General features: G+C 36.0%; 2 protein-coding genes and 2 long non-coding RNA genes across 9 annotated transcripts in view; 3 read left to right on the forward strand and 1 right to left on the reverse strand.

Annotated features, from left to right (window-relative positions):
• LOC104611039 (uncharacterized) overlaps window positions 1-4,185 on the reverse strand; it is a 5,951-nt gene extending 1,766 nt beyond the window's left edge. Inside the window, exons 1-6 of one of the 6 annotated variants that reach the window (XR_016085202.1) lie at window positions 3,134-4,185; window positions 1,243-1,341; window positions 1,003-1,057; window positions 615-651; window positions 320-411; window positions 50-172 (exon numbers count right to left, since the gene is read on the reverse strand). This is a non-coding gene — a long non-coding RNA (uncharacterized LOC104611039). Of the gene's footprint in view, window positions 652-1,002; window positions 1,058-1,242; window positions 1,342-3,133 lie in introns of all 6 variants that reach the window. The other 5 variants (XR_016085201.1, XR_002023429.2, XR_002023428.2 and 2 more) reach the window with 5 other exon arrangements.
• Window positions 4,186-4,492: 307 nt separating this feature from the next.
• LOC148792230 (uncharacterized) lies at window positions 4,493-5,894 on the forward strand. Its single transcript, XR_016068694.1, has 3 exons — window positions 4,493-4,968; window positions 5,103-5,222; window positions 5,362-5,894. It is a non-coding gene; the product is annotated as an uncharacterized LOC148792230 (long non-coding RNA).
• An 11,881-nt stretch (window positions 5,895-17,775) lies between these two features.
• LOC104611038 (T-complex protein 1 subunit alpha) lies at window positions 17,776-51,283 on the forward strand. The gene is made up of 17 exons (XM_010277953.3): window positions 17,776-18,177; window positions 18,365-18,429; window positions 30,461-30,550; window positions 30,749-30,835; window positions 31,053-31,112; window positions 31,287-31,337; window positions 32,700-32,795; window positions 36,924-36,989; window positions 37,283-37,500; window positions 41,046-41,142; window positions 43,260-43,346; window positions 43,821-43,955; window positions 46,844-46,948; window positions 49,692-49,820; window positions 49,921-50,024; window positions 50,771-50,861; window positions 50,953-51,283. The coding sequence occupies exons 1-17, from the start codon at window positions 18,105-18,107 to the stop codon at window positions 51,037-51,039; spliced, it is 1,641 nt and encodes a 546-aa protein (XP_010276255.2). The 5' UTR covers window positions 17,776-18,104; the 3' UTR covers window positions 51,040-51,283.
• Window positions 51,284-55,332: 4,049 nt separating this feature from the next.
• LOC148792231 (agamous-like MADS-box protein AGL30) lies at window positions 55,333-57,554 on the forward strand. Its single transcript, XM_088886540.1, has one exon. The coding sequence runs from the start codon at window positions 56,443-56,445 to the stop codon at window positions 57,352-57,354; it is 912 nt and encodes a 303-aa protein (XP_088742666.1). The 5' UTR covers window positions 55,333-56,442; the 3' UTR covers window positions 57,355-57,554.
• Window positions 57,555-67,710: the final 10,156 nt, after the last annotated feature.

Genomic DNA, 67,710 nt, shown 5'->3' on the forward strand with positions numbered 1-67,710 from the left:
GAACATTCAAAATCAGCATTTCACATTGAAAAGGCACATTACCACTTACCAGATGTGCAGTTGCAAGCTGTGAAACAAGTAAAATCATAAATAGCAACTGTTGTTGTGGGAAATCCCTCAGCAGCACAAATGCAGGTCCATCTTTCTCCACTTGCTCCTCCAACAAAATTTTCTGCCATAATAAAGTAATGCAATATAATTTTTAAAATATTGCAGTACATGATATTTCCTCAGTTAGAAAAAGAATGAACATACTAAAGTTATATCAGTTTGCAAGATACTACATTTTTTTTTTTGAGACAGAGAGAGGGTCATATACCTGAATCATACAAATTTGTTTTGAATGAATACCTCAAACAAACTTCCAATTGTAGGGTACCGGGTTAGAAACAGAGTGCATCCACATGCGTTCTTTAGAATGAAGAGTTCAGTTACCATTTGAAGTTGAATAAGAAATTTAAGCTAATAATAATAATTTGCTCAATAACCCCAGATGTTGAGACCTAGAATGATTTATTAAGAATAATCCAAACAAGGTGTACTAATACATCATTTTTATTTATTAGCAGAACCGTAACATTATGTCACTTCCTCTTATCAAATCAGCTACTTACTTGCATGTAGAATGTATTGAAGTCATTGTATCCATCCCTATAGAAAATAGTAACCATCAATAACATGTTCAATAGAAGCTTTTCATAGGATTAGAATTTTAGGATGAAAAACCTAACGACCTATGACCTACAGAGAAATTTAGTTGTAGGAAAATATGGTCTGACTACAAATGGGTGGGATACAGCAAAACCATAGAGGACCTATGGCTGCAATGTATGGAAGGAAAATATGGTCCGAATGATCCAATCAGTTTCATCTTAAGCCATTTGGGGTTATAATAGCCCCATTAAAAATCTTTTTTTTCTTTTTTTTTTTTTTTTGTGTGGATGGTGGTATAAGAGAAGTATCTGAATAAAGAGATGCTTGTAAAAAAAGGTGACAGCTTACCTGACCTGATCTGTCCTCTCGTAGTCAGGAGACTGAATCAGTGAATCACTACAATCTAATCATCAAGTGGTTACTTCAATTAGTAAAGCACCAACAAGTTTTTTTTTTTTTTTTTTTAATATCTATTCGCTAGAAAAAGATAATTTAAGAATAAGAATCGAAGTAATAATATGCATACATACATATATGTGTGTATGAGAGAGAGAAAGAGCAAAGGTTCTCAAAACATAAGCAACTTACCTTGGAAATCACTATAACAAATGTTGAAGGCAACTCAAATCCAAGATGTGCAATTTGATGATCAATTCCAATGACATCTGTATTATCAATGAATTTTATCTACACCAAGCACAAAAAAGAAATAAATAGCAACTACGCCCATTACCCCCACCAATCAAAAGAGCAAAGCAGTATGAAAAGCTTGAGCTAAAGAACTCCAACAAACAAGGTTCTTAATCCAAAACAAATCAAGGGGAATTGTCCTTAATGCATGGAACTACCTCTTTAGTTCTCAAGGTAAATCTAGAAAGTCAATTGACAAAATTAGTAGTGCTTCCAAGGCCTCAGTTAAACAAATTGTTAAACCACTATTACCTAAAGAACTTAAATTCATGTTATAGAACATACTATTGTAAAATTTATTGTGCCCATAGACCATTTATGGATGATGTAGAGGAGGAGGAGGAGATTGGGTGGTTACTTGACCAGCAATATACAGTAGTTGATCAATTATGCATCAAGATTGATTATCAAAATATATAAAATGAATACAAGCAACCATTAAGCAAAGTAATGCACTTACTAGTATCATTAGGATGATTCGTCTTTTGATGCAAAAATCAATCATGACCAAAGAGAGAAGACAACTAATGTTTAATAATTTTCATTTAATCCTTCAGAAGCAAAAATCTTCCTTAAAAGTAGGATTCAAGAACACTAATTCTCTAATCATGTCTTCTGAATTCAGAGAAGGAGATTCATATAATATTCAATATATTTCCTGGAATCAACTAGGATTTAGTAACTAAAATTCTAGTCCTTTTGGTTAATACCTTCCTTTAGCACAAGACTTGATTGCTTTGCTTCTCCCAAAATTCTATTCATTTTTGGGCATTTGCATCGAGTTACCATGCTAGTTTTCTTCCTCAAATGAGGGATACCCATGGATGGCATGTTATAAGAAACCACTCCTCAGGTTTAATAAATTGACAATTTGAACAAGGGTTTGATATAGTGGATAGAAGTGGTTTTTTAGAATCTAGATATATCTGAACCACAAAGTCCATAAATCCTTATAATGCATTATCTGAACAATCCAAGCACATGAGCCCAATATATTTGCATCAACTAGTTCCAAAGCCTTGTTTGCATTGCATTCTAGCCATGCCTAAAAGAAACAATCTAAATTTATATATGGTCTAGTTTCACCACTATTGGCAACCGTAAACAATTTTCCACTACCATAGAACTTCTGCACCATATCTAGATTGACTACAGTTTGAAGATTCAATTTGTTGTAAGCCTATTGCAGTATATATGATCATAAATGAAGGTGCTAAAACTACTATAAAATGACTAGTATTACACCAGCCAGGAATATTGCAACCACCATATATAATTCTTGCCAATGTACCAAAAATAGAAAATGTGAGGACGAATTAGATCATCTTTATTAGCTCAAAACAAGATCATGCATAATAGCTTTGCAGTAATAAAACTAGTATATGATTCAGAAAATTACTTACCAGGAAGAAATGCCCTTCATGACATTTGAATCAATTTCCAACTAGACAATTCATAATTTTAATCATTTAATACTATTATTGGTTACACTCCCAGGAAGAATAAACTTAACAAATAGCCACAAATTGTATTAACAGGGAACCAATAAGCAACCCAACAACTTTCTACTATGCAAATCAAATTCCATGTATAAGTTGTATTAGTAAAACTCAGCACCAAAACCTAGAAAAAAAGATAAAATAAAGCATATCCATATCTCTTAGAAGATCAAAGGCCCTCGTTTTAGAAAAAAAAAATTAGAAACTAAAAAGATGACTTCTAAACATAAAAGAAGCATCATAGGAGCACTCCAAGTTCTAGAAATGAACTGAAATGAAGAACCACTGACCTTGAGCTATTGATTTAAAGCTAGTGTTCATGGCTCTATTCCAGTGTTAGAGACCTTTAGAAACACCTCTTTGGCTTTGTCATCTTCTCCTCTACTCTTCTCTACAAGAAACCAAACCAAAGAACAGTGTTATCCTTGTTGAACTACAAAACCGGAAACAGAGCACAAGGGAGACTCTTCTCTCTAGTCATGGTTTCTCTCAACCAATGGATGGCTAGTGCGTGTGTATGGGGTTCTATTTATAGAGCCCAAACCGCCTAGTTGGGGGCCTTCCTTCATGGTTAAGGAAACCAGAGGCTCCATCAACCTCTGTTTTACAAACCATTAAATCTGAAACCATGCACTCCCTCTCTCATGTGGGCTTCTAAAAACAACTTGCTATTTCAGCAGCTAGCTCTAGGCATTACTCCACTATGAACTCTTGGTTGAATGAGTTCTAACAAAAATATGCACCAACTACTAAGCAGAGAACAAGGGGCAGGAGACAAACATACGTACCATTGAGGTTAGGTGCAACATAGGCATCAACAACAGATTTCAACGGATTAAAAGGAGGGATCCATAGTACATAAGAAAAGAAAACACCAATAGTAAGAATTAAAAAGAAAATGCATTTGAAACTAATTGCTCTCCTAATTCTGGCTAGACTCATCGAACAACTTTTGCAGAAGAATGATGAAGAGCCATTGCATTCCCCTTCCTACATGTGCTACTACTACAGCTATTGAGCATCGATTTTTACCACTTGCCAAGCATCTATAATCCCCCTCTCTCTACTACAATATGTTCTCTATAACTATGAAATGTAAAAAAGAGATGAAGAAGAAACTGGGATTTTAATTTTTATAGGCAAACAAAGAAGAAAGCACTTTATATCCTTGGATACGAAGAGGACTGTCTTGACTTCTTTTGTGGGGAGAAGCAAAGAGAGAGAGAGAGAGAGAGAGAGAGAGAGAGAGAGGTAGAGAGGGCGCAGGAAGGGAGTGAGAGAATATAGAGAGGATGGGAGGAGGAAATAGAGGAGAAAAAGATAACCTCATTCATTTCCGCGTTTTCACTATAGTAGTTGTCACTAGTTTATAGTGGTAATTTTAATTGATTACCACTATAAATTAATATTTTGAGCAGCATTCATCTTTCATCCCTTATGAAACTGTTACTAGATGTTATTTTTTCTGGAAAATTTTACATTAGTAACCTAAAAAGTTAGTATTCGAACTTTAAAATGTGTCACTACAGTATTCAAACTTTTAAAAACTGTCAATTCAATGCTTATTGTTAGTATTCCGTTAAGTTTGTCAGTCACGTGATGACATGTGATGACTTAAAATTTTCAATATATCTAAAATACCCTTTCAGCATAATTTAGGACCATTTTACCCTTTTCATATTGGTTTAATATTTTCCCAAAATATATTGGTTGAAGCTGAACGGTGAAGACTGGGTGTCACCGCCATCGCTGTAGCAGAAGTTTGCGGACTTCCGATGGCCCCAACGGAGAGTATCACCTCGCCTCCATTACGTATCATGGCATGGTGGTGCTGCCCAATTTTATCTCGATAAATGATGCCAATCGCTGCTTGTTTCAGACCCTGTTGCACCTGTAAGAACCCGATAAATGACACCAATCACCGCTTGTTTCAGAACCTGGTGTGCCTGCGGGAAAATCAGAGAGAGTGCACTTGCAAGAAAACCAGAGAGAGTGTGTCGGCCTACGGGAAAACCAAAGAGAGATTGAGAGATTACTAGTAACAAAGCCACCATTAGCATGGAGAGCGACCCTAATGTTGGACAAAGTGGAGTAAGTGAGATAAGGGAGGTGGAAGTGTTCTTAGGTAAAGCTTATTGTTATTGTTAACTTAACGCCCACACTTCCTCTTGTTTTTTTAATTCTTTCCACTATGCTTTTTCACTTATTATTTATTTGTCTATGGATCTTCATCTTCAACTCTGCCTTTTCACTTCCCAGGTTATATGCTCAATGCTTTGAAAAAAAGCTCCTTTTCTTTCATGCAAGGCCCTTGCTCTATTTTTCTTGTTTTAGCTGTTCAACCGCAACTCTGAACAATTTGGATTAGTTTTCTGTCTGGTGGGTAGATTTGTGGATTTTGTTGGCTTTTGGCTCTGCTTAGAGAACACATATGGTTGTGAAAATTTGAGACTGGTTTGAGAGATTCTTCTTCTTTTTTTCCCCTTCTCTTATCTTTTTCTCTACTCTTGTGCCGCAGGGCCTGGATTTTCAAGCGTTTATTTGGGAACTCATATCGTTAAATCATATTTGGTAGTCACAAACTTCACCACTATGTTCTAACTATAAATGTCGTGATAGAGTTTTAAGGCTTCTATTTGTTCTCTGATTGGCATATCCTGTTTAGCAACAAATCTAACCAAGAACTGATGCTATGGAGGAATGTTGTTTTTGTAAGATGTTTATAATAGAATAATTTTTACAGATGTGAATATGTTTGTAGATCGTTAGAGATTTGAGGTGTTAGAAATAGAGTGAGAAATAAGATTTGGGCTATATCATTTGATTCAGCTCCACCTTGAATGGTTTACCCAGAACATAATGGATGGATTTCTTTTTGAGTTTCCTTGGTAGTTCCACTTTGAGGACTGCTTGTTAGATGATATGAACGAGTATGTTATGTTTACTCTAACAATTCAAACCAATTAGACCTCTGTCAAGCACTCTATTGAAAGAGAATGAGACCTATAAAAGGTAAGAGCAACAACTAAATACATCGGGATTTTATGTATGCTAGACAGTGTATGCTTTTAGCACCAATCAGATTGATGTATATATACATTTATTGTAAATGAATAAAAGAACATTATTGTTTCATGTTGATATTAATATGTTTTTTGTGAAATTATCCTTTAAACTGGACACTTATGAGATTCGTATTAGTTTAGAATGTTCTCAGCCATTTGATTGACTTGGGGAGTTTATCCTGCCAAGGCTGACAATGATGTGCTGCCAAAAAAGCTGGGGTATCTTGTTTCAGCTGCTAGGGTTAGACCCAATGTTTGGTTGAAACATTGAACCCAGACCATTTTATAGTTATGCCCTGGACCTTGGAGACTGATAGACAAAACTGGAAATTTACACATAACCCCTAGACTTGATTATGGTACTGCACTAGGTGTCAGATTGTGATGTCTTTGATATGCCAATAAAGTGAGATGTATTGAGGGTCAAAACCTGTGTATGTTAGGGCAGTATGAGAATCTGAGTGAATGATCATAATAAAAGGATCAACCCCTTTGTCGGACAAAGTGAATGATAGAGTTTACACTCTCTCTGGTGGAAAACCCAAACTGCCGACAGTGGATTTCAACTGTGTTTGAGATTTGGTTTTGCAAAATATATTTAGATGTATATATATATATATATATATATATATATATATATATTATGTTTTATGAAAAAAAGTTTGCAAAAGGTTTTAATTCTCATGATACATCCGAGCAAAGAGTGTGACAATGCACCTTGCAGCCAGGGGAGAGGTCTTTCCTAGTTGGGCAGTGTTTAATCATTATGGGCCGAGAGGTTAAGTGTAAGAGACCATTACAATGCTAATTACCTGATGACTTTATCTTACTTAAGTCTATTATCCTTAAGCCTTCATAGGATGGTTGGATTCAATGATCATTTAAATGTAAATGTTGGGCCTATTTTGAGCCCATAGTGATGTGCTCAAGGGTTCAGAGGCCATTGTGGGGTCCCATACCATACAAATTAGGCCTAAGTTGGCCATGCAACACTCTTGGGTCGTGAGCCTTATAGCTAATGGGCCTAAAGCCCATAATTAATATGATTAATTAAGTTGTCACATGAAAGCTTAAGTTGTCATGTGACATGGGGCGAAACTGGGTTTGGAAATGGGTATAGAGCACCTATCCTCTTAAGAGGATAAGGCTTATCTCTTAATAGAGTCCAAATTCAAATTAGATTTGGATAATCTCCAAATTTATTAGGAAAAGTGCTTCATAAAGAGATAAAAGAAGAAGAGGGTGAACTGATCAAGAAGCCTCTCAATACTTCTCTCTCTCTCTCTCCCTTCTTCTTTTGTCTTCCAAGAAACCCTAGTTCGACTACAATTTATTTGGGACTAATAGAGATTAGTTTTCCTTTGATGTTTGCAAGAAAAATCCAAAGGAATTTTGTGCTCACCTCCCAAGTTCGATCCAAGCAATTGGGTTGCAGTTTTGTTGAAAATTGTGTTGTTGAACCAGCTTCAGGAATACACTGCGCCATCTTCAATTAGGTATACATCTCCCTCTTTAGTTGGTTTCAAATATGGTCTGATTCAGTGCAAGATCAATCCTGAAAAATGCAATTTTTTGAAACATAGGGAATTTGATTCCTAGAAGGATTAGGAAATTTTTTAAATTTCGCCCAGCCATCTGGTATGGTTCGGCTATCCATATGATGGATCCTAACCTTCCTCCAAAGTGAAGGGTAAGAGCAACCCATCTCCGAAGAGGTTTCTCTCCAACAATAACTGAACACATCGGGATTTCTCTCTGGTAAAGACTTCCAATATGAAATCGTTGGCGATGAACGTTGCAACTTCGAACAAGACCTCTGGTCTTTGTTGCTAACAAAGGCTCTCGATCTAAATCAACAAGGGTTTAAAAATGGGTAATTTTGCCATTTAAGAAAAATCATTTTCTCTCTTCTATGGACCGATAAGGGTATTTTTGTCATTCCACTTGTCTATTAATGTGAGTTAACAATTTGGGACCAAATTGGCAGTTTTCGAAAGTTTAGGTACTGCAGTGACACATTTTAAAGTTCAAGTACTAACAAGACACTACCCCCAAAGTTCAGGGTACTGAAGTGAAAATTTCCCTAATTTTTTTAGTGAAATCATGATACAAATAATAGCTAAAGGTCCCAGAAGATTTCTAAGATTAAGATCAACAAAGCCTGAGAAAGCCACATTTGCTAACCAGTCAGCTGCTTGATTGGCTTCTCTAAACACTTGCTTGTAATGAGCCTATTCATTCAAATGAGCTTTCAATACTAAACAATCTCAAACAATATTCCTTAGTCTCTAAGGAGGCCCGGTGATGAACTTCAAGAACATGATCACAAGCTTTGAGTCGCCTTTGATGATGATGGGGTTGTTACTGAAATTTGCTGCTAAATTATGGGCCTTCCAAGAAGCCCAAGATTTGGCCAAATTGATAGATGTAGATTCCAAGTTATAAGCCTTGTATTCTACAACCTCTCTAAAGCGATTTCTAGTTATAGCTACAACAAAGCACATCCCATTATTTGAGTGGGATGCATAAAAAATTATCTTAATAGTGTTGAATTTAGAAGGATGACATTCTACTTATTTCCACATCTTTGTCAGGTTTACCAATTTATTTTTTAAACTAAAGTCAACATTTTCCATGTAAGATTTTAGAGCTCTCTCCATAATTATTTGAGGATGAGTAAATTCATTATTGAAGGTTTTCCAATTTCTACTCTTCCATATATTCCATAAGATAAATGCGTACTTTTCTTTTTTCTATTTGAGTTTAGCCTCCATATCTATTTATCTTCCTTTGGATCCAAAGGAATAAATATGGGATTTTTTTTTCAAAATATATGGGGAACAAGGTTACAAACTTTACTTTCCATCTGCACCTTCCTATCTTGGTCTATGACCTCGTTAACTTGAAGGTTAATGTTTTCAATTCTATCTTGAGGGATGATCTCTGTGAAAGCCACATCTGCATGTCATCTATCTTTCCAAAATCTAATTGAACTACCATTGTTGATTTCCCATCCTATTCCTTTACTAAGAAGCTCTCTTGATTTTAGGATTCCTGTCCATGCCCAAGATATAGCTTTTTTCTCCTTAGCATCCCAAAAGTTCTTTTTCTACAAATATTTTCCTATAATTACTTTCACCTAGAGATTGTCATTCTCATTTAAATTTTCTTAACCTAGTTTCTCTATGTTGGCTTCATTGATCCATTGAAGGTTTTTCAAGCCTAATCCACCCCAACATTTTGGAAAACAAGCTCCTCTCCAATCTATTAGATGCAAGGGGTTTTGTTACATGACTTTGGCTCATGTCTATCTCCTCAATGATGTTTTGAGAGAGATTAAATGATCTCATGAGAAATTGGGGATCATATTTGTAATGGCATTTAATAAAGTTAATCTTCCTACCAGAGATAAAGTATTTTTCTTCCACCCCACCAACTTATTCCATTTTTTTTTCCTTCAGCCCCATGAATGTTCTTGTAGTGACTCAGCCAATAATGATAGGAGCCCCCAAGTATTTGTGTTAGCTTGGATTGGAATTCTCATAATCTTAGCTAATACTTTTTAGAACATAATGGTTTTTTTTTTTTGAAATTTGGATCATGGACTTTGTCTTGATGAAACTACAAATTTGTTGAAGATGTCTTTAACTTTCAAACAAGCTAGAATTGTGGTTTCAGCAAAAATAAGATAATTAATAGAAAATTGAAGAATTGGGATTTTTGGGCCCCCCTTAGCTGCTTTACACCCAATGTGACTTGCTGCCTCTGAAGACTCTTTGTCTAGTTTCTTATCCAGGGCTTCCACACATAGGACAAAAATGTAAGGGGAGAGATGATCCCCTCGTCTGATTCCTCTGGATGGCTTAAATTCTTCTATGGGGCATCCATTTATCAGAATTTGATAAGAAGTTGTTCTAATGCATTCCACAACCCATCCACCCATTTTTCATGAAACCCAAACCTTTTTAGGACTTTTTGTATTAACTCTCATTCTAGTCCATTATAAGCTTTCTCCATGCCTATTTTGCAGGCCAACATGCCAGTTTTCCATCATTTCCTCCGCATAAAATGTATCATCTCATGGGCAATTAGGATGTTATCATTCTCTATCTATTAGGAACAAAAGCACTTTGATAGGGAGATATAATTTTCTCTAAAAATGGTTTCATTATGTTGACCAAAATTCTTGATATAATTTTCTAAATTACATTGCAAAGCTTATTGGTCTATTATTATTGGTTGTTTCTGTTTCTGAGTTCTCATTCTTTGGGATGAGGTCTAGGAATGTTTTATTTAAAATACTACACACTTTTCATATGTGCAAAAAAGCTTTTACTGTATAGCTGTCAGAATCTTTTACAATGTCCTAGAATTTTTAAAAAAATGCAAGGCATTTAAACTATCTGAACCTAGGGATTTTAAATCTTTAATTGATTGGAGGGCTTCATAAATTTCCTTTTTAGTCACATCTCTAATGATTGAATCATTTTGGTCCTTTGTTATGCAAGGACTAATTTCCTTTGTAAATGCCTTAATTTCACTCATTCCACCAGTTTGGAATCTCTTATTAAATTTATCTCTAAAGTAATTCTATTTCTTTCTCCATCCTCATTTTTGACTAAAACAATTCTATTTCTTGCTTTTCTCTATGTTTTTGAGAGCTCTATTGTAGCTATCCACCATCAGCCTATTTTGAGCATTTTCTAGAGATTGGATGATATTTTGTTGCTTTTGAAAATGTTACCAAAATGCCTTTCATTCCACTTTTTTAGATAATTCACAACATTACTTCTTTTTTTTTAACAAATTGCATTGCTCTAGAACCCAAGACATCAAAAGTTCCAAGCCTGATTGATGACCTCATGAATACTGGGGTCTAGGCACCATATTGATTCAAATTTGAGAGGTTTCAAACCATTTGTTTAAGGGGTGCCTTTGAAGAAAAAGGGGATTTTGAAATAGAGTCACAAATTCTCTTGGGAATTAAGAAATAAGGCATACAATAGATGGGTATAGATGAAAAAACTGAGTTAATCACCACCTCTTTCCCTACTTGAGATAACAAGGCTCTTTTCCACCCCTTAGCTTTGTTGGATACCTTATTAGCTATGTATTCAAACAGTTGGCATTTCTTCCTTCCTATATTTGGGTAGGTCTCTAGACACATGGATTTTCCACTCTTTTCAAATTAAGAGACCTAGGCATAACCTTTTGGAGTATGGGGCAAAAATTCAAAATGAAAAACACTTATGGTTTTAAAAAATTAACATGTTGACTTGAAGCCTTTTCATAAAGGTTCAATGCCTTCAGCAAAGCCTCTCCTTCCATTGGTCTTGCTTTGGTAAAAATGTAGCTATTGTTTGTGAAAAAATATGTGAAATCACTAGAGCCTACCTGCAAATTTTAATACTCGAGATTTCTTTTTCTCATCTAAATCATTCAACAAAATTGATAACACATTAGAGCAAAGCAAAAAAAAAGGTATGGAGATAAAGGGTCTCCTTGACGAAGACCTCTTTAAGGCTAGAGTTTTCTAGATGGTGAATCATTAACTAGAATTGGGTACGAAACTAAAGACACAATGGTCATGACCTAATTTGTCCATTTTTTGCCCGAAGTCAAATTTTTCCATGGTATTTTGAAGGAATATCTATTCAATTATATCATAGGCTTTGCTCATATCAATTTTAATTGCCATCATTCTAATCAATGCCTTAGAATGCTTAATATAATGCATTATTTCATGGGCTACAAAGATATTGTTAATTATTGATTTGCCCAGTATAAAGGCACTCTAATTCTTGGATATGAGCTCCTCCATGACAAACTTAATCCTATTTGATAGGATTTTAGCTATTATTTTATACCTTGTGTTAAAAAGGTAAATTAGTCTAAATTGGTCAACAATTTCTCAGCTTTAAGTTTTGGGTTAGGACTATAAATGGTGAATTCATGTCTTTGCTTAACTTGCCTTCATTGAAATTTTTTTCACCTCCCTAATCAAATCCTCTTTAACTACAATATATTTGAAAAAAAAATTTTGAAATCCATCTAAACCTAGAGCATTCTTTGGAACCGTTTGCAAGAGAGCTTCTTTGGTTTCCTCTTTAGTCACTGATTTTTGAATTTCCTCATTGTGTTCTTTCATTAATTCTTAAATGGGTATTGCTCAAAGCAGTCTCAATATCCAAAGGGTTAGAGGATCTAAATTTTTTTTGGAAATGCTCCACCAAAATATTGTTAATGTTATTTTGCCCTTCTATCCATTCACCATTCCCATTTTCTAACTTGAGCATTCTATTCCTAGCTCTCCTTCTAATTGTTGCATTATGAAAAAATTTTGTCTTCCTATCTTCATGAACCACCCAAATAATTCTTAATTTTTTAGCCCAATGCATCTCCTATCTTTTTAAAGATAAATCCATTTTTTCTTCAATTTGCTTCACTCTCCCAACATTATAATTAGATCCCCTTTTTGATTTGTCCATAAAAAGCTCTTGTTTTAACCCCTCAATTTAATCCTTCATCAAACCAAATTCCGATTTATTCCATTTCTTTAGCATGGCACCATCTCTGCATACTTTGCCAATTCTTTTTAATTATTTCATCCAATTGATCACAAGTTGTTCACATTTCTTCACAATGAAAAGGTTTTTTAACCTTTTTACCAATTGGATCAGTTTTTAGGCAAATTGCATAATGATCAAAACCGTAAGTAGCACTAATAAAAACCATAGCATATGGTTACATCTCCTTCTATCTAGAGTCACACATCCCTCTATCCAGGTTGGCTTAAATGTGCCCTCCCCTTTCTCAGTTGTTTAACCAAATGAATTTTGAACCATAGCTCTGAATTTACTTTAGCTTCCAGCTTTTTAATAAATTTTTGTTTCTTTTTATATCCCCAAGTTTCACTTGATTCCTACCCATCTTATCCTTTACGTCAAAAATCAAATTGAAATCACTCATACAACACCAAGCACATTTAATCGAAGTAGCAATTTGGTTCATCTTCTCAAGGAAAGTCTTTCTTAATTTTTCTTGGTTATCCATACACTAGAGTACACCACCAACATTTGTCATCTAATTCTTCAATTCTAATGTGAATAAAGTACCTATTTGTAGCTAAAATTTAACAATAGTCTAGTCATCTCAGAAGAGAGCCAACCACCAAATTTGCCCACTGAATCCACCCCCTAGTAGTTCCAACTTCTAAGATTCATGAGGATCTTTCTACAATTTACAATGATATATTTTGTTTCACTGAAGAAAAAACAATGTCTGGTTTTTCCACTTAAAATGACTCTTTTGTTGAACGAATTGTCATGGGGGACCCTAATCCTTGACAATTCCAACACCAAATTTTCATTTCCACTGATGGAGTTGTTGAGGGCCAGCTCATGCAAGCCCCATTAGATAGACAATGCGGTATAATTATATCATCCTTTTTCTTTTCTTTTCATTTTGTATTTCAATAGTACACACCAAAAAATTTCTGTCTTTCACTTCTTATTTTACCCATAAAAAGTATACACCAAAGAATTTCTTTGTGCTTCACTTCTTATTTTACCCATAAAAAGTACACACCAAAAAATTTCTTTGTCTTTTACTTCTTATTTTACCCATAGTGAATTTATTGTATCCATGGGTCAAGCTTTTGAATCCAAACTTATGAAACTGTCTTCCTAGCTCGTCACTAATTACTTACTAGAAGATCATCATATTTTTCAGCTTTTGTCTTCTACAAGAAGATAGTCTTCTTCAAATCACACTATTTTGATCACATTTAGATACCGTTCCTTAGTCTAAGGTTTTTGCTCTATTTTTTCCTTTTCTAGGTTTCAATTTGATTAGTTATAACCTGCATGAATTCATAGAATTACCAGGATGGACCCCTGCTATAGGATCTTCTATGTAGGCCTTTCTCATGTTTTGCTTAATTGATGATAGTGGGAAGATCGATTTCCATATAGAGAGAATATTTAAGAAAACACTCTCACCTTCCTCATTCAGACCAACTATGGATGTTTGGAAAGATATAAAATTTAGAAAACATTTGTGTACCTTTCTCTTGTTGTTGATCTGCAACTGAAACTTCTACAACCGATCTCTTTGAAGTTGATGTCGCTTTTCGAGTGTTGCATAACCTCTAGAGTTGGATTGCCTTCTTCATTCCTTTATTTTTCCTTATGCCCTTCGGAGATTACCCTATAGAAAAGCCCTACTAACTTCTTGGTTCTCCCCACCAATATGTTGGTTTATGCATGTAGTTGATAGGTTTAGTCCCATATTCATTCCCTTTCATTCTTTACCTGAATCTTCAAAATTGCTCTAAACCCAAAATTTGTTCCTCATCCAATATGCCAACTTTATTTGAGTCTGCACATATTTCAACTTTCTTTTCTTCAAATAGCTTTCGTCCATTGTAAACCATTCATCTTCTCAGTTAAGTTCTCCATTTCTTTTGTGGGATCCACAATCTCAACTTTACACCCATTTTCCTCATGTCAAAGATGGTCGCATCTGTAGCAAAATATGGGTATGTTCTCATATTGAAAGGGGAACAACTTTTCCCTTCCTTCCTCTATCTCCCAAAGAGCTTCTTTCATAAATGGTTTCCTAACATCAATTCTCACGTGAACTCTTGGCCCATTGTTCCATTATGATTTTCCCCTTTTCCTTCTTCCATCTGTTAGACTGACTTGAATCACTTCCCCTACTACTTTGGCAAATATTTCTCTAGTTTCTTGAGTGTTATATTCCATTGGCACTTCAAGAACTCTCACCCAAGAATCAATGAAATGAAAGTTCGTCTCCCTTAGATTGTTACCAGGATCTCCCCTTCTTAATAGCAGGGGGTAGTCCTTCATAGACCATGATTCCTTATGTAAGGCATTCAACAAATCTTTCTCTCTTTTAAAGGAGATCCAAATGGTATCTTTGCTTGCTCTTTCATCCCACACCACACATTTTTTTTATCATTGTCATAACTCCCACCACATTCAGTGGTTTATCTGAGAGAACTTCCACATATAGACAACAACTATTTATCTCCTTCATCCTTAACAACCCAATCATTGGTGGTATAGCTTCCTATTTTTCCTTCTCATTGTTCATTCTATAGCTACTGCTATCTCTTCTCACTTGTTCATGAACAATAGCTCTACACCTTACCAAAGAAATTCAAAAACGCTGGCCTAATAAGCACTTTGCTCGCCCCAGCTTGTACTTCTTCCATCTTACAATCAAGCTTATAGCTTGTGATTTGACTACTTCTCTCAAGGGCAGGTGACACTTTCCTTTTAGTAATAGCTTTTTATCTATGCCAAGATTCACTACTAGCTTCTTACTCCACGATATAAAAACTTTATACTTTTTTCTCTGCATACTCTTGATGTTGTTAAGATGAATAATTATAAAAGTGTCCATTTGTTGCATGTGGTGTGGTGTGGTGTCGTCTATGTGTGAGTGACCAAGGATCTCCACTAATTTCAGTTTCAAGTTACCTTTTACAAAATTCTCTTAGATGTGACCACACCAAATAAAATATGGCCAATTAGTATTAAGAATATGAATTTTTGAAATAAATATTGGGGAGTAAATTATGAATGGATGGGAGTCAATTGTCTAAGCATGGGCCTTGGCACAACGGTTGAGTTGCTCCATTACAATCGGGGACATACAACCGTTGTGTATTATTGTATGCTTGTCCATTCCTAGACCCTGAATTGGTAGGAGCCTTGTGCATTAGCTATTTTTTATAGAGAATAAAGGCAATTTGGAAAGCAAGCTAAGTTCAAGTCACATGCAAGCATAACTAACGTGGTGAAGACTTTGATACAAATAGATTTTTGGAGGAAATGTAACACTGAGAGACACAAAAAACACTCCATTTATTCAAATAGAATCTTTACAACAAAGGAGCCATGGAATTAGAAGCATGGATATAATTTACAAAGCACTTTTGGGTAAACAACTCTGGATATTCTTATCTGAACCATCATTATTATGGGCAAAAGTGATCAGCCATAAATATCTTAGGAACAAGTTAATTTTTGGTCAGTACCAGAATTTTCTCTATTCTCTATGTTGGTGGAGACAAATAGTTGAATAAATGTATAACTTAATAGATTAAAGATGGACAAATCCCCTATTCTCAACCCAAATATTTCATTAGTAGAGAATGAAGATTGGGTGAGTGATTTCTTGACACCAAATGAAAAGTGGAACGATCTTATCCAAGATCTATTCCACCCATCCACCGCTCATCCTATACTACAAATTATACCAACTATCCATTGATAATTATTAAAGCATTGTGGAAACCAACTAAATATTGTAAATGTTCTATCAAATTTGCTTATAGATCCCTGTTTGTGGAACATCCTACATATTTATCCTAGATGATCTCAACCATTGAAGCATATCAAGATTTCAAAAAATTAAGGACATAAATAATCTACCAAATCAACAAAAATGCCATTAAAGTGGTCTCTCAGAGTAGTGGATTAATATAATCCAATATAGCTTTGTTCTTGATAAAGAAAACTTCAACAAAGCAACAAAGATAGAGACAAAACACAAACCTACCACAAAGACAATTCCTCACTAAAAACACTTGGACCAGACTCAACTTCAATCAAGTTTATAAGCCCATTCATCATTGTGTTTTGGATTTTGAGGGGGGGGGGGGGGAGTTGGTCAATGGGATTTTGGTTCACATAAACCAAGATACCCATGTTACTTTTTCAGATTTATGCGGAACCCATAAAAAATTTATTTTCTTGGATATCACTTACTGAGTAAGTGATATTCATCTCCCAAGGTAAGTAACTTTCCTACTTGGGGGGAAGTTGACAACACTTGGATAGGATAAAATTGTCCCTTTTAATAATGACTTTTTATGGCTAAAACGTCATTGTCTTATTTACTTGTTTAATAAAAGAACATGGATAAATGCACTTACCCAGGTGGGAAACATTTACCTAGGTAAAGTAACATCCCAAAAAGCGAATGAGGGTAATTTAAGAAATTTGCCCCCCAAAAGGGGTTTTCATGATACACTCCACCTAATAGTCCTATCTTATTGTTGGGGTGAATCTTGAGCGAGGAACGATGCCAAATACATGTTGAGATGTTGTTTATAGTGGGGAGCTATATGTAAAATAGGCTTTGGAAATAATTCCTCAATTTTGAGATGGCTTGTAGGGGTGAGCATTATTTGGTTAAAACCAAAATATCGAACTGAAAATTTCGATTTCGACTTTTGGGTAATTCGGTTCGGTTAGTTTGATTTTTAGGAATTTTGGTTTCGGTTTCGGTTTTCAGAGCTAGAAATTCGATTAATCGAAAAAAACGAATTAGCCGCAATTCATTATATAATGTAATATATAATATACAATATATAACATATAATATATAATATTCTATATAATTATATATTATTATATTATATATAATGTATTATAATGAAATTCAATTTCATAATATATTATAATATATAATATACTAGTAAACGTGTACGTGCATTTGCACGTGACAGTATCTATAAGACAAAACTATTTATAATTCATGGGTAGTTTCTAAACAGTTTTGAGTTACAAGTGGGTAGTTTCTGAATAGTTATGAGTGGGCAATTTCTGAAGTAAGAATAAAGGATATATATGCTCTCTTTATGCCGGTTGTGTGCTTAGACAAGAGGGGTAAAAACGTCCAATGAAAAATCTAGAAAAAAGAGAATTTGCTCTTTTAGATTTCAATTATTTCAGTTTTCGATTTTTAAATTCGATTTTCACATTTTATTCGATTTTTAAAATTTTGATTTATTCGATTCGGTTTTTAACAAAATAAACGGAGTGAGCTTATTTATTAAGACTGCAAATTCCTAAAAAACCCACCGAGCGTCCAAACCCGGTCCGAGTTGCAAACATACCCTCTGCCTCCCTGGTCACTGCGAGCTTATTTCTGTGCCCTCGAACGCTTGAACTTTCGAGACACTCCCAAGGCCCAAGCGCGTTCCTCCCTTCACTTCTTTTCCGCCTCCGGTCCTCGTGCTTCGCACTTTCGCAGTATACTGATCTCTTGTTGGAAATCAGCTGATCGAAGGCCTCAAGGGTTTCTGCGAAATCTTCTATTGTCCTTTGAGTCGCTTTACTCTCAGAAGAAGCTCTTTAGCTTCCTAGTTCACACCACCTAAATGGCGATTGCTGCACAAACTCCTGATATTATGGGAGAGCGACAGTCCGGTCAGGACGTTCGGACTCAAAATGGTATGCTTTCATTCATTTCTGTTCGTCTGGAGGACGAGGTTACTTGTTAATGGCGCCTCCTCTTTTTCACTAGTCGTTTTTACTAAAAGCTTAATGCACTTCTTTGCATCATTTCCCTGAAATCTAATAGAAATCTTTTTTATTTGTTTCGTTTCTCTTGTTGCTTCTGGATTTCAAATATCGGCAGTTGTGGCCTGTCAAGCAGTTGCGAACATTGTAAAATCGTCGCTTGGGCCCGTTGGTCTTGATAAGGTATATCATTTGTTTCTCGATTGAACACTATTTTTTTTTTCCTCAATGAAAACTCTCATTGTTTCTTATTATTCCCTTCTGTTTGTTCTTATTCGGGAGATTTCTAGGATAAGAGTTTTATGGTTCTCTCTTCTGGAAGGCTATTGTGGTTTAACTGGCTGCTTAGAGTTCATCTTATGCCTGTAACTGCCCTATCTTATTTGGTTGTTAAGTGGGATTTATGACTTGGTCCTCTTTTTGTTGAATTTCCAGAGGGTGAGTTAATAATAATGAACAAAGGAGGTCAAAGGTAAAAATGTGGTATATCAATGTTGGAGGGCATGCCATGTTTACTAAACGGATGCCCCCAATTGCTTTCTGATATTGAATTCAAAAAGATTAGTTTCTGGGAAGAGAAGTATATTCGAGATACTGGAATCGGCTAACTAAGCCTGGATGAAATTGTGCATGATTACTAGCATTCATGGCACTGTAAAGTGGAGATATATGTTAACTAAGACATCTTCTTTGTCTGTCTGTTTGTCTATCATCAAATGCTGCAAGTAATTATGTGATGTTTGACTTCAATGATAAATAGTTAGATCTAGAAGATTGATGTGATGGGACATCGAAACCACTTGCATGGTTGATGGCTTGTATTATAAGGGTTTCCAATTGAAATAAAATTGGATGGAGATGTTGGGACAATTTTTTTGGACACATATCTCAAAACGGTAGGGTAGAAACTGGAGCTCCAATGGTGAAATGCTTACTCATTTAGTTTTATCTCATTTACAAGCTGTTGAAGGCAGGTTGCATGCATGTATTTGAATGAGGTTTCTAGCAGGTAACGGTAAGTTTAGGTAGATACATTTTTCTGGCTAGTAATGGCACATAGCCCAAGGATTGTTACTGGAAGTTATGGTATCACATGGTCAAAATGTTTTCCTTAGTTTGGTTAAAGGTGATTTGGCAATTTCTAGGCATATTCAACAAAAATAACAAATATGTACCATATATAAGTTTTATGGAATCTCATTTTAGTCATAATCTATAAAATCACAAACTACATCAATAAATGATGAAATTTCAACTTAGATTTTTAAGAAATAATGATAAGATTTTTTTTTTGATAATTGAAATGATTTTATAAATCAGCAATAAAAATAGTACAAAGTCCTCATGGAAAGGTACGAGTTGCAACCTCTCCGGGCTGGTTAAGTACAGATTTCCGAATTAATAACAACTTACATAGAAGCACAAAAAAAAGATCTTCCCTAGAAACCCCCTGTTTGGCTAGAGCATCAGCCAAAGAATTAGCAGACCTACTAACCCATTTTACCTCAACTCTCATATTGTTGGTGGTTAACCACTTTACTTTTTTGATGAGATCTTTGTAGCCCCAAATGGTGGTATCCAAGTTTAGGAGCCACCTGGTTACCACCTAAGAGTCCCCTTCAACTAGGAGATGCTCCACCCCAAGCTGGTTGGCGATTTGAATTCCTTGTATTGCAGCAAGTGTTTCTGCCCTTGTGGAATCCCCCACTCCCACCAGTCCTGAGAATAGGGAAATTATGTTGCTGTCCTTATTTCTCAAGATACCCCCTATACCTGAAGGCCTGGGATTGCCTTGGCTTCTTCCATCAAAGTTTAGCTTAATGACGGCTTCCAAAGGCGGAACCCATTCTAACAGAATTCTATCCTTCTTTGTTGAAGTGTTGGCTATTACTAGCCAATTTCTCCACAAATCATCAAAGGAGAAGTCATCAAAGATATCCACAGTTTTCAGCCAAAGGATTGCTCTTGTTAGGATCAATCCTTCATTTCATCTAACCCTCTTTCCTTCTCTAAAAAAATTCTTGCATTCCTTTCCTCCCAAAGAGGCCACAGAGTGGCTGCCCTGACATCTCCACATGACCTTACCTCTTCTAGTGTGCCAAACAAAGACAGATGGGTTGAATAACAAGCTTAAATCAGAAGGCAGAGACCACCTACCTCCAAATAGACAAAGGCTCCACCTCCATATAGCTGTAGCAAAGGAACAGGAGATCAGCAAATGGACACAGTCCTCATTCTCGGCCTTACACAAGGAACGCCAATTTGGGAAAAGACAAAGCGAGGGTCTCTTTTTCTGTAAGTTTTCCAAAGTATTGATCTTCTCATAGAAGACTTCCTAGCAGAATACAACAATTTTTGGGGGAATAGGTCGCGCCCAAACTTCTTTGACAGGGAATCTTTGGGAAGAGGGGTTAGAACTGAGGGATTTTAGAAAAGAAGAGCAAGTAAAGGTACCTTTTGGAAGAGGAGTCCAAATCCGTTGATCAGAAGAAGTGGGGTCCAAGCAAACGGATTCTAGAAAATGAATTAGCTCAATAACACAATTCGACTCACCATCCCTTAACCCTATACGGAATCCAAAGTCCCAGTTTAAAGATAAGGGGTTTAACGGGCTCGAGGGAAAAGTTGCAATTGGTTCATGTTTGTAAAGGGAAATGGAATAGAGCGAAGGGAAACAATCTTTGAGGGGTTGAGTACCCACCCAAATATCCTCCTAGAAAAGAATAGCATTACCAGAACAAGCATCATACCTGATGAATCTGAGGAAGCGAGGGAGAATACCATGTATAGCCTTCCAAGGTGTAGTAAGGGTAGCTCGACGAGATATCCCGGAATCCCAACCATTTCTTGCACAACCATGAATGCTTGCCACCACCTCATGCCATAATCTCTCTCTCTCTCTCTCGGGGCCATCTCCATAGCCACTTCCCTAGAAGGGCTACATTCTTCAACACTATGTTTCCTATCCCTAAACCCCCTTCTTCCTTTGGTTTGTTAACTATCTCCCATCTGATCAAGTGATCCTTTTTCACCTCTCCTGGTTCCTATAGAAAGTCCCTCATTCTCTTCTCCAGTTTCTTAGCCTCCCTTAGAGGAATCCTGAACACAGAAAGGAAGTAGGTTGGAAGGTTGGCAAGTGTAGCCTTAATTAAAGTCAGCCTACCCCCTATTGAAATGTAATTCTTTTTTCCAAGCCACCAAGCACTTATCAAATTTCTCCACAATAGGGGCCCGGAAACTACTTTCTTTAGGGTTGGCTCCTAAGGGTAGTCCTAAGTATGTCAAAGGCCAAGAAGAAATATTGCAACCTAAGCATTTTGCAATGGATTCAATCTCCCTATTCTCCAAGTTTACTCCAGCCACACAACTTTTATCAAGATTTACCTTCAAGTTGGAGACCCTCTCAAAGGTACTTATTAAGATCTTAAGGTTTTCCATTTGCTTAACTCATTCCCTTCACAGAAAATAACAATGTCATCAGCAAACTAAAGGTGAATTACTGGAATGCCTCTACTCCCTATTCTCCATCCCTTTATTTGGCCCTCCTCATCTGCTTTGGAAATCATCCTAAAAACATCAGCAACAAGTGTAAAGAGGAAAGGGGAGAGTGGATCCCCTTGTCTTAAGCCTCTATTGGCTGGAAAGAAGTCCTTAACCATCCCATTCACCAACACTGAATAACGACAAGAGTGTAAGCATCCTCTTATCCACTTACACCATTTATCCCCAAAACCACGTCTTCTCAACATCTTCAGCAGGAAATTCCAATCCACTAAGTCATAGGCTTTCTCCAAGTCCGATTTGCAAACAAATCCTTTCCTGCCCGATCTCCTTATCTCTTCCACACTCTCGTTTGCAATAAGGATCTGATCTGTAATTTGTCTATCCTGAATAAAGGCTCCTTGTGCTTGGCTAATGAGAGAAGGGAGAACAACTTTGATCCTCCTAGAGAGCACTTTTGCCAGAATCTTGTAAATGCTTGTCACCAGGCTAATTGGCCGAAAATCTTTGGGGTGTCTGGCATCATTCTTTTTGGGAATTAAGGCTATAAAGGTGGCATTGATTCCAGGACTCACAAAATTTTTATTCTCAAATTCTTTAAATACTCCAATTAAGTCTTCTTTGACTATGTCCCAACAATCCTGATAAAATGCCATTGTAAATCCGTCAGGGCCCGGTGCTTTAGCCCTATCCATAGAAAAAACAACTTGTTTAATTTCCTCTTCCTCAATCATTCTTTCCAGCCATCCCTTATCTGTTTGGTTCAAAGTTGGCCAATTCTCCTCCCCTACTATTAATCGATTCTCTAATGGTTTTTGATAGATGGATTTGAAGTGATCCACAATCCTACTGGCAATCTCCTCTTGAGAGGTTATCTCCACACCCTCAACCTCAAGCTTTAGTATCAAATTTTTCCTTCTTCTCCCATTAGCCAAATCATGAAAAAAATTGGTATTCCCATCCCCTTCCTTGATCCACTTATGTCTGGATTTTTGTTTCCAAGAAATCTCCTTCCTCAACAAAGTCTCCTCTAGCTCCTTTTTCAGTTTCCTCCTCATTTCTCTGTCTTGCTCATCCATCATCCCTTAGGATGCTTTTGCATTTAACTCCTTGAACCAATAATCTAGCTTTTACCTCCTCCACTCTTCCAAAATGAACTTTATTCCATTCTTTTAATTTGCCTCTCAACCTTTTTAGTTTTTTGTGGAATCCAACCCCTTCCCATTTCACTTCTCTTAATTCTTCACTCCACCATTCCTTAACCTTAGGCAAGAAGTCCGGGTGTGTCAGTCACATATTTTCAAACCTGAATGGTCTAGGTCCATTGCCAAGAGGTTCTTGTCCTACTTCTATAGGGTAATGATCAGAGGTTATCCTAGGTAGAGCCTTAGCCACCAAACCTCTCCAGTGGCTCTCCCAACCCTCATTAAATAGGAACTTGCCAAGCTTTGAGCAGATTGGGTTTTCTTGGAAGTTGGACCAAGTGTAGGTAGCCTGTAGTAGAGGAAGTTCCCGTAATTCACAGGAATTTATGAAGTCATTGAACTTCCTCATACTAGTTGTAATGGCTTGCCTAGGATTATTTGACTCATTTGTGAATCTTATTGCATTAAAATCACCCCCAAACACCAAGGACCTTCCCACAAACCTTGAATCCCATGAAGCTCCTCCCAAAGCTCATTCCTCTCTCTGTGATTATTTGGACCATACACATTTGTTAGCACCCAAGTAAATCCATCTTTCACCATTCTGAATTTTAGGGATACAGTGAAGTTTCTTATTAGCTTCTCTACTGGTTCTCCGAAGTCCTCCCTCCACAAAGTTACTATTCCCCTGATGCCCCCCACGACGGAGCTGAGCACCATCTTACCCCTCTTATTTTCCAGATCTCCCTGACCCACCTTCTGTTCAGTTCAGCTAATTTTGTCTCCTGCAACATCACAATATTAGGTCTTTCTCTTCTAACTAACTCCTTAATCGATCTCCTTTTTCTGTCACTACCCAAACCCCTTACATTCCAGCTTATTATCTTCATTACCTCTCAACAATTTAGCCCTCCAGTAAAGTGTTCCTTCATTTAGAACCCCTCTTTCTTTCCCCTCTACCACTGAACTCGATATCCCCTTTGATGTCCATAATTAGTCTCTCTACTTCAGACTATTTCTTCTTTTTCCTACCTTTGTTTCCCACTGACTTTCCTAATTCATGCCTCAATCTATTGGTTCTTGCCTCTGATTCAGGGTTTTTTGGAGCCACCTCTGACATTTCCTCCTTCTGTTTATATTCCTCTAGCAGGGCACAAATCTGCTCCCAAATCCATTCTAGCTCCTCTTGTTTCCTTTCTAACAAGCCAACTCTCTTCTCTGATTGGACTCCATCATTGTCAATGGCCACTTCCTTACCACCAATTAGTTGGTCTGGTCAGGATTCCAGGACATCTGTTACAGGCAGAGAACCCAAATTAGTATCTAAACCCAAATGGACAGGCTTACCTGGAATTAGCATAGGTGGTTGCATGTGGACCGGCTGCTGGGTATCAATTCTTGAAGTCAGGGCTAGGCCCTTCCCCTTTTCCGGACTCAACTGTGGAAGCGGGCTAGGTACAACCAATACTTCCTCACCCTCTATAGTCAAGAAAGCTTCACTTCTCTTTCCCTCTGCGTAATTCCTTTTGTAAGGCTCCAAGGATGATTCTTGTCTCTCTGGCTTGATGTCCTGACTAGGCTGCACATATGGGATGGACTCGTCTATTGGTCGGGATGCATTCTGCCTTACCTCTTTCGGTGTTCCCAACTCCACCTGTCTTTTGTATGGCATACCCAGATTGGGAGAGATATGTTCTCCATTGCTAAGGCTCACTCTTCTTTGCGTTTTGATAGTACCAGAATCTTGCGGATCCGTCTCCTCCTCGAGGAATAACAGTTCGGTGTTTAGACTACCCTCTTCCAATATATCTCTTGGCTTTTGGAGATCGATACTTCCCAAGCTAACAGTTTCTTCAAAATCTGAACCGGAAACAACAAAATCTTCATCGTCTGTCAATCTTTCCGAATCAGAGTCGAAGACCTCACTGCTCTTCACACTTCTGGGATTACGGCGATCCTGTTTCTTAAGTGGCAACTTCTTCGAGGGTCTCCACTGTACGAGCTGGAGACCTTCGCTGAACTATCTTCTTCACCTAAGTAAGCACTGTCTACAACAAGGTCTAGATCCCACCGTTTTCTGCTTCTGGTATTCCGCCTATCCAAGGGTAAATGGTTTTCCTTCTTGGTCGGAAGCCACTGCAGCGACGAAGTGGCCGAACCTGCAACTGGTGCGCGGATAAGAGAGGAGGGGCTAAAAGGAAAAGGAAATAGATGGTTTTTACTATCTATTGGAGGCTCCCCCTTCCCAAGCGCGTGTGACTTAAGTGAGTCACGTGCCCTCTTTAAGTGAGGTTTGATCTGGGCCGACTTAAGAGGACACGGCCCACTCTTGGTTTTTTTAACGGGCCCAACACTTTTTTGAGGCCCACATGTGCTAACTTGCATTGGCACGTGAGGCTTTACCACTTCACACTCAGTGCTTGGGACACCCGGCTCAAGTTCAGCCTTTTTTGGTTCGACCTGGTCTGAAACCTTTAATCTTCCTTCACAACTTGAATTTAAAATCTCCCTCCTACCGCCTTTAACCGTCTGTGCATAAGAAATACTGCACTCCCTACTGATAGCTTGCATTCCACGTATTTGACCACCCATCTGCCCCTTCTCTTTTAAAGTCTCCAGTTTTTGCTTACCCAAATCGGTGAAAGACTGATCAGCCTTTGAGATTACCACTCTCCTTGTTCCACGTAGGGCCTCTTCTTCTACCTTCTCATCCCCTTCCTTGCGAGCCTCCCTCCATAGTGTAGCTTCTATGGAGGAGGCCAGCCAAACTGAGTTGAAGCAACCTTCCACGCTTATCTCCACTTTTCTGGGTATATCTTCTGGTTTCACTCCGTTCAATAGGAGAGCTGCTGATCGAAGGTCCCCCCAAAAAGCTCTGGCCAGCTTACCACCACATAACAGTGCAATGGATGCGGCCACTTCCTGTTTCCACAAATGAAAGGGCAGACCAAGAACTTGTATCACCACCCCATCCTCAGTGAAGAACTCTTTAGAGTTAGATGAAAAGTTCCACTTAGATATTGTAATCACACCATAATCAGATTGAAAACTGATAGCTGAGAGCTCTAACTTATCTTCAGTCAGATCAAGCACAGCTTTACTGTTCTCAAAAGGTGTTAGAATAAACTTCCCTTTTAACTTCAGCTGTAATACGAGCAGGTCTGCAACTCTCCTCCAGTTGCTAACCGGATTTTAACTTGAACCACATATTTATCTTCCCACTCTTCTCTCCTGGAATAGCCAACCAGCCTGTTCTGTCCAAAGGCTAGTAGCTCTTGGACATGGTCTTCATCTTCAGTTGAGAGTTTGATGGTTTTACCATTCTCCTTCAGTAGATCCAATCACAAGGTTTCCATGTAGTGATGAAACTCTTCCAGTATTCCATTGATTTTCTTCCATCCAAGACCCTGTCTACCTTCAAGAAAGCAGACTAGTTGCCTCCGTCCTTTCCCGAAGAATTCAGAGAGAGCTAAGTAACCCCCTTTACAGTTTCTTCTGCATTCTACAACATACCTCTTCCCTTCTTGAGTTCTCAATTCCTTCCAGTTTCTTTGTTTACCTTTGAGGCATGCTTCATTCACATACTCCCTGAACCAATTAATCACCTCCATACCTTGCAGCAGCACTGTGGCCTTCTTCCCTTCCCTAATCTTCAAGCTTGCCCCACTTTTGTTTTTCAGCTCTTCAAGCAGAAACTCCTTGGCTTCGAACTTCAGTATTCTCCTCCACCGTCCTGCAGCCACAAATCCATCCCCCCTCTTCACCAAATCCATATTTCTCCCTAACTCTTCCGACCACTTCGAGGGGGTTCACAGGAATATCGGTCTCATATGAATATCTGTTAGGCTCTGTACAGACTGCTTATGATAAGATTTTTTCTTAATAAAAGAGATACACACATACATGCACAACGATTCAGAGCCATGGTTTTTAGATCTACATGCATGTCTATAGACAATAGAACATTTCAGTTCAAATGGTTGGCATTGATGGTCAATATCTTTGGGACCACAAACTACATCAGTAAATGATGAAATTTCAACATAGATTTTTGAGAAATAATGACAATATTTGTTCTTAATAACAGATAAACACATACATGCACAAGGATTCAGAGCCATGATTTTTAGATCTACATGCACACCTTTTCTTTTGATGAATGAGTGAAAATGGTTGCTTTGATGGTCAAGTCAATTTCTGAAAGCTTCAGTACGTATGTATTTAGGTATGGTTAAAATGGTACTTAAAATGTTTTTTTTTTATCAATGAGTATTTAAAATGTTTAGAAACAAAAAAAAAATTATTAAGTAATATAATTTTGAATAATCAACTTTACTTGGAATCCTTTGGATGTAATATATACTTGGACTACTTTTGGCAATGAATTAAGAGATTGATGTGCTAATGGAGCATGTGCAAGGATCAGACTGTAGACTGACAGATGTCAAGTTTACAGAAATTGGTTGGTGTGGACTTTTGGAAGAAAGTGGCTTTACTAGTAGAAGATTAAGAGAAATAGATTAATTTTTTGGTTTTTTAGCTGGTAATGTATTCTTGATTTCTTCTTTTTGACTTGGAACCTGACTGTTCCTTGCACTCCTTTCTGGGGATTTGTTGCTTTAATTTCTCATATTTTCATTTTTTAAATAAGCTATCTTTTCATTTGTCAAAAATGAGGCTTTTTGAGCTGTTTAAGATAAGTCTTTTGGAATAGAGTATTTTCACTTTCAGCTTCTTCCTGGAATGTTGGGATTTTGTGGGCAATGTGGTAAAAAACTGTTTGAGAATCTTGGAGAGAGTGGTTAAACATAGGTTTTATTGAAATATTTGCAATTATTTTCCAAAAAATGCTTAACTTTGTCCTAGGTATTTTTGGTCCTAAAAGTTCGATTGTGGCATTTAAGGAGTCATTCACATGACTCCTAAATGCTGGCTTCCTTATTCCTCTTTCATGGACTCATATTTTAGATATATGCAAATGCTGCATTATATCTGATTCTGAATAAGTGAAGTCTGGTGAAGGGGCTAATATGCAGAACTTGTTTTTTTATCAGCATTTGGGAAATAGATTTGGAGAAAGCATATAATCATTTATGTTCGAAGTGTCTTATGGAGTAGACATGCTAGTGGATGATTTTTTCTGTTCACAGTAACCAAGTGTGTTACACATGCAAGTACTTAGGATTGTTTCCTTTCAAATTAACACTATCGTTACCTTATTCATTGAAAAACAAAAGTGAAGCTGCCTGAGGAAGGAATGGATAAATGTCCCTCCTTTTGGTCTGTTCATTTTCCCCTATCTTTTATGAATCCAATGAGAACAGGATCAGCACTGTCAAGGAGAACTTTAAATGTATATCTGGCTTCTCTCTTTGGTGTTCTATTTTGGAATTGAAGTAGATTCTGAAGTGGTTATTAAGTTTCTGCAAGATGGAGTTCTATCAAGTTAAAAGAGTTTGGCATAATCTGATTCCCTTAATGGAAGTGGTATCATGGTATATTTGTAATAGGCATGGAGAAGACATGGCATTTGTTCCATAATTGTAGGGTTGTAGAGTTCATGTGGTCTTCTATGCCTTTTTCCTTGGTAGTAAGAACAAACGATTTTTTTGGAGTACCATGCCTTTTACAATCTGTTGGGATTATTTGAAAGTGGAGAAGTGGGGGAATATTTGGAGTTAAAAGTGGAAATAAGAGAAGATTGGCTGCAGATACCAGAACACCCATCATGGAGTGGCTATTGGAACGCCTGGAATTTGAAAATGAAGATCAATCTTTATTTGGTCAATACTGCTATGTCTTTTCTCATATGTAAAGTGTTGATTTATTTTTGGTACACCTTATTTTCTTAACTTTGTTCTTTTGTTTGGCAAAATTTTTTCTTAATACTTGTATTAGGGTCCACTGTATGCCCTTCACTATTAGACTCGGTAATTTAAAAGGTGTGCCTGAGGTGCGCCTAGGTGCATAGGTGAGGCGCATTTTAGGGTAGGCACCTCGCCTAGGTCCTAGGTGCAGCACTTTTAAAAGGCGTATGCCTGGTGCACCTTGCGCCTTGGCCCAAGCGTGTGCCTTTTGAAAATTGTACATTTTCTTTTTGCTTTTTTTGAACCTAGTGACTAGGTCAGGGGCATAGCCCTTGGATCCCTGACCACGCCCCTGGAGGCAAATCCAAACAAGTCCATGTTAGGGTCTTAAATTCTTAATTCTCACACAAAAAGGCAATTAAGATATCTTCTTAAAAGGCAATTAAAATTATAAAATTATTAATTTTTTTGTGTGAGAATTAAGAATTTAAGACCATAACATGGACTTGTTTGGGCTTGCCTTGAGGGGTGTGGCACAAAGGCGACTTGTAAAATCAGGAGTGTAATATGTTTTACATCACATTAGCTAGTTGAAGTAATGCAATTGAGGAAAAAAAGAAATTGTGGGCTTTACATGCTTGAAAATGTTTTATATGTTTGATTTTATTTTTAAATTTTCATTTGAATATGCTTTACATGTTATGTTTATGTATTTTAATTTTAGATAATAGGTTTTTTAAACCATTAATTTTAAAATTTAGGTTTATAATTCTTATTAATATTATGTTTAATATTTTGATTTTTTTTTTGCATATTTTTTTTTTATTTTTTAGCATTTTCTTTTGTATTTTGCACCTTGCTTCAAAAAGGCGCGCACCTTGCCTTGCTCCTTGCTCTTTTAAAACACTGATTAGACCTTAAGGTTTTTTCTTTCTTTTACTTGTCTTTGGATGTGTTGATCTTCTTTGATTGATTTCTACACTCCCATATGAGAGACCCGTATTACTTATCTGATTTTTTTACTCCCATTATTGTGAAGGGTACCTTTGTGGATGTTTTAAAAGGTGTAGTTTGCGTGATCATTGATTTACTAGGACTTGGAAGAGTTCTGTGTCTGGACTTGGGTATAAGATCTATGGGTTGCTAAGTACCTCGGTTTTCTTGTTGGAGCTACTCCAGAGGTTGAGTGCTTCAAGCTGGGCTTGCTGCTGTTGGCCCCAATTTTACTGGCCTTGGGCCTCAGTATGCATCTTTAATGGATATGCATTTGGCATTTCTGGAAATAGACTTTTAGATCCATGGGCTCAACTTCATCATTTCCCCAAAATTTTCCCTCTCTATCAAAGCAACAATTAAGGAAATGATCTCTCCACTTCTCTGCTTCTATCTCATTTTTTTTTTATCAATTCTTCTTCTATACCATTTAGTCACTGTCAGACACATGTTACATTTTTTTTCTTATTTTTCTATTTGAAAGTATTATTTTAAGTTATTAATTTGTTTTTGTTACATCTTGGTTTGATCCATCTTGATTGGGTAGCTATATCATAAATTTTCAGAAACTATTTTGATGGACACTAAGGTTTTTTTATTTTTTTTTAAAGCTTCCTATCAATTGATTGTGGGTAAAAATATCAAGGCATTGATGACTTCATCTTTCATTTGTTTCTTTCCATTTACCTTATGTTCGTATTTGTGTGTTTATGGTTTAGTGGTTTTTTATCTGCTCTTGAAATTCTCACAATTGATTAACTCTTTCAGATGCTAGTTGATGATATTGGTGATGTAACAATCACTAATGATGGTGCTACAATACTCAAGATGTTAGAAGTTGAACATCCAGCTGCCAAGGTAGACAGATGTTGCTGCACTTCTCCCTTTAATTCTTTCTCTATCCAAATTTGACTGTTTGTGTGTCTGTTATCTTCTACTTATATTTCCCTTTTTTTGATCAGTAGCAATCAAATATTTATTGATTATAAAATTACAAGTGTAGGAGTTGTGCCAAACACCCTGATAATTACTTCTCTCTTTGTTGTTGGAGTTCAGGTACTTGTGGAATTGGCTGAGCTCCAAGATCGAGAGGTTGGAGATGGAACAACCTCAGTTGTCATTGTAGCTGCAGAGCTTCTTAAGGTAACATTTAGCTACTGCAGGCTAATCGAAGGGTACAATGCACATTTATTTCTCTGGTTTGTGGGGACGTGCTACCCCCTGTCTTGTGTAGCACCTTTTGGTTTTATCGAAAAATGGGTATAATGTGCATGTGATCAATTTCATTTGTCCTTGTGTTTCTGGCAGACATTTCAAAAAAATTAGCTAGTAATTTATTTTTTTCCCTTAATTTCTGCAGAGAGCAAATGATCTGGTGAGAAATAAGATCCACCCAACATCTATAATCAGTGGATACAGAGTGAGTATCTTTCTTTCTTTCTTGTTTAATTATGAGACATCAATTTCTTTGCCAATTGACATGCGATTGTAATTTTATCAGCATCTGTAGATTGTGGATTTTTGAAAATTTTGTACCCATGGGGTTCTTGTTTTATATGCATATTAATTTGTTTGTTTGTTTGTTTTTTGGCAGCTTGCTATGAGGGAAGCATGCAAATATGTTGATGAGAAGCTGGCCACGAAGGTATGGCTTCCCTAATCAATTTATATTTGGAAAACATGCTACTAGCAGAAAAGACATGAAAAATTTAGATGGGGTTTGCAAAGGAGTGGAGGTAAAAAGTAACTTAGTTTAAATGGTGTACCTTTTGGATGTCTGCAACTCTTCATAAGGATCAAGGTCTGTTTACTGGTCAGTTATTGAATTGCGTCTTTGGTGATTGTTCATTGAACATAGGGAGTTCTAAACTGTTAGTCTTTACCTTTTTCAAAAAAAGTACCAGCTGTTGATTATACTGGGGGGTCAGAAAAAGAGAGGGAGAGAGATAGAACTGGAACTAGACTGAAGAAATTGTTTTCTTTTATGAAATCATTCAAAGTAACAAGTAGGTGGATATTTGTGTTTGAAAAGGAAGTTGAAATCAGAAAGATGCTCAGCTCGTTCTTTTTAGGAGGCAAGGAGTTCACTTGAAAAGTTTGTTTTTTTGTAGCTTGAAGAAAGAGAAAAAATAGAGACCCTACCAATTAATGTATATGTTCTTTTGGGAATCTTTTATTGTTCTATTGGTGATTTCTTCTCACAAAAAAATCTCGTCACTTATCCTGTATGTCTTTCTTCTTTCTAATAATTTTTTTTTCTTTATTACAAAAAATAAAAGGGCACAAACAATATCTTGGAAACTTTTATTTGTTTGTGCATGTGTCTGTCTTTTAGATGTAGTGCTCTACAAATAGCATACAACTAACATGGTGCATGGTTTTTTATTTTAATGATTAAAGATAGTTCATTAAAGAAAAAACTACTTTACCTTTCTCCAAAAAAAAAGATAGTTCATTAAAGAAAAAGAAGATATAGATCAGGTGAGATGATACCACTGAGGGAGAAAAGAAAGCAAAAATAGATCCATCCTTCCCCTATATGGTGCACATATGGGGACATGGCTTACCAACAATTTAACATGTATGTGAGGACTATATGTTCACTACTATATCATGGCTGATCTACAGCCTATGGAGTTTTCTGTATAGTGAATATGGAGGGAGTTGATCCCCCACCCATAGCAAAGTTTCATCAAAATGGTCAAAATTTTATCTTGGATGTGTTTTGACTCATTATGTGGACTTGCATACAGAAGAATCCAATATATTTCTAATCATTGGGGTGCCATTTAACGATTTATAGCTATAGTGTTAAAAACACCCTCTTTCTTTGATAGGTATTAGTAACATCCTTCTCTTGTTTTACTTGATTGTTATTTACGAGTTAATCATGTTTTTATATGATCTATTCTTTTTCAAAATTCAAATGAAGCTTGGAAGTTGTAGCTCAAAAAATATGAGCTTCTTTTTTCTTGGTTGATTAACATGTAAGAATATGCATATCCAGGTTGAAAAGCTGGGAAAGGATTCCCTCATAAACTCTGCCAAGACAAGCATGTCATCCAAATTAATTGATATTGATAGTGACTTCTTCGCTAATTTGGTAAGCCAGTTAGTTGGTTTGATTGTTCTTGTTCTTTGTCTCATCTGTAGTGTAAAATGACTGTCATTTTTAAATTTTAAACAAGTGATTTCCAGCATGTCATTTATGGAGTCATGTTTCCATTCCAATCCATTTTAAGTATCACTGTTTAAATTTCTGCCAGCAGTGAAAGAAATAAAAATGTCAGTGAATATATTCATGAATCCAGAGGGTTTAATTTATTCATTTATTTTACAAATAAGAATTTCATTGAATAGGCCTATAAGGTGGAACACACAAATAAAAAAGAAAAAAAGATACCTTTCATAGTTTTTATCATTCTTCTTACTGTTGTTGACAATTATTTTGTCATGTTTTTTGGTGATGAAATATGGTATATTGTTTTTTTGAATAAATAACTGAATCTATTTCATTGAAATGAATTACCTAACTCCTCACCAAGGTGAGCAATAGTCCAAAGAGTACATTCTCTTCACAAATGGAGCTACAACAGAATAATGATTAGAGCAAGCTTTTACAGATTACAGCCCGGCCCTGGTCAACCTCATTCTAGGTGCAATTCAGATCTCTTACCCACAAGAATCCTTCCCACACCTACCGACATGACACTACAACTGTACATTGGGAACATCTCCCCATGAACGGTAACATGCAAATACGGGAGATGTTCTCAATGTACAGCTGTAGTGAGGTGTGGGTGGGATATCTGAACTGCTCTAGGTGTATCTTGCCACTTTGAACGAGGAGTTGAAATGACGGGGATCAATAAAGCATATCAAAAGAGAACCAAAGCTGCTCCTATGCTCATTTGGCATCATTATGAAGACGTGGCTCCCATATGGGAGCTGGGTTAGCATTGCATCAACTTGGGAAGACCCTAGAGTCTTAAATCCACTTTAGGATGCTCTTTGTGTGGTTAAACTTGCTGCTGGACAGGAGGGCTGACCTCTTTTTTCTTGATAGTTTTATTTTGACCTCATTGATGACAAAGTTTACAATTTCAGTTTTGAGAAATATTTAAAAATTTTCGACTTCATGGAAGCATTACAAAGAATGAATTGCTGCAAAACTACATAAAATGTTAATATTTTTGTTTGGTTATTTACATATTAATGTAGACATGACTACTACTGGAATGCTAAGATAGTAAAAAAAGTAACAAAATGATGGATACGGCAATATTAGTAAAAAAGTTAACAAAATGATGAATACAGCAATGCTAAAGAAGAAAAGTACCCATCATAACCACAGGATACTTTAATATGGGAAACACGCGAAAGTAATTTTGGAAGAGATATCTCTCACTGTCACTAACTTTTGGTATGCTCAGTCTACAAACTCTCTGTCTTTACTCTCCTTTTATGATATTTCCTTAAATATCAATACATGGATTATTTGTTAGGTGTATTTTGATTTTTTGTCTAATTCGTAGATACCCTAGAACCTTCTAAAATGAGAATTTTCGTGGAACTGTTGGGAAATTTTGTGGAGATTGGAAAATGGTTGACTCTTTGCTTATTAATTCCCTAAGCTTGCCAACCATAATTTGTACATATCCTAGAACCTTCTTGTTGTTGCTTTTTTTCTATTAGTAACAGTTCAAGAAATTTTAATGCAAATGAGAGTAGGATACTTGCTTAGCTGAAGTCGGATAGAATTTCCAGATTACCATGTCTGTCCATACATGTTGATGATTCTCTCAGAGGAAGCATACAGGTTAAATATTCTGGAATTCAGCTCTGTTCATATAAAATCAATTTGACTCCATCTCACAGTTCTAGGGTCAAGGATTGGCATCTATGAAACCACCAAAGTCATTTCCTGCAGAAACAATGTTTCCTCATTCCAGGCACACAAGGTTTTATCACCTTGCATATTTAATAGAGTGGGTTGCTGAACTTGTAGGGGATATTGCCAATGAGGGTGAAAAGTTGGTTGCAGATGAGAATTTTGAGGAGAATGTGGTTTTGGAGTTACAAGGGATCAATGAGCATTATAAGGATCTGATTGATTTCAAGAAGATTACTCTAGCAGTGAAACAATTCAGAAGTCGGAAAAAATCGAAATGTTCAGGTTTCGGAAGTTTTTTGCTTGGTTAAAAGGTGGTTTTTTTGGTATTGGTTCGATCAAGTAGGTAAAGAAAACAAAGAAAGTTATAAGAAGAGGTAGAGAGGTTCCTATTTAAATTGTTAGAAGATATCTGTTTGGGGTTTGGTTTCTATGCTTTTAGGATGAGTTGGTAATTTTTTTTTGGTTTGAGTTTGTTGGATTGAAGCTAATATATATATATATATATATATATATATATATATATATATATTGTTTTTTTTTTGTTTCTGTTTAGGTTTGATTGAAAATTTCTGGTTTTTTTCTTGTTTTGGTGAGATTTGTGTCTGCGGTTGGTTCTTTATGTTTGATTGAGTTTTTGGGTTGGTGTTGCAGTTGGAAGTAGGTTTGTTTTCTTTTTTCTCCCGGGTGTCTGGTCACCTTCCTTGTATTATTTATTTTCCTTTTACTAAATTTTATTTTATTGCCTACTAAGGTTATCCGTTGGTTGAAATCCTGTGATCTTTTTAAGGATTTATCAGTTGAAGACATTTATAGAAGTTGGGGTATTGTGGCATCTACTACTACTTCCAAAGCTACGATACAGGAAGTTTGGTCCCTGCCGGCACAACAAAGGGTGAAACTGAACTTTGATGGAAGCTCTATAGGTAATCCAGGCCCATCTGGTATAGGAGGTGTTTTCAGAGATAATGAAGGCAAGATAATGGCTTTGTTTTCAGGTCCAATAGGTGTTGGAGATTCCTTAAGAGTGGAAATCTTGGCACTACATCAAGGTGTAAAACTGGCCAAACAATTGGGGCTACAGCAGATTGAGATAGAAGGAGGCTCCAAGTTGGTAATTGGATGGATGCAATCAGGGCAGCTGGGAATTTGGCAATATAGACAGCTGATAAGGGAAATTCTTAGCACAACAAGGGAGGTGGGTGTTTGGTTCAAGTGGGTAAGGAGATCAGCAAATGGTTTTGCTGACGCCCTAGCAAAACAAGGGACTGTAAGGGAGAGTCTTTATTGGGCAGTGCTGTAATGTTTGATGTTTATTGGATCAACCTTTTCTAATAAGGGTTGAATTCTGTATTTCAGTTTAATTTATCTCTAATGAAAGTTATCGTTTCTGATAAAACATAATATTTTATTTTATTGCCAAAACAAATTCAACAAAGTGGAGTTCATTAAGGAGTAGTATCTATACTACTATTAAAAGTGTGAATGAGAGTGGAAATTTTATTTGACTAAAATACCCCACTTTTTGAATTTGGTCCATCTATAATTGTAAGAATAGAAATGTAATGTGAACAACCATTTTATTTGACTAAAATACCTTTCATTAAATCTATATTTAAGATATTAATTCACTGAATCCTATTCTTGACTAGAATACCCCTATTTTTGAATTTGGTCCCTATTGCGAGGGTACAAAATGTAATTTGTATTACTACATTTTTCCTCATCCAACTCCTCTCATTAAGTCTTATATTTAAGGTGTTAACTCCCATTCTTTCGTTGAATCCTGTATTAAAGGATGTTTCACCCTTGTGTAAGATTTGGGGGGTTTTGCTCTCAGATGAGAAGATGAAACAAAAGAGAGGGACCTACTTCCAAATTTCTTATCAGCATGTCAAAGAAGCAATTCTACTAGACTGAGACTTATCTTTTAACCATCTCGTCATCTGGACTTGGCTAAAGAAACATGCCTGGAAGACATTGATTCAGAAAGTGGCTGTTTTAATAACTCCATCAGTTTCCATGTTAATCTTGCATGTTGATATATGGGCGATATAGCCAAGAATTGTTCAATAAAATTGCTGATTCTCATTTGACCATGCACTTGGTGTGTTCATTTCTCAGTTAGCATGACTGATTTTTCAATTTTGTTTATAGATATAGATTGATTTTTCAATAAAGTTATGCATTTTCCTATTTATTATTCATTTGGAAGCATGTTCTAGAATATCGTGTAATCTCATCAGACATAGTTTTGATCCCATTTCACATTTACTGTTTATGATTCACATATTTTGTTTTGTGAAGACTGTATTTTATCTCTTTGGTTTAATTTCCTAGGCTGTAGATGCAGTTCAAGCAATAAAAGCTACCAATGCAAGAGGGGAAATTAAATACCCTATCAAGGTCAGTTATATAATGTTTTAATTTATTATCCAAGTAGTCTGCTTGTGCATGTTCATATTGGCCTGGCAACCAAATTTGGAGAGATTGATGGGGGTGTTTGTGATTATTTAATGATTTGATTATTTGATTTTCTATTCTGAAGATTGACCATTGAATGTAGTTGTCAGGTTTTACTTATCTTCAAGCAACCATTTTTCATTAAGTTTGATTTCTTTTGTATGGTCATGGTTTTGAAAGAGACAGAGTTTCTTGCTATATGATATGTAGTAATACAATTCTCCTTCATGTTTCAGAGTATCAATATTTTGAAAGCTCATGGGAAAAGTGCAAAAGACAGTTATTTGCTGAATGGTTATGCACTAAATACTGGCCGTGCTGCCCAAGGAATGCCCATTAGAGTTGCTCCTGCAAGGATTGCTTGTCTCGATTTTAATCTTCAGAAGACAAAAATGCAATTGGGTATTCAAGTTGTAGTTACAGATCCTAGGGAGCTTGAGAAGATTCGTCAAAGGTAATCTATTTATCTTGAAATAATGTGCTGTGGTTTTCTCCTAATTAGTTTTTTCGAATCTTCATAAATAAGTCAACAATTTCAGCAATGTTTTTAAACCTTTTCTCCCTGACACACTACACACATTTGGTGGTTGGACATGCAACATGTGCATAAAAAAAGATAAGGAATCTCCGAAGACCCCATTTTTGCTAGTATTATATATTCATCCTTCTTAATACAAAACATTTTTAAAAGGAATTATAATTAAAATTAAAAAATCAAACTTTTGTAAATGAATTATGGATTTAGGACTCTAGCATGGATTTGTTTGGCATTGCCTCAAGGGGCTTGGTATAAAGCGGCTCATAGAACTTGGGTAATGTGATTGTAAATGAAATGAAGTGATTAAAGTTTCACATGCTTGAATTCTTGAGTGCATGAATATGTTTCATATGTTATATTTAATTTTATTTTACATTTTTACTTTGAATATGCATTTTATGTTATGTTATATTTAAATTTGATCAGAATTTTGGGCAGTCAAGAAACAATATGTCCAGAAAATGAATGTGGCAGAAATGCAAATGCTAAGATGGATAAGTGGAAAACTAGAAAGGATAGGATCAGGAATGAAGCCATCAGTAGGAACCTAGGAGTAGCTCCAATAGGTGATAAATTAGGAGGGAGTGGACTAAGATGATTTTGGTCTCGCATGTAGAAGATGACCAACAGCTTCAGTTAGAAGAAGTGATTTGTTACGAGTGGAAGGGGCTATAAGAGCTTGGAGTTGACCAAAAAGGACATGGGTAGTAGTAAGAAACGATTTAATCACTAATAATTTAGCAATGAATATGTCTTTGAATTAGGATGGATTGGCAAAACAGGATTGATGTAGCTGATCCCATATAGTGGGGATAAAGCATGGATGATGGTGATAATAATGATGAGACTTTTTAAAACATTTAGTTTAAAATATATGTATTTTTATATAATACCATTTTAAATATTTTAATTTTTTTTTTGCATTTTTCTTTTTTTTTTAATTTTTAAAATTTTGCCCCTTGCTTCAAAAAGGCGCACACCTTTCCTTGCACTTTTTTATGCCTTGCGCTTTTAAAATACCAGTCTGGCGGTCTCTGAGTTTATTGCCTGCTGATCTAGAAAAAAGTGTTAGAATGTCTCCATTGCGGTTAACACCACCAGTTCTGGATGGGCCTGGATTATCTCTGTTGCAGCTGTCAAGATTAAACTTGATTAAGTGAGTTGGAGGAAGTTGACAACCAGCAGCTATCCTTTAATAATGTCGTCAGTGGAGAAAGAGTTTAACCCATTGTTTTAACTCATTAGACGATTTTCGTAGTAATGTGGTTCTATTAATAACCCTCCTCTCTTGGGTCTTGTCTCTGAATAATTTTCAGTTCCTTTCCTTTCAAATGGCCCAAAATATTTGCATCCCTAGTGCATCTCCATAACATCTTCCTTCCAGTTGGTTGATTGAAGAAATTGTGGTCAAAAAGAGTTAGACACATCCGAAGGAGGTTTCCATCTGCATACAAAGGGAGCAAAAAGCCATTTCCAAATATCCCATACAGATAAGCAAAATGGTCTATTGGAACAAGATTCATGAAGTTGACCGCATATAGTTGGGACTTGGGATAAGGTTTGGATGGTGGTGAAGTACTTTTTCCACTGGCATTACAAAGAAGGCATATGAGTAGATAAACACATTGAGGCCTTTTTCCTTAGAAGTGTCTCACAAATATTAAATATCAATCTTCATTAGGGTAAAAGTCTGCATACTGGTTTGGTTTGGATGGACCTGGTTTTGTTTTAGTTTGTATTGTTTTTTTTTTTTTGCTTGGATCCACCCACCCTCCACAAATCCACCACATGGCTTGCTAGCTCAAAAACAGTTCCAAGGATAGAGATTGAGAGGATGCCCAAAAATTCTGACTTCAGTGGTCTTCACTGAGTTTCTTCTCTCCATGATCATCTCTTATATCTGGATTAGCCTTGCTGCTACATTCACATCCATTGGTGTAAGCAACACAGCCATGTAATCTTAGATTGTCTTCAACTATGCCTCGTTTTGCAAGCATAGTTCTTTGATTTGTTCTTCCACCCTTTTCCAATCTTTGATTGTCTTAATCTATCCACCCTGTCCATTAGGGGTGGATTCGAGCTGAGCTGAGCCGAATAGTACCAGGCTTGAGCTTGGCTCGAGACTATTCTACAAGGCTCGAGCTCGGTTCGAGCCAAAACCTTGAGCTCGAGCTCGGCTCTGCTCGGCTCGTTTTATATTTTGTAAAAATATTTAGAAGAAATATTTTATTAAAATAAAAATTATATATAATTTTTTTATTTTATATTTAAAAAATTAAGAACTATAATAATTAATAATTATAATATTTTTATTATATATATATATATATATTCGAGTCGGCTCGCGAGCCTCACGAGCCGCTGAAGCTCAGCACGTTTAATAATCGAGCCACTGAATTGGGCTCAAGCTTGTTGCCACCCCTACTGTCCATGTAGATTGCCTCATCCAGGGACCCTTGTAAACCACACTACAGAATCTTCATCCAATTCTCTGCTTCCCTGATCTTTAACAGCTGCTGCAAGTTTTTTCTAATCTCCTCTAGTTGGAAAGTTTTGGCTTCAACTATGCATGAATGGTGTACATTGTTTTTATATTTTATTTTCTATTTTACAACATTATTTTTATTGCTCAATGAGTCAGCGTGTATTGATGTTTATTCTATGATTCTTTTTCTTCTAAAGGTTTATCATGAATTTCAGACATTTTTTTGATCAGTAACAAAAGATTCATTGCCTATATAGAGAAAAACAGGTTTACAAATCAGGCTCATTAACCTGGACCCCTGGTAGTATTACAATACTGTCCAGAACAAATGGCCCCTTGATATCCCTTGCTTGGGAAAGAAATATGCCAAGCTATCATGAATTTCATTTTCACAATGTTTTCATGGTTTGCATAATTCTATAGAGCTTAAATTTTGACTAAAATTTACACTGAAGTCAAATTTTAATGCCTTGCAAACTTACACTGAAGTCAAATTTTAATGCCTTACAAACTTACACTGAAGTCAAGTATATTAGACCCAAGTTATTATTTTGTCAAACTGGATATTTTTCCATGTGATTTAAGCATATACTTTTGCTTTTTCTAAACCACTGATTAGATTTTTCCAATTTCTAACACAAAGTCAATCATAATGATAATGCCAATTAGGGCCAATTTTCTGGTGAAATGGTCAAATCTCAAGATGACAAGTGTGAGAATGTAGGTTTGAGTGTGAGGGTGGACATTTTGTTTAACAAAAGCCAAAGGTTAGGTTTATATCCTGTCAACCTCTCCTAAGATCCATGATGGCTAGGGTCAACATTGTGTAATTGACCTTTAATGTGGATGCCAGTGCTTAATATGAAGCAAAACCATGTAGTATGATATGAATTAAAACAAGGCAATGATGCATTTTTATACTCAGTTTTTCTATGTTGGTTCAGTGCAGTTCTAATTATACTTGCTATCTTTGCAGAGAGGCTGATATGACAAAAGAGCGTATTGAAAAGCTTCTGAAAGCAGGTGCCAATGTTGTGCTAACAAGTAAAGGGATTGATGATATGGCACTCAAGGCAAGATTTTCTACATTTTAATTATTTTACTATCTACTATTAGCTCTGGTGTGTCATGTTACATCTGTATGGTGTGGGCGTGGATGGATATCTGGAAGTTGGATCCATGTTAGCCCAAATTCTTGTGATATCACTGCTTAAGATGTGCCTGTTAGGTGGGGATTGGAATTGGAATATTCTCGAGAGAGCAAGCGAGCTTTATTTAATATGCGGAATGTATTATTTTTAACTAATAATGGGATAATAGCAACAAAGGAATTCAATAATCACTTTACAACATGACAACTAAAAAATAAAGAAAAAATGCCAAAGTTGTTATCATGTAATGTAATCCCCTATACGAGACTTCCGTTTGTGCTGTGTAGAAATCTCCATTTTCTAATATCAGTATTTTCAATTATATTATAAATAATATATATTGCTTGCATGTCAAAATGCATCAACGCTGGTCATTCCCTCATACTTGTTACAGAAAAACGGGTGCAGATTTGGCAGATTTTACTTGGAATTCTGTAGCAAAAATTAAGGATCTGGGTGCAATATATAGTGTTCAGGACCGTAATACATAAATGCATCTACATGGACTTTTTCTGGCACGAGTAAAGATTCTGCATTTGAAGCTGGTAGAATTCTCTGACAACATTTTCCTATTAAACTGTAATGATTTGTGCGTATACCTTTCCGGTTGGATTCCGGAGTCTGTAAAAGGATTCTTTGAATTTGTTCTTCCATTTTGTGGGTGTGAACTAGCACTTTGTTGGGTAAATAGTTGGTATGGTGGTGATCTATTGATGCAGATACAGAAGCAAGGAAAAAAATCCATGGAGAAATAAATCTGTTTTTCAATTCTTACATCAAGTTTATATTTTTTAGTTGGGGCTGTTCACGGGTCGGGTTGGGTCGGTTTACTGAGATTTTTCCAACCGACCCGACCTGGTCGGGTTACCTGAAATTGAAGCCGAAACCGACCCTGTGTTAAGAAAAACCGACCTGGTCGGTTTGAGTCGGGTTGGGTCGATTTTGGCTCTAAGTTCAACCATGGTAATAAATTGGTAGATTGGGTGTCAGAGAAGTAGCTAGCAACATCATCCAGCAAGGAAAGCACATAAATTAAGAGAAAACAGGCCAATAACTTTGTGAAGCAGGAGCACCCCCCAATCAAGTTATCAAGAAAATAGAAAGTCAAGCTGTATTAGAGAAAGAAGACTGAAATTTGTATATTTCAAGAAACCTTCTAATCTAAGTAAAAAAGGACACCTAATTCTAATTGTAATTGGTTGCCAATTTGGTGTAAAAGACCATAGAAACTAGGATCGTTTGATTCTTTTCTTTAAACTTTTCCAAAAAAATTCCTTGTCTAGTTGTCTTACAATACTTGCCATTAATTTCATTCCTAACTAGAAGACTAGAAATTAAGTTAGGTTGTAACTAGGATAGAGACAACTTAGTTAAGTAGGAACTAAGTAGGTTGTAACTACTAACTTGGAACTAACTACTAACTACTAAGTCGGTTCGGTTCGGGTCGGTTTTGGTTTTCACACATGAAAACCGAAACCGACCCGAACCATCGGTTTATGATTTTTTACAACCCGAAACCGACCGGTGCTGAAGAAAACCCGGCCGACTCGGGTTGGGTCAGGTTGGGTCTCCTTATGAACAGCCCTATTTTTAGTGATGCTGATATTGGTATTTTTAAGTTTTATTTATTTATTTTCTACTTCTAGGTGTCTAAGGAATAGGGCCCAGAAATTTGCTTTTATTTTGAAATTATTATTTTTGGTATCATTTAAACTTACTATATATACTAATTCCCATGATTGCTATTTATAACAAAATCATGATTTACCAGTCTTGTTATAGTTGTATTGCATCGTCTTTTTAACTTTGCCTATAGTAGTTCTATTATTTGCTCTGACACATAATAGGTGCATCATGCAATACATTGTGTATTTTATTTTTCCAGTTAGCAATGCTATTTCCATATTTGGGTTTCAGTAAGCTGCTTTATATTTGAACAATTTTTTTTCTAAACACATGCATGATCCATCAAATGCATAGCATATTTATCCTTGTGTTATAGATGTAGTTCTAATATACTTTTTCAATTCTTATTTTAGTATTTTGTAGAGGCTGGGGCAATTGCCGTGAGGCGCGTTCGCAAAGAGGATCTGCGTCATGTTGCCAAGGCTACTGGTGCAACAGTTGTAAGTTTCACAGACATTTTATTAATAACTTTTCTGACTTCCTAATGTGCTTCTGAGATTTAATGTTCTGATTCTTGACTACCTGTAAAAAAAGCAATAGTTAAAATGAGGTCATTTAGGTATACTAATGTTTCCTTTTGGTAAATTTAAGGAAGAGAATGGTTGTTATCCTTAAAATATTCTTAATTTTATTCTGAATTGTCAAAAACTGTTTGTAAATTTTGATGTTATCTTTACTGTCTCTATGAATAATAAAGCTACTGGGCTTTCAGCCAGCCCTATAAGGAATGAATTTGATCAGAGATTTATTCAACTTCCCAATTAGTTGAGTGGATGCGAAATGCCAACTATATTCTAGTAATCTGGGCTAGGCTATCGTGAATACATTACACTTTTTTTGGGAACTGACATATTTCACCAGCTATCGCTTTTTTTTTTTTCCGGAAGTGACTTAAATGACATGATTTATCACAGGTTTCAACCTTTGCTGATATGGAGGGAGAGGAAACATTTGATTCATCACTTCTTGGTTATGCCGAGGAAGTTGTTGAGGAGCAGATTTCTGATGATGATGTGATTATGATAAAAGGGACCAAAAGTTCAAGTGCGGTGCGTATTTGTTATAGCTTCTAAGTTTTATCTAACCTCCTGAACCATGGACCTCAGTCTTTAAAGTTGGCTTGTCTACTATATCTATTTACCAGGATGTAATTGATCCGGTGGAATGTAAACTGGCTGAAACTATACTGCTTTTGTTTCACTTTTTTTTTTTTTTTGATCAATAACACTTTCATTAATTCATCAATAGAAGATTTACAAAAGGAAGACAAACACGCTTATCTTCCAAGAGCAACAAAGAACCTCAAGAAAAGGAAAAAAAGAAAAAGAAAAGAAAGAAAGAAAGAAAACACACTACAGTTACAGCTTGGCCCAAAAAAGTGAGTCCCTTTCTGCCCCTTGTTTAGCTAAACCATCAGATAGGGAATTAGCCGATCTTTTAACCCAACGTATCTTAACTTCCATCTCCCGCACAAGCCACTTGAATTTCCTCCTCTCATTATTGTACTTTCATAAACCATTGTGATCTTTAAGCAGCCACCCTATCACCACCTCTGAATCCCCTTCAATTAAGAGTTTCCTGATGTCCAACTCCTTAGCTTTTTGGATTCCTTCCATAACTACAAAGATCTCAGCTCTAAGGGAGTCACCCACTCCAATTGGGCCTGAGAACATGGCAAAAATGACCCCATTTTCATCCCTAAAAACACCCCCAATCCCTGATTGTCCCAGATTTCCCCTGGTACACCCATCAAAGTTTAGTTTCACGAAACCACTAGGTGGAGGGGTCCAAGCCACACACATTACTGACTTAGTTTGTGTGCAACTTGCAATTTCACCCCACTTCCTCAACAAGTCATCCACAGTGTAATCTGTGAAAAGCTCCAAAGATTTCAGCCACTGTACCGCCCTAATTTGAATGATAGCCCTCAGATCTGCTCCTCCTCTCTGAGCTTCTGAGAATATCCTGGAGTTTCTTTCTTCCCAAAGTGTCCAACACACTGCAGCCCTTAGTCCTCTCCACATTGTCCTTCCCCTTTTTATCCGCCACCTGAAAAAAGAAGGGGAAAAAAGGCCTTGCAATCCTTTTTCTGAGTTTGTATCCCTAATAACAGAAATTCCAGCCTGGAAATTCCTTTGGAACAGGTTTGCCTGCCTACACATGTGTTCCAATCTCCTTGCTTTTAGATATTGCCTTGCGAAACCCAAGACCACAATTAGTATTAGATAAACTCAGGCTTTTAATTGAAATATTCTGTATGACCTGTGGTGTACTCTAGGTTCACAGGAGCTGAGGAATTATGCACCCATCTTGGATGTTAGCATATTAGCATGGATTCTTGTGAACTTTTAGCCTTTAGGACGGTGCATACAGACTGTTTCATGTACCATCTCATAATTATATTAGGATGTAAGAAGCTGTCTTTGACTAATTAATCATTGTGCTTTATCTTCAATGGCTGAGCAAGGATAATACCTAAGCTTATACCTTGTAGGAGTGCTCACAGTTAGGTCAATTGAATCGTTGCCAAGGTTCAAAGTTTCACAATGTATCGGACCGTATTGGCCGATACGTATTGTTCTGGTATAAGTCCGATACACGGAACACAGAGAAATAATCTGTAGCGTTCCTTTTTGTATGTATTGGTCTGTATCGGGCCCTGTGTCGGACTGTTTCGTGTCTGTATCGGGCGATACGGTTCCGAAACAGTTCGATACAGCTTGATACAAGTCCCCTTCTCTCTCATTAATTTCATTAAATTATATTTATGGCCGAATTACCTCATTAATTTTATATTTACTCCTATAGTTAAGTGCAATTTCTTTCTCATTAATTAGTTAATTACTCCTGTAATTAATGCATAATTTTAAATTTGAATTTCAATTTTAGTGCCTAATTGGAATTCTCTTCTCATCATTAATTTCGTTAATTAATAACCCTCTTTCTCATTAAATTCGTTTTGTTAGTATAAAACTACAAACTTAGCAATAGCAAGATTCGAACTTTGGACATTAGGCTTTAACAACTAGAGGTTCACCACTAAGCCACGCACATTTGCTTGTTATAGGTTTATGCATTTTTATTTTTAAATAAATTTTCTCTTTTTCTTAGTGTATGCTTATCAATAAATGTTAGAATTAATTTTTAAAATTTATGTATTAATAAATATAAAGATAATATATATTGATTGTTTTAAAACTTATATATATATATATATCAATATACATTTTAGTTTTTTTTTTGTTTTTTCATGTTATAGTTATTTTTTTTTGGAAAAGGTAATGTAATATTTATTGAATCACAAACTTCACATAAAAGATAATGTAATATTTTCATGTTTTAGTTATTCCATCATTTGTGAATAGTTACTAAGTGTGTCCCGATATCTTGAATTTTATATAGACCATTAAATTACAGTTTTTTTTTTTTTTTACTTTTAAGTAACTTATTTACATTCATATAAAACTTGTAACTATCGTTATTAATATATTTTTAGGATTTATTTGAGTTTTTTAGCATATTTATGTGTATCTTGATTTTCGTCCGTACCTATATGTATTCAAAGCATATCCCATTACATCTCTTAAAATTATCTTTCCGATACACCTTACATTTCTGATACTTTAAACCTTGATCGTGGGCCTATTTTCCAAACTGAGCCAGTACCACCGGTTTTTGAAAACTGTTAACCGAAACTGATCAGTTTGATTTTTCAGCTTTTTAATATTTATAATAAATATTATAAATAAAATTTAAATATATAAGATAAGTACTAGAAATGCATATAATATATGAATTATAAATAATATGTTGAGGATTTTACAGTTATTAATATTAGATGTTCAAATGTTGACATGGTTTTTACTTAATATAGATATTTAATATGGTGTGACTTCTCTTCATTTAACTTTCTTTGGCTATCTCCTTTTCTCCATAGGTCTCTGTCATCCTCAGAGGTGCAAATGACTACATGCTGGATGAGATGGAGCGAGCTTTGCATGATGCGTTGTGCATTGTCAAGAGAACTCTTGAATCCAATGTGGTAAGCCTAGACTCCTTACTGTTTCTATTGAGACAATATTTTAAGATTTGAAATTCAGTTTTCCCTACAAGTTACTTTCAAATCATGTATTCAACTTCCTGTGTGGAACATCTTTTCCCTGTTGGGCACATCCATCAGTTTTTCAACCTGTTATTGACCTGCCGGTTGGCCAGTGACCAAGGTGCAATTCCGGTTTGGTTCAACATACCTGTTAACCTAGATGGTTGAACCATTCAGCCGCTCAACTTGTTGACTGTGTTACCAGGTCTTTTTATTATTTTATTTTTCTGAGATGTTTTTATTATCTTGAGTGACATCATGGATCGATCCATTGAACCAGATGGTTAAACCAGTGACTTGTTCACATTCTATTCAGCTAGACTGGAAGATGTTAACCTTATTAAACATGAACTTGTTGTAGGGAAGATTCCATGTTTGAACCATCAATTCTACCTGTTAGGAATGAAACTTCACTAGAACCCATTTGGCCACTTCTTAGGCCCTGTTTTTCTGCAGGTAAGTTGGGTCGGGGTGGGGGGAGTTGGTCATTAAATAATGTACATGTTGCAGTAGTTGCACTCTTTCTAGTAGCTGATGTGGAAGAACTGTGATCAGTTTTAATGTTCTAAAAACTGATGCAGAGGTTGAATTGGTTTCCTTCCAAGTGGACAGGTCACCAGTTCAGCCATCTGGGTCAATGGTTGACAGGTCACCACTTCAACTGTCTGGATCAATTGATTGGACAGGTCACCAGTTCAACAATGTTTTTGAGACGTATGTGATGTTTCTATTTCCTTAAAAAATGATTCCAACTCTATTGACCATTACCTCTCTTTCGTAGTAATTTGGGGATTATTGATTGAAGGAAATAGGAGGATATTAAAAAGCAAGTCGGAACGTATTCATAGAATGTATACCGTCTCCATTAAATATCGGTTCCAAAGACTTCCAAGTCCTGCAAATGTCTTGTTAAGAAAGAGTTGAAGGATGTGTGGTATTATTCTTTTGTATCAGGTCTTTTTCCCAGTGTTTAGAAAACCGGACTGGACCAATTGGTTGCACTGGTTGAATCATGATCTGGACCCCTTGTTGGTTTGGTCATACCCTAAAACCCACAAGGTCACAACTCAAGAAAAAGTGGTCAAAATCGTCTGACCGTTCAGTTTAACCGGTGAAACAGTCCCGGTTTTATAAGACTGCCCAGCCACTTAATGAATGAAGGATTCAAAATACCAATGGTATTTTGTGTACGTTATCTTGTTACCATTAACCCACTACTCTATGCCTCTTTAATGTATATATTTGCTTTAATACACCCGCATTTTAAAGAAAATGTGAGTTGAGAGGCTTGAACCCTGGTCATTTGCTTTACAAATTAGGGATAAGTGGACTGCAGTCCACATCAATCCACAGGCAGGATTCATCTGACCTGGGGGTCAGTTTTCTGAGGTGGACTGAACTATAAAAATCCCTACAAATTAAGGAACTAACCATCTATCCCTTAGACTCAAAGTATAATAACATTTGGAAAATATATTATATATAGTATTCATGTGACTTTCAGTATATATGTGCAGTCCGGTTCTCAAATAGTTCTATTTCCTTGTCTTTTGGATGCACAACCAGTTGATGGACTTTCTTTGCACATAAGGTTTATAAGTTCTATCCTTGTTACTATATTTAGCTAAACCTTATATACACTAAAACAGTTCAGAAGTACTTCCATATTTATCAGCTACCAAAACATAAACAGATAATATCACGTCTGCTGATCAGTTTTTTGACATGCCTGAGTAACCTGGGATTCTTCTGCACGGCAATTTGATTGAGGGTCCATCTTATTCTCTATACCATAATCATGTGACAAATATCCACCACCTAAAGATCCTTGCTATATGTCCAAGGTTAGCAGTCAAATATTTTAAGGTAAAAGATTGAAGTTTTGGATGGCTAATATGACATTGAGAAACTCCGACAAAAGGTGGCTTATAGGATTGTTATATGGATAATTGATTAGTTGAACGTGTAGCCAATCCACAGGTTCTGGGTAATAGGGGCTATTATCCAGGCTAAAGGTGAGAGTTTAAGCCTGTCAGTGTGACTGTAAATTGATGTAAAGAAATCCTATTTAGATGACCCAAGGTTGAATCTGGATGGAAAAGTAACCACTCAAAAAGTAGGATGAAAAATTCAGGTATTTGGTTGGGCTTAGTATAGGTTTTAGGGGATTGGTACAGAAACGACTAAGAACTTTCATATTAGTCCAAAATGTCATAAGTAGGGACACAGGGTTTGATGAGTGTGGTAAGGATTTGTCTAGGGCTCTATTTAAAACAGCATAGAACTTTAAAAAAAAATAACAAATTGAGATGGTAGAATTAAATAAATAAAAGAATAGGACTGCCAAAACCAGCTCCAGTAATTTATGTAAAGTTGGAAAACCCAAAATCGTAGGTTTTGGCTTATAAATTATTTCTTGGGCTTGGACTGCTGGTGGCCCAGCATATCAGAAACCCATGTAGACCTTGGATAAAATTATGCTTCTATTCTTAGCCTGGCCCTGATCATTTTCGAAGGTGAGTAACATTACATTCCTTATTCATCAAAAAAAAAAAAAAACATTACATTCCTTGATGCTGTGTAAAATGAGAGTAGGATATAGTCCAAAAGAAATTTGTTCATAATTACTATGAAACATCATTCTGCGTCCTATTTCTCATTTCCATGACCTGGGGTGATGTAGGTGGTAGCTGGTGGTGGTGCGGTTGAAGCTGCTTTATCTGTCTACTTGGAGAATCTTGCAACAACCTTGGGATCCCGAGAACAGTTGGCAATTGCAGAATTTGCTGAATCCCTTTTGATTATACCAAAGGTTCTCTTTGAACCAATATCATTTAATTTTATTTTGTTTGTTATTTATTTCATATCCGTTTTAGAATAATCTAAGTTGATGATGCCTGTATTTGGTGCAGGTTCTTGCTGTAAATGCTGCAAAGGATGCCACAGAATTGGTTGCAAAGCTTCGGGCATATCATCACACTGCACAAACCAAAGCTGATAAACAGCACCTGTCAAGGTATTTTTTTCCCTTTCTTATTTTACTTTGTAGGCCTCTGTTTAAGCAGAGCACAAGGTTGGGATTATGGTGATGGTTTTTCAGTGATTAAATGACCCTACTTTTCTCACGCTTTTGTGCATGAAGACCATGCATGACAGCTTGAATTGTTATGTCCAAGGCCCTCTTGTTGTTGCATTACCATCCCAAGCCAAAATTTCTTTATAGTCTGTAAAGAATGGGAATAGGTTTCTTCTCCATATGTTAGGAATATCTTATGGTAAAATGGTATAGATCTTTCAGTTTCTAAAAGTGATTTGAGTTGCTAACTTGCTATACTTGCTGCCACAAGGAAAGATATTGTGGGGCAAACTTTCGCTGTTTGGAGCTTCCTCCACATGACACGTTACCCCCACTCAGTCCCTTGCTTGTCTTTTTGCTTAAAAAAGTGAGAGCAATTACTCTTTTACCCACATCGATGGCAATGTGTCATGTGCAAGAAGCTTTCAAACAGCCTGGGTAGTTTTTTACAAACAGCCAGGATTTTTCCCACATCATGCAATCTATTTAAGTAATGCCTGTTCAGGCTATAATACCAAAAAAAAAGGTAACGCCTGTTTTATCTGTCTAATTTACTTTTGACATTCTCACTGTTTCCTTCTGATGAAAATCTGCATCTCAAGTCTGCAATTGTTTTCTTTTTATTATTGGTATAGTGCCTTGCTGCAGTGTAAATTCACCTTTCCCTTTTTCCTCCTGTGTTGCAGCATGGGGCTTGACCTCTCAAAGGGAACTATCCGTAACAACTTAGAAGCTGGAGTCATTGAACCTGCAATGAGCAAGGTGAAGATATTGCAGGTAAAGATTATAACCTGTTGAAGTAAATCAGTTCATGGCCGTTATTCTCAACAATTGATATCTAAATCCGTTTCTCCTTTTTTTTTTCTAGTTTGCTACTGAAGCTGCCATTACAATTCTGCGGATAGATGACATGATCAAGCTTGTCAAAGATGAAAATGAGAATGCGGAGGAATAGAACTTCAACCTAAAACATAATTGAAGTTGTCATGTGCATGTTTTTTCTACTTCAGAACTGTGGTCCCAGTCCAGTGTGGCCCTCTTTTTTGGAGGGGGTATCGATTTTGTGGATGTTTATGTTGTTTTTTGTTTGTATTCAATAGCCTCGACTGTTTCAAGAATGTGTTTGTATCCTGGTTTCAAATATATTCCAAATTCTGCGAGTACTAGAAATCCGTAATTGAAGGACTGTAGTTCAACAAGAGCATGGGTTCTTCATTTAGTCCGTTCCCATATCTAATAGCATATGAGACGAAATCTTTTGAGTTTACTCATCAGTCATCACACCTGTCTTTGTATGCGGCTTCCCAACCGTGGTTATTAAGCGTGATTACGTGAAATGGTAGACGGCTGCTATGCTGTGCTTCCAGCATGTAATAGGGTGGACATGAATGTTTCTTCCCACATGCGTGTCATCAGTCCAAGTAGTACACTACCCACATGCAAGCTAAGCTAGTCCACTTTGCCAATATGCTTTATAAAATTCGAGAGCAATTTTACAATTTTGAGGTCCCTAGGACATTGAACAAATTCTTCATGCAATGGGTCGAAATACATGATGGGGTATTTTTGTAATTTTAATTTGTAATTCATACATTAGTCGAAATAATTGAGGGTATTTAGGTTTTTTTGTCTTTTTAACTAACGTCAGTTACTAAACTGTCGCAAACTGATAGTTCAGATATTAGATTGTTGCATTTTATTGGGTATTAAATTAGCATTCGGCCTAAAGTACAGGGTATGTATCAGTAATTTTCCCTAAAAATAATTACATTATGCAAAACATAGGAAGGAATATTGACGATTCATTGGAATAAAAGAAGAGTCTCAAAAAGAGTTTCATTGACAAGTATTAGTGTATGATTACAATGGTTTTGTTCTTTGCAAGTAAACCACCAATGAAGATCTTATTATGGTTGAAAACTAGTATCCTTCCTATAATGAGAAGACTGTATATCACCCCAAACATTCTGGGCCCTCCGTCCAACTTGTGATGAGTCTGACATAAAGTTTGGGTGGCAACCGAAGCTGATGCGCTTATAGAGCTGTGTGAAGGTTTGAGATGATGCTGACTTGGCTTGGTGGGTAATATATGGAGGGGAACATCTTCCGTACTTAAAAGTTATTATTCACAGGAGATGTTCCCAATGCATGGTGGATGTGCATGTGAGGCACAGATCCCGTTCTTGGAGAGTAGAAATGACGTGGAAGCAAGAAAAAAAGGGAAATTGTCTAAAACTCACCGTAACTTTTCAGCACTTCCCTTAAACTCACCATAACTTTTCAAAGTGTCAAGGGAACCCCATGCCAGTCCAAAACTCAGCCTTATTAAACATACTTTAATGTCTAAAATACCCTTAAGAACCCAACTGCCTTGTATATAAGATCTTTACAGGTTGAGAGACATTTTGCTCTCATTGTACTGCTTGAAGGTATTTCAAGGAAGCTGAAAAAATGGGTTTTGAGGGGGATTTCTGAAATATTAAAAAATGGGTTGAATAGAACAAAAGGTAAAATAGTAATCCACCGAAGTTGTTATTTCCATATTTGTTCTAGTCATTGTCTGTTGTACATTGGAATGCTCATACCCTCCTGTTAATAAAAGATCTGATTCTCCCTTCCATATTGTGCACAGGATTCATGGCAAAACAACGTCTGAAGTTGTTATTTATATATGTTAAGTTCTACAGTTGATATGACATGAAATAAAATGGATTAGTAAAACAGTATTCATGTAGCGAACCTCATATAGTTGGTATAAGGATGAGATGTTTCACTTTTGCCAATAAAAAAATAGCAGCTTTGCATCATAAAATTGTTCGTTATCAACTGAGATATTTTTTCCATTTTGTTAAACGCCAACTAAAATATCTCAATGAAAGTTATGACCTACACTGCAATTATGACTAAAATATGAAACACAATGCACAACAGAAGTCAAAAAAATGAAAATTCTTTTTCTTATGCTGATTCCAAATATTAAAAAAAAAAAAACTTTTTTTTTGAAAACCCTACCAAATAAGAACGACATTGTACAAAGAGATTATGTACAATCAATCCACATGGATTCGATAAGGGCCCAATAAAAAACAAACCTTAATGGCTACTTCTGATTATCTTTCAACAATGCATGGTTAACTTGAGCAATTAATGCAGCAGCAATTGGTTGTTCATCAAATGACAAAAATCTAGTGTTTACTAAAGAAATTAAAAATCAAATGTTAGCCTTCCAAGAAACAACTAAAACCAAAATAGTAGTATGGACAAACATTTTTCTTTAAAAGGAAACATTAAATAACGACAAAATGAAATCTACATGGAGAGGTAAACTTGTTAAGCAATTCATCGTGGGAAACCATAGAATATATAAATAAGTGTAAGAAAGTAGTTTCCCAATACCACCAATGGACAATGTTTAGAAAGGTAGGTGTATATAACATTACATTCTTACCATTCTTTTCTGAGTACATCAGTAAGTCAACACTTTGACCTCACAAAGGGTGGACATACTTTTTCAGGAAAAACCATTTTCTTGGTCAAATGTATATATCGACTCAATATCTTTGGTTCAGTCATATTGAACAGGACTGTGAGCCATGTCAAAAGCCATCTGATTGCCAGTCAAGATCTAATGGTGCTTCAAATGATCACAGAGAAGAATTTTCAGCCTGAGTAAACTAGACACCCCATGAGCCATCATTATATTTAAGGTCCATTTCGTTTCCAGGAATAGGTGCCTGGAATCGGAAAAGTAATGGCCCATTCCGGTAAGAAGAATGGGATTCCGATTCCCATTCTAGGGAGAATGGGGGGAATGGGATTCCCATTCCAGAGTCTATCAAGAATTAAAAACCCGATGACAAAAATCCTCCCAGGCCCTAATACTAATGAAATAATAAGTATTATTAACTGCTTTTAATCTCTTTGAAATTTAGCAACCAGCACATTGCCACCAAGGGTCTATACCAACACTTTTTTTTTATAAATATATGGAAAAGAACGTAAGGTTAGTACAAGTGATATACTAAAATGTTTGTACATTAGGGCCATTACTTGGCTTAAGGATAAAACCTCGGGCTTTCAGAACCAAGAGGAAGTATTACAGAATACACTAGGAGAGGCACCAGCTGCAACCCCTCCAACCCTTCAGGTGGGGGTAACCTGCTCATGTGCATCTTTGTCTTCAAAGAGAACTGCTGAAATAAATCCAGAGATTTTAGCCACATTATAGCCTTGTAGAGAATACATTCCTTCAGATCTTGTAGGCATCGCACCTTTTCTTGGAATATTCTGTCATTCCTTTCTTTCCACACTGTCCAAAGCAGTGCTGCTCATGCAATCCTCCACATTATTCTTCCTCTTTAATGGTGCAAAGCAAAGGCAGAAGGGTCAAAAAGCCTGCTAACATCTGCTGGCCTGTTCCACCTGCATCAAAAAATCAAGAGCTAATCCCACAAATCTGATGCAACAGTACAGGAAATTAATAAATGGTGTACTCTTTGCAAATCCTATGGCATGGAAATGCAGTTTTGAGTCTCAGAGCAGCTACTTTGTGCCAAAAGAAAAAAAAAATGCCAAAGATTAGGACCATATCCAGTCCACCCCCTCCCAATACCACAGATAACTGGGACCAATATTGGATAATGACCTTTAAAATGTTTGTACATTATTTACAGTCCCTCAAAACATGTGATCCCTATTCACACCTTGTTTGGTTAGTGTATCAACCATGTCATTCCCTTCACTAGGACTCACCCAACATTAGCCCTTAGGTCCTTCATTTGCATTCTCCCTTACCATTTCCTATATCTCCATAGTCCATAGCTGGATTTTGTCTTAGACATTCCACAATAATGCATGACTCACCTCCCACTAAACTGTCTGTAAAGCCTAGAGAACTTGCAATTTTTAGACCAAATAGTAGTGACAAGAGTTCTGCCCATAAAAAATTGTACATCATCAGTTAGAAAGCGACAGAGAAATGTTGTACAAAAAATATTGCATGGCTCTTTAAAGAGTGAAGGGCCACAAAGAAAAATAATTGCCCCCAAACTCCATAAAAAAATGTGTTTCACAAGGCCTAGATTTTGTTTTCCAATTGTGAAATAAAACAATTGAGTATAAATAAACAAGGCATTGATAATTGCAGAAATAAAGAACTTTAAAGTAGTAGATATTGTATTTTATTGAGTGCAAAACCATGTATAAGATTTTTTTTTGGTATCTTAACAGTTGAGCAAGGAAAGAGAAGGGTGCACATGAGACCCATACCACAGGTTTGATCCTGTGTCTCTGCTATGGGAGGGTCTTTGGCAAGCATGTACAAGATGGCGAACTTCTTATTGTTGGTAATGATCCAAGTCGAATTGTTGATCCAAGGATTTCTACATTATTTTTTTGGAATCGAGTTCATAAGGTCAGATTCCGGCATATTCATGCATCAGCGCAAGTATATTCTTGACATCCTTAAAAATGTTAGAATGATAGGATGTAAACCCAGTCCACATCCAATGACTCAACAATAATACTTGGCAACAGATAAGGGACCTACACTTGCACATCCAGATTCCTATCGACGATTTTATCTAAATGTCGCACGCCCGGACATTAATTATGCCCTGCATACGTTAAGTCAATTCATGAAGAAGCCAACTCAATCCCATGAACACTGCTATGCACATACTATCTTAAGGGCACCTTACATCATGGACTGTTATTGTCATCCACTAATGGCCTCGTGATTAGAGGTTTCTGCGATTTCGATTGGGCTGGCTATCCACTTACAAGACGATCCACAACAGGCTACATCACCTTTCTTGGCAATTCACCTCTCTCATGGAAGACAAGAAAGTAGCCGAGCATGTTCAACTGCTGAAGCTGAATACGGGTCGATGAATGTTGCAACTAATGAACTGCTATGGTTAAAATGTCTATTCACTGATCTTGGCCTCCATCATATTAGACCAATGCTTCTCTTCAGCGACAACAAAGCCGCTCTACATATTGCATTCAATCCAGTCTTTCACAATGGCACAAAACATATTGACATCGACTATCATTTTGTGCACCAGCACCTTCAAGCCGGAACTATTTCTACACAGCACATCTCTACCTCTGACCAACCAGAAGACTTATTCACCAAAGCTCTCAGCCGAGACCAATTTCACGCGCTCATATCCAAGTTGGGCGAGTATAGGAAGAAGACAGAGTCAGTTGAAAAATTAGAAGGTTTCCATTTTCTGTGTTCGTGGTAGGAAACTTTTTAGTAACTAAACATCTCCGAAGTACTAAATATATTCTCTTCTTTGCGTCCTTTTCTTCAGAGGTTTCAAGCGAGATACGGCGTTACAAAGAACACAAGATGGGTCGTCGGAAACTCAGCATGGATCTCATAGCCAAAGAGAAAGATCGCTTGACCACGTTCCGCAAGAGACAGAAGGGGCTGAAGAAGAAAGCCTTCGAGTTCTCCACTCTCTGCGACGTCGACGCCTGCGTTATCATCCTTGGACCGAAACAGCCCGGAAACGTGGGCCCGGTTACGCCGGAGACATGGCCGGAGGACCCTGCCGAAGTCCGTCGGATTATTGAGCGGTTCAAGAACCTCCCCAAGGAAGAAAGAGAGCGACACAGCCTTGGTCTCGGTGACTTCTTGGTGGGCCGAAAGAAGAAGACGCTGGACGAGCTCGCTCAGCTGCGGCAGAAGAACAACAACGAGACCCAGTACCCTAAGTTCCTCGATCAGCTCAACAATTTCTATGAAGAGCAACTCAGCCAACTCTGTTCGGACGTTGATTCCAAGCTTGCAGAGGTTAATACGAGGATTGATTGGACGAAGAAGCAGAAGTTGCAGGAAGAAATGGCTGGGATGATCGAGTACTACACTAACCCATCAAAGAACTGTAACCCCTTTCCTGATCTCGTGTACTTGCCATATGAATATCACAGCTGGAGCGGTATGATGGATGATGGCGTGCTGAATCAGCAAGTTCTATCTCACCACCCTCTGCCCGTTGGTGTCTTTCATGCAAATACGATGATGACCCAGATGATTGCGATGAACGGTAGTGATGATCATAGTGGGCCCACTGAGCTGTGCCAGTATCCACTCGTTTGCCCTCTTACGGTGGGACCCTGCAACCAAAGGGTAGCAGGGCCGTCGAACACGCAGCCAATGATGCCATCATATTTTCCATATGCCGTGCCTGGGTTTGTTCCGATGCAGATGCATCATCCTAGCCATTGTTTGCTGGATGGTAGAGTTGCCCTCTTATGATTTGCTAGATTTCTAGATGAAGCAAAACAAGTGGTGTAAAGGGTTTGTCTGGCTGGTAGAGTTGATTATGAGAAGGATTTTTGGGTAGAGTTAGACGAATGAAGGTGGAGAACGTTAGGGATTAACATATTATTTTATTATTTTTTAGAAGGGATTCGCATATTAATGGGTTTAGTTTATTTGGTAGTTTACTTGCAAAGAACAAAACCATTGTTTTCATACACTAATACTTGTCAATGAAACTCTCTTCTTTTATTCCAATAAATCGTCAACATTCCCTCCTATGTTTTATATAATGTAATTATTTTTAGAGAAAATTCCTGATAGATACCGAATACTTTAGATCGAGTGCCAATTTAATATCCAAACTTTAAAATGCGACAATCTAATACCTAATTTTCAGTTTGTGACAATTTAATACCTGCCATTAGTTATAAGATAGAAAAACCTAAATACCCCAGTTATTTCAACAAATATATGAATTATCGATTAAAATTACAAAAATACCCCATCATCTATTTCGACCCATTGGATGAAGAATTTGTTCGCTATTAGATATGGGAACGGACTAAATGAAGAACCCATGCTCTCGTTGAATTACAGTCCTTCAATTACGGAATTCTAGTACTCGCAGAATTTGGAATATTTGAAACCAGGATACAAACACATTCTTGAAAGTTGAAACAGTCAAGGCTATTGAATACAAAAAACAACGTAAACATCCACAAAATCTAGAAAAAGCATGCACATGACAACTTGAATTATGTTTTAGGTTGAAGTTCTATTCCTCCGCATTCTCATTTTCATCTTTGACAAGCTTGATCATGTCATCTATCCGGAGAATTGTAATGGCAGCTTCAGTTGCAAACTAGAAAAAAAAAAAGGAGAAACGGATTTAGATATCAATTGTTGAGAATAACGGCCATGAACTGATTTACTTCAACAGGTTATAATCTTTACCTGCAATATCTTCACCTTGCTCATTGCAGGTTCAATGACTCCAGCTTCTAAGTTGTTACGGATAGTTCCCTTTGAGAGGTCAAGCCCCATGCTGCAACACAGGAGGAAAAAGGGAAAGGTGAATTTACACTGCAGCAAGGCACTATACCAATAATAAAAAGAAAACAATTGCAGACTTGAGATGCAGATTTTCATCAGAAGGAAACAGTGAGAATGTCAAAAGTAAATTAGACAGATAAAACAGGCGTTACCTTTTTTTTTTGGTATTATAGCCTGAACAGGCATTACTTAAATAGATTGCATGATGTGGGAAAAATCCTGGCTGTTTGTAAAAAACAACCCAGGCTGTTTGAAAGCTTCTTGCACATGACACATTGCCATCGATGTGGGTAAAAGAGTAATTGCTCTCACTTTTTTAAGCAAAAAGACAAGCAAGGGATTGAGTGGGGGTAACGTGTCATGTGGAAGAAGCTCCAAACAGCGAAAGTTTGCTCCACGATATCTTTCCTTGTGGCAAATATAGCAAGTTAGCAATTTAAATCAAGGTTCAAAGTATTGGAAAGACAATTTTAAGATATGTATTAGGATACGTCTTGGATACGCATGTCTATCGAAGAAAAAATAAGATACGTTCATTCGTCTCTAACATGGACTTGAACTTAGATAGAAAGCCCATGTCGTCCTTGTTATCTCCTCTACCGTTGCTCCTCGTCCATGAAACCACGTCTTCTTCCTCTCGTTGTCTATGAGTAAGGGGAATTTTTATCTTTCTTAGTAAAACATCTACAATTATCATGTAGCAGTACTTTTCAGTTGAGGCAAAATAATTTCAACAGGTAAACTGGGGAAGGAGTAGAACGACTAGAGTGTTGATTGAAGTAAAATGAAACAGAACATGATGGGCATACAGATAGAAGACAGTTTTTGCAGGGGAGGAGAGAAAGGGAAAGAGGAATATGAGAGATCAGGGGAGAGATAGAAATGTAAAGGAATCTGAGGTAGAAGGGATTAGTGCCGCTGCTATTTATGTACAGTGAGCTTGGTGAAGATGAACAATTTTTTTTTACCAATTGTTTGAATAATTATTACTAAGGTAATATGGAAATTAAAAAATATTATAATGGTAGATTTCAACTGAAAACTAATAGAAAGCGGCCTTACCCATAGTACAGGGGGTCTTTATAATTTACCCTTAAATATATATAGCTAAGTGAAGTAAGTAAGGTAGTGTTTTTAAACCTGACCCAGAAATGAAATCTTTGTGTTTTTTTAAGTTGCACCTTATAGGGCTAAATGGGTCAACCTGTGATATGATAAATATAGGGAAAAAAAACCATGATGCCGGATAGAGATGATATGGAAATGGACTTGACCGCTCAAAGTAAGATTTGAAAATAAATAAAATATAATTAAAAATATAGAATGGTTCAAGCCGAACTGGTTAAGAGATTGTTGGCTATTGTTAGTTAGCGGTTTGGGGGTGAAATGTATATGAAAATCTGACCAGGTGATGGGTTGACATCTCTGACCAACTGCTTCAATTGTTGGTTAAAAAATAAAACATTAGACCATTGGATTGCTACATATATAATTAAGTAATTATCAATTATTCACATGGATTAAATGGGTAAGGGTATGTACTGGTTACATAAACATGGAATTAATTAACTTTGAGCCCATCACAAGGTACTCTAGTTTGATTATTGGTCTTATTGGGCCACATTAATGGTTGGTTATTTATCTTTACCATTGTAAGTATATGTGGATTGGCATCGTAGAGATTGTGATGAGAACATGAATCATAAGCACGCAGAGGATTAGCCTTGCCATGAAAGCTGTGATGGCACGAAAGAAACCATTGGAACACTTGTGATGATGAATTTGACGATCATAGTCGCAGACCTTTCGCGATGATATGATAGAGGATCGCTCCAAGATGATGAACGCGACATGTGATGGGTTTGAAACCTCGATAACTATCCTACATCTCTATGGCATTGCCTTAATAAGATGATCACCATTTGAAAATATTGCATAATCCACCCTTGCATTGCATGTTACAAGACCAAAGGAAACACCCTTATACAAAGTAACGCTTGTATAATTTAACTTTATTCGTAGAAAAGCTAACATTTGATAATGGGAAATTTTATGATGCAGAAAAGATATGGTATGAGACGAGTTTTGATTAATCTAAACCCACCCATAAATCTTGATAAATAACACCTCATTGGCTACCACTTTTATGATTCCAATTGATTGGTAAGAAGTTTTTCAGATATCATATTTTTTCCATATCATAGTCTAACCCATATTGGTATCTTCTAAGTTGTTATTGCTTCTACACAAGCCTTAGTTGCTATTTAGTAAGCATTCTCCTTTTTTTTTCCTATTTTCTAATTCCCTTAATAATGGCATAACATGTGCCACATGTAAATGTATCTAAGAGCATTCCAAATCCTATTACTTAAAAATATTTCTAAAATCTCCCTCTCCTAAATTATTAGCCAAATATCATTTTACTCTCACTTTCCAATTGCCTAAAAGTAGGAATTTGTGTGATGCACATGCTTTGTTAAAAGAACTTAGGGATATAACTTAGGCAGGCACATCTTAGTCCCAATTCTACCCAAATAGAGCTTTTTGCATAGATTAGGATTGAGTTGCCAAAAAACTTAAGCCTAACCTAAACTTAGGTTGTGCTTGGGTTGAGGCCTTAGGTAGCCTAAGTCCAATCCCACCAAATATGAGCCTATGGAACATTTTACGATATACATATCTACATATTATAAATATATTCTTCTTGGAAATTAGGTTACAAAGCTCAATTGGTAGACTCAAGTTAGGCCACAAGTTGAGAAGTTGGGCCAAGCTCAAGCTTAGGGTTTGAGACTTAGGGTTGGGCTTGGGTTGACCCCCAACTTATTGCCCAAGTTGGAAGGAGCATTGTGACATTCCTAGTTGTACTAATTTGTTTATTAAATTGTTTTAAATTTTACTAACATTTTTTAAAGTAATTAACTTTGTTATTTTTTAAATGCATTAAGGGATTTTAGGCTAACAATAATTAAGTTTAAGTCTAATAATTTTGTTAATTTTTTAGTTTATCAACAAATTTGTAGTATCATTTTATTCTTTAAAAATAAAAATTAAATGAATATCAAATTATAAGAGTTACTTTTGAAACTAATATTTTCTTACTTTTTTTGTTGTTTTATTAATAAACATGCATTAATTTATGTTAAATTTATTTTTAAATAAAAACTTGTATTAATAAAAAATTATCAAAAGAATTTTATTAATTGATATTATTTTATAGGGAAAATTTCACTTTAGTACCCTAAACTTTGGGGGTAGTGTCAAGTTAGTACCCAAACTTTTAAACGTGTCATTACAACACCCAAACTTTCAAAAAGTGTCAAGTTAGTCCCTACTGTTAACAAACCATTAGTTATCTGATCACCTGATGACATGTGCAACTTAAAATTTTGAAAATGTCAAAACTATCCTCCAAAAGAAGACACTGTTCATTGTCTTCTACCTTGAGACTGAACCGATTGAGGTGTTAACCAATCGTTAGTTCTTCCATTTTTCTTCTCTTCTCGAATATACCGAGCATTCGAGAAGTCCAAGCATTCATGGAAAAGCTAGCAGAGGAATACACAGGCAACACTTACAATCTCATCACCAGAATTGTAACCATTTCAATAACAATGCCCACCTTAGACTCATCAGTAAACCGATCCCTTGCTGGGTCAACCGACTCACCAGGCTCAGTAAGCTAAAAAAATGAACAGGTCTTGTTTTTCTTTTTATTATTGTGCAATAAAAAATGTTTTTTTTAATTCATTCTGAAATCTGAACTAGTTTTGGGTTGATCAACTGAAGGTTTATTTTGTAACTATGTTCTACTGGTGGACTTGAATGTGGTCAAAGTCCAGAATCTTGTAAAACAATAACAAAATACTAACAAAATAAAATGCAAATAAGATTCAGCAAACAAAGAATAACTTCACTTTTCTTGATGTATCCAGCAACACTTGAACACAACCTTGGACTTCACAAAGCTGATAATACAATCCGAATTGGGCAGAACTTCTTGGAGGTTTTGATAGCCTTCCAATAAAGAGGATATTCAGTCGGTTCCTTTGAGACTTCTACTCTTTCCCTTTTATAGGTAATTGCCACAACGTCTCTCCTATGAAAGAAGAAATAAGAGCCATTACCAAGGATAAACTTCACCAATATTAATCTTGTTCTACCCCTTCGGATTGAGACAAGTGTCTCAATGATCATGGTTTTAAACCACATGATCACTCAGCCCATTCTAAGCCAAACATCCTCTTGCTGACTTAGTCAAAGGCTGAAATGGATCCAACTCAGACCCAATAACCACCCTGTGAACATGTCAAAAACAGTTTATAGAAAACAAATTTATTTTTATTAGAAAATAAATAATAACATATAATAAAAACTGTAATTGGTGTGTGTTATAGTGTGTTCATAGGGATGATATTATTAAGCTACTCCATCAATGTGTGGCTTTTCACATGGCCAGTGGATTCTTCTATACGTTGAGCATTCCAAATCAAGGGCCTATGGCCACCCGTTCCAACATCTCCCATTTGGCCAGTTAGGCTTGAGATGTTTGGTTGCTTCTCAATCCCATTGATACCACGTGCCTTTTAAAATCACTAACCCCAATGGGCTTTGTCAATGGATCAGAAACTATCTCATTTGTCGGCACGTGCTCTTCTAGGATCTCATTCCGTTGGTAGATATCATGAAGATACCGGTATTGCAAGTCAATGTGCTTTCCTTTTGGACCAATTTCTCCATTCTTTATCATTTTGATGGCCGCTTCATTATCATTGAACATTCTGATAGCTCCTTCAGGTGCACCTAGTATTTTTAATTATTCAAAGAACCTTTTTATCCAAATTCCTTCTGATGTTGTTGTGTTGCAAGCTATGAACTCAGCTTCCATAGTATATTTGGCTACACATCCTTGCTTTTTGCTTGCCCAAGAAATGGCTTCTCCTCCTAGAAGGAAGATGAACATGGTAGTAGATGTTCTATCATCTAGGTCTCTTGGAAAATCACCATCACAGTAACCCATCAATTCTAATTGATCACAAGAGTATATTAGCCTATAATCCTTGGTTTGTTGTAAATATCTTATAATTCTTTTAATGGCTGACCAATGTGCAATTCTTGAATTACTTTGGTATCTACAAGACTAACAACATAAGACAAATTAGGTCTTGTACATAACATTGCATACATTAAACTACCAACTGCTTGTGCATAAGGAACATTCTTCATATAATTTACATCTCTTTCATTTCTAGGTGCCATGTTTTTCGACATTTTAGTTCCTTTGCAAATGGGAGTATCGATTCTATTACATTTTGTCATGTTAAACCTTTTAAGTATTGTTTGTAAATAATTTTCTTGTGAAAGAGATAATGTTTTATATTTTTTGTCTCTTTTTATTTTTATTCCAAGTACATAGCTAGCATCTCCCATGCCTTTCATTTCAAAATTAGTACTCAAACAATGTTTTGTTTCATTTATCATAGATATATTATTATTATCTATTAAAATATCATCAACATATAAGGAGAGTATAATAAATGAACTCCCACTATTCATAGAGTAAATATAGTGATCGAATAGATTTGGGATAAACCCAAGTTTTGTGATGAATTGCTTTAGTCCATATAGAGACTTGTTCAATTTATATACTTTGATTTCTTGCCCTTATCTTATGTATCCTTCTAGTTGTGTCATATAAATTTTTTCATTTAGCTTTCCATTTAAGAAAGCGGTTTTTACATCCATTTGACATAACTCTAAATTAAAATGTGCAACTAAGGACATTAAAATTCTAATGGAAGTAAATTTTGCTACTGATGAGTAAGTTTCTTCATAATCTATACTTTCAACTTATGTATATCCCTTTGCTACAAGCCTAGTCTTATATTTTTTTTTATAGAACCATTTACTTTTAATTTCTTTTTGAAGATCCATTTGCTTCCAATTGGTCTTCTATTACTAGGCAAATATACCAACTCTCACACTTGATTTTTATTTATTGAATTTAGTTCTTCATTTATGGCTTTTTTCCATCTTTCTTTATCGAGTGCTTCCATAGCCTCCGAATAGTTTATTGGATCATCTAATGATTCTTCATTTAAGAAGATATAATAATCTTTCAGTTTGGAAGAGGGGAATCATTCTCTTTGAATTTTTCCTAATGTATCATTCTTAGGTGATTTATTTATTGTATATGTTTCTTTTTGTACATCTTCATTTTCTATTTCAAATAATTGAGTCAAGACACTATCATTTTCATATTTTATTTGGTCCTCTAATAACACAACATCCTGACTTTCTATGAATTCAATAGATCCATCAGATTTATGATTTATGAATTTGCAACCTTTATTGTTTTTTGAATATCCTATAAATGTGCATCTTATGCTTTTGTTATCTAGTTTGTTTCTTAGTTGATTAAGAACTCTTACATAAGCACCAAAACCCCAAAATTTAATATTATATAGGTCTGGTTTTCTACCAAACTAGATTTCATGAGGTGTCAATTTATGTACTTTAGTTGGTATTTTGTTTATAATATAAATTGTTGTAGTTAATGCTTCACCCCAGAAATGTGTTCCTAGATTAGAGTATGATAACATTGACCTTACTATGTCAAGTAGAGTTCTATTCCTACGTTCAGCAACTCCATTCTGTTGTGGAGTTTAACTCATGGTTAATTAATGTTTTATTCCATTTTGTATACAAAAATCATTAAATAGATTAGATATATACTCACCACCTCTTTTACTTCTTAATATTTTTATTTTTCTTCCTAATTGGTTTTCTACTTCTAACTTGTATTCTTTAAATTTTTCTAATACCTCAAATTTTCTTTTAATCAAATAAACATATCCAAATCTAGAACTATCATCAATAAAGGTCACTAAGTATTCCATTCCCTTGTGTGTCTTTACATTTAGTGGACCACAAACATATAAGTGCACAGTATCTAACAATTCTTCTGATTCTCTTCCTTTAATAAATGGTAATCTAGATAATTTTCTACTAAGGCATGGTTCACAGTATTTAAAGTTAATTTCCATCTTAGGTATTAAGCCACTTGAAGACATTCTCGTTATTTTGTCTTTATTAATATGGCAAAGTCTTAGATATTTTCATCCACATTATACACACAATCAAAATAAGCAAAAGAGACATTCACTTTATTAATAGATAAATGATACAGACCATAGACTTAGTTCCAAACAATAAGACTCTCCCATGTTTCCCAATTAACACTTTTTCTCCTCTAAAATGAACATCAAAACCCTTTTCATCCAAGAGGGGTATAGATAAAAGATTCCGCCTAACACTAAATGTATACATTACATCATTTAAGATCAGATTTGTATTTTCATTGATGACTATTTTCACTTTCCCAACACCTAGTACATCACAATAGGTATTGTTTCCCATGAAGATCCTATGTTCGCTAGACTTCATATCCTTCATCTCCATAAATAGGTCAATGGATTTGCATATATGGGGAGAAGAACCCAAATCAATGCACCAATCAACATAATCAATATCAGTGAGTAATGATTCAGAAACCACACAACTGATATCTTTCTTTGCTGATTTATTATGATTGTTATCTTTATTATTCTTGTTTTGATAACAATTATATTTGGTATGGCCTGGTTTCCCACAAAATAAACATTTGCCTTTAGTTTTCTTGAACTTCCTTGAAAAATTAAGTTTATTATGATACTTTCCTTTACCTTTATAGTTCTCAATTTTTTCAGTAGTTTTATTGGTTTTAATTGGATTAGTGGCAACTATAAATGATGATGATTGAGCCTTTTTGCTCTTTTGTTCAGCTTCTAGGCCTAGCAAGTTTGGTAGGTTTTTCATATTAATGTCTCTTCCAAAAAGATTTAAGGCAACAACCACATTTTCCCAAGAGCCTGGAAGACTATGCAATATAGTAGACACCTGAATTTTTTCGGGGATAGGATTCTTAGCTACTGCTAATTCTTTTGCAATAACACTCATCTTATTAATATAATCTATCATTGAATCTCCATCTTTCATCTTACAAGCATAATATTTTTCTATTAACATTTGGACATAGGATTCAGTTACCTTTCCATAAGCTTCCTTAATTGCATCAAATAATTGTTTAGCATTCCTATATTCTTCAAACAAGACTTCAATGTCTAGTTCCATAAATGTTAACAAGCAAGAATGGGCTGTTTTATTATCTTTTAGGTATTTCTGATAGGCTTTTCTAACTGCCAATAATGCATCATCACCAAGAATAGAGGGAACATCTTATTCTAATATGTATTCAGCATCTTCTTGATCTAATGTAAGTTTGATCCTACATTTCTAGAGAGGAAAGTTACTGCCATTAAGTTTTTTAGTTTTTCTTAATTCATTTGCTATTGCAGATCCAACCATTATGACTATGAATAAACAGGGAAGTTACAAGCAAAAATAAAATGAAATTTATAGTGTAATGGCAAGTTGATATGAGCAAGAAACTATTTTCAGTCAAAAAAATTTGGTGAGATGTAACTATGATTTAGCTAAACATTTCATGAAATTTTAGTTACAATCCAGTATTGACTCTTTGAAATGGATATTTCAGATGAAACCCTTTCAAACATATTGAGATAGGGTGGAAATTACTTATAAACCAATGGAAAAACTACCCAAAAATCATAATCAAAATTTTAGAGCCACACTCAAAATCCACATTTTAAAATCATTAAATAGTGGCAATTAAACCTACTTCTAAAAGGCCCACACCTGACAAAAATAATCATGATTAAGAGATTTTTTTTGGGGAAAATTTCACTTTAATACCTTGAACTTTGGGGGTGGTGTCAAGTTAGTACCTTGCCTTTCAAATGGGTTGTTGCAGTACCTAAACTTTCAAAAAGTGTCTAGTTGGTCCTTGCCATTAACCGACTGTCGGTTATCTATTAAAAATGTTAAAACTACCCTTCAAAAGAAGACACTATTCATTGTCTTCTATCTTGAGGCTGAACTAGTTGAGGTGTTTGAGATTCTAGACTAATGAAGTCATTGTCTTCTACCTTTAGATTTGAAACACATACTTGTCTAGTTATTTCTTTGCTTTTAATTATTGTTTCCCTCTATTATATTTCATATTTTTTTTATCTTTTTCTTTAAAGATAACCGATTTAATTTCAAGGTAAAAGACAATGAACAATATCTTCTTTTGAATGGTAGTTTTAACATTTTCAACATATAATTGACAGTGGCTTAACGGCTGGGACCAAATTGACATTTTTTGAAAATTTAAATACTATAGTGACCTCTTTA

Source organism: Nelumbo nucifera, chromosome 4 (genome assembly GCF_055504915.1).
Source record: "Nelumbo nucifera cultivar China Antique chromosome 4, China Antique-T2T, whole genome shotgun sequence".
Classification (NCBI taxonomy): domain Eukaryota; kingdom Viridiplantae; phylum Streptophyta; class Magnoliopsida; order Proteales; family Nelumbonaceae; genus Nelumbo; species Nelumbo nucifera.

Excerpts from the sequence above, each read along its gene's own strand:
- LOC104611038 (XM_010277953.3), top strand. The coding sequence starts at position 18,105 with ATGGCGATTGCTGCACAAACTCCTGATATTATGGGAGAGCGACAGTCC. Across the intron at positions 31,113-31,286 it reads CTATAATCAGTGGATACAGA|CTTGCTATGAGGGAAGCATG; the intron begins GTGAGTATCTTT and ends GTTTTTTGGCAG. Across the intron at positions 32,796-36,923 it reads GTGACTTCTTCGCTAATTTG|GCTGTAGATGCAGTTCAAGC; the intron begins GTAAGCCAGTTA and ends TTAATTTCCTAG.
- LOC148792231 (XM_088886540.1), top strand. The coding sequence starts at position 56,443 with ATGGGTCGTCGGAAACTCAGCATGGATCTCATAGCCAAAGAGAAAGAT.